The sequence below is a fragment of the Triticum urartu genome, chromosome 1A (genome assembly GCF_056163025.1).
Source record: "Triticum urartu cultivar PI428250 chromosome 1A, HENAU_Tu73, whole genome shotgun sequence".
Lineage (NCBI taxonomy): Eukaryota > Viridiplantae > Streptophyta > Magnoliopsida > Poales > Poaceae > Triticum > Triticum urartu.
In genome coordinates this window covers 581,378,316-581,450,404 of record NC_141873.1, presented here as the reverse complement: position 1 = coordinate 581,450,404, position 72,089 = coordinate 581,378,316, and the positions used below count along the sequence as shown (strand labels likewise).

Genomic DNA, 72,089 nt, shown 5'->3' with positions numbered 1-72,089 from the left:
CTCGTTGATCAATAGATAGTCATGGTTTCCTGACTATGGACATTGGATGTCATTGATAACGAGATCACATCATTAGGAGAATGATGTGATGGACAAGACCCAATCCTAAACATAGCACAAGATCGTATAGTTCGTTTGCTAGAGTTTTCCAATGTCAAGTATCCTTTCCTTAGACCATGAGATCGTGTAACTCCCGGATACCGTAGGAGTGCTTTGGGTGTACCAAACGTCACAACTTAACTGGGTGACTATAAAGGTATACTACGGGTATCTCCGAAAGTGTCTGTTGGGTTGACACGGATCAAGACTGGGATTTGTCACTCCGTATGACGGAGAGGTATCACTGGGCCCACTCGGTAATGCATCATCATAATGAGCTCAAAGTGACCAAGTGTCTGGTCACGGGATTATGCATTACGGTATGAGTAAAGTGACTTGTCGGTAACAAGATTGAACGAGGTATTGGGATACCGACGATCGAATCTCGGGCAAGTAGCATACCGATTGACAAAGGGAATTGTATACGGGGTTGCTTGAATCCTCGACATTGTGGTTCATCCGATGAGATCATCGAGGAGCATGTGGGAGCCAACATGGGTATCCAGATCCCGCTGTTGGTTATTGACCGGAGAGCGATCTCGGTCATGTCTACATGTCTCCCGAACCCGTAGGGTCTACACACTTAAGGTTCGGTGACGCTAGGGTTGTAGGGATATGTATATGCAGTAACCTGAATGTTGTTCGGAGTCCCGGATGAGATCCCGGACGTCACGAGGAGTTCCGGAATGGTCCGGAGGTAAAGAATTATATATAGGAAGTGCTATTTCGGCTATCGGGACAAGTTTCGGGGTCACCGGTATTGTACCGGGACCACCGGAAGGGTCCCGGGGGTCCACCGGGTGGGGCCACCTGCCCCGGGGGGCCACATGGGCTGTAGGGGGTGCGCCTTGGCCTACATGGGCCAAGGGCACCAGCCCCAAGAAGCCCATGCGCCTAGGGTTCAAGAAGGGAAGAGTCCCAAAAGGGGAAGGCACCCCCTAGGTGCCTTGGGGGGGAGGGATTCCTCCCTTGGCCGCCGCCCCCCTAGGAGATAGGATCTCCTAGGGACGGCACCCCCCTAGGCTCCCTATATATAGTGGGGGAAGGAGGGCCTCTCAATCCACGCCTTTGGTGCCTCCCTCTCCCTCTCCAACACATCCTCCTCCTCCATAGTGCTTGGCGAAGCCCTGCCGGAGTACTGCAGCTCCACCACCACCACGCCGTCGTGCTGCTGCTGGAGCAATCTTCCTCAACCTCTCCTTCCCCCTTGCTGGATCAAGAAGAAGGAGACGTCATGCTGACCGTACGTGTGTTGAACACGGAGGTGCCGTCCGTTCGGCGCTAGGATCTCCGGTGATTTGGATCACGTCGAGTACGCCTTCCTCATCCCCGTTCTTTGAACGCTTCCGCGCGTGATCTACAAAGGTATGTAGATGCAATCCGATCACTCGTTGCTAGATGAACTCCTAGATGGATCTTGGTGAAACCGTAGGAAAATTTTTGTTTTCTGCAACGTTCCCCAACACCTCCCGCCCCCGATCCAGATCCCGCCGCCCGCGCCCACGCGCCACCACCCGCTCGTCCTCACCTCCCGTAGGACGCAGACCCCACGCCGCTCTTCCTCCGCCCGCCCACCCACCCCATTCTTCCGCCGCATAACGAACACAAGCCGCCCATGGCGACGATCGTCAACACCATGGAGGTGGAGCCAATGCTGGCGGTGGTGCGCTCCACCGCGCAACTCGCCTGGGCCGACGCGGGCGCCGAGGTCGCCGACCCGGAGGTGGCCCGCCTCTGCGCCGAGGCGCAGCAGCACGTCCTCGCCGGCCGCTGGCTCGACATGGCCTCCCTCATGCTCGCCTCCGCCGACCTCCTCCTCCTCTCCCCTAGGGCCCCTGACAAAGGTCAGGCCTCCCCTCCCCTCTCTCTTCTCCGTCCACTCCTTGCTGAATCGCTCCTTGCTTATCCCATGTTGCTGTGTGTAGCCGCAGATCTCGAGTGCGTCCTCACCGTCATCTGCAACCTCGTCACCAAGGTCGGATCCGAGGACGAGGCGCTGGAGAAGCCCACACTGCGCCGGATCCGAGCTTCTTCCCCGTCGGCCGCCGCGCGCCTCCCCCTGTCGATCCACGTCGCCCTTGCTGCTCCGACGTCTCCAGCCTCCCCGAGCTCGTCATTCGCACCGCGGTGAGCCCCTCAGCCGATCCCCCTGTTTGGCCCCCTCGATCCGTCATCGTATGTTTCCTGCGCCCGCCGAGGCCGCCATGGCCGAAGCTTCGCGTCCACGCGCGCCCGCATGCCCCTGCCGCCTGCAGCCGTGACCTTGAGCCTGTGTATGTCGTGCCGCCTAGTGCCGCCTGCTCGCCGACCACGCCCCGCTCGTGCTGGCGTGCCCCCTCGCTCGCGTACTATTGCCGCTGCTTCTGCTATTTTCTATTGCCTGCTGCCGCATACTGCTGCTGCTTGCCAGATGCCGTAGCTACTCACTGCTGCTGCTACTCTTGCACTGCTGCTACTGATGCTACTCGTTATGGAATTCATTATGGAATTTGGTGCAGTGTACCATCAGTCACAGCTACCGAGTTAGCCAGTTAGGTAGTAGTACATGACAGTGAACGGCTGAAAAGTATTTCTGTGTTTGATGCATGGCCTATCTTACTTCATGCTTATACATTCTGTTATGTACCTAACATATATTGGAAGCCTCTGCAGAAGAAGAGCGGGGAGAACATCAAGAACAAGATGCAGCTGGTGATGAAGAGCGGCAAGTACACGCTCGGCTACAAGACCGTCCTCAAGACGCTGCGCAGCTCCAAGGGTATGGATCTTTTGTCACTTTGATTGATTTATCGTTGTGGCTGATCTGCTAGTTCTTTTGTCTGCTGGATCCGAAGGGTAGTACTATAACATACGCTCGGGACCGTGTTAATTCCTGAGATTCATGATTAGCTTTTGTACAATGAGGTGGTTAATATCTGTTTTGTGGCTGTTAATTGCTTGTTGTACTTATTTGTGAGATAAGCTGAACTGTGTACATATTTGCTTCACGTGTGTAGTGATACCCGCTGAAGTTTGTAGCACTGAAACTTTTAGTTCATAGAATTGGGACTGAAGTTTAACTCATTGCCTTGCTTTTGCCGTGCCTTAGAGGCGAATGCATTGTCTGAGGCAATTGCATCTTTGTTGGGTAGTCTGGAGTTCAAAACTATTGTAGTAAGATGGATTTTGCTTGCCATTTAGGGCATCTATAGATAGTTTGTCTCCAATTTTCATTTCTACAAATTTATTCCAGTGGTTTGTGCTTTTGTAATGATTTTTACTTTTTGTTGTGTTAGAATATTTGACTATAGAATGGGACTGAAATTTGGCTCCTTGGCATCTTTTGCTGCCATGGAGATGAATGCAGTGCCCTAGAATCATTTCAGCCTACCTTTTAACACTTCTCCTTGTTTCATTATCTGGGGAGCAATTGGAGGATGAAATATTTTTTGTTATATGATGAAAATATTCTCTATTGTTCTATGAAACTAGTTGCATGGAATCACCTATGCCCCATGATGGCATTGATATATTCGTTGCATTCATAAGATTACTGTAGTGTTCACCTGTTTACACGAACACTTTTTTAAAATAATTGATATATTCGTTACATGAATGGATATGTTCGTGGTCGCGCTTGCCATTGCCCTCTCCTCAAGGGCATGTATCATTTTTTAAACTCTGCTATATTTTCCCAAGTCTTCATTATCTTGCCTAGCCTTGTACTGATATGTATTGTTTGCTGCTAATTACCCAATATAGTGCGTGATGTTAAGGATAACCTGAGAACACATGCCTAAGTTTATAAGATATGACATGTGACAGTGCTGCTGCTGTTTGAATGTTTCTACTGCTAGATGCTTTCTTGAATAGGTGTGCACTTGTGCTGGTGGTGGTGCTTCTTGTGCTTCTACTGCTCATTCTTGTGCTGCTAAGAAAATTGAATATAATCATTCTTGTTGGATCATGCAGACATGTATGTGCTGCTAATTCTTGTGCTGCTAACACATTCTTGTACTGCTCATTCTTGTGATGCTTAAGTTTTTTATTGCCTAATTTTATTCATCGTCTCCATAATAAATTCATTTGAATGCCTGCTACATCTCCACTTAAATACTCATAATGCCACTGTCTAGGTTTTATTCAATTGGACTGACTATATATCTCTTGTTAAAATTGTGGTCTTTTGATCTTTTGTTTAAACCTGGAGGTAAAAGCACGGCAGACCCAGGAACTTGTCGGGCGTGTGATGTTTTGGCCCACAAACTTGCAAAACCTCACTCCGCCACCCACAAACTTGCAGCCGACGTGAAAAAAACCCAAAGCCAGTCCTGACGCGACATCTAGCGGAGGCGGGGCTGAGGCGGTCGTCGCCCATGTTTGCAGAAACCCCCCTAGGCTTAACAGTAATAAACCCGCACCCCACATCTCTCGTTCCCCATCCCAGCTGCAGCCAAATCCCTAGTGTCTCTCCCTCTCGTTCTCCTCTGTATCGCCCGACGACAGAAGCATGAGAGCTAGGTCGGCGATGGCGAGTCTAAGCTTTGGAGCGAGTGGTAGCAGGAAGGGCGGCGCCATTGGAGTCGGCGGAGCCATGGGTGGGGGCGGATCCGTTGGTCTGCTCGGCGGATCCATTAGAGGCGACTGGTTCATTGGCGGCAGCGGACCCGGATAACCTTGGGCCAAGGAGTCGTTCGTCATCAACTTTGGGGCTCTATCTGCATCTCAGGTTTAGTTCTTGGCACTCACGAATTACATTTGTTCGGTGGGATGTACAAGTGATTGACGATTTAGGGTTTGAGTTTTGGTAGGATGACGTGCTTCCTGAATTCAATTTTGGGCTACCTAAATATGAGCACAATCCAGACTATTGTGGCATTGAGAAGGGGGATCTCTGCATTCATCTGAATGCCCCTGATATTGCAGGCACATCTGCAGCTGCTGCTAGGGAAAGAGGGGCTGCAAGGGGAAGGAACTCTGAAAGAACTGCATGAGGTAGAACTGGAAGAGGTGCTGAAAGGGGAAGGAATTCTGGAAGCACTACAATAGCTAGTACTGAAAGAGGTGCTGGAAGAACTTAGGCGTTGACACATCTATAGAACTTGGAGTTGGTGCATATTACATGTTGTTTGGAGATGACAGGGTTACAGAAATGATGAGATGAGCTGGTAGTGCCATTACATTAGTACAACTACAAGTTCATGAATGAACTTCATTTGTGACAGAAAATGTAAGAGTTCATGAATGAGCTTTCTTTAGTGATGTTAGGACTACAACAAACTGCATGGTGCTACTGCCAAGATGAACTGTATTTTGTGACAGCAAACTCCTTTATGATGTACTTGTTTAAATGATGTTTGAACTCCTCTCTGCTGGTTAAATTATGTGCTCAGATTCTGAATTTTTCCAGTCATTTACCTATGTATTCCTGAATGTTTCTATATATGCAAATAAATAAGCTAAAATGCATGCCAGTAGCAAAAGAAACATATGCAGTCTGAAACTATGAAATTATGTACAGCAATTTTGTACCCAAGCCAATTTTGTACTAAAGCTACGAAATTCTGTACATATATTGTACAGCAACATATGCAGTCTGAAACTTTGTATGTTCAAACTAGCAAAAGAAAAATAAAGAAATTGGCTTGGGTATTGAACCTAGGACCTGCCATTCCGCTCTATAGTGCTTTGCCAGTAGAATAGGAGTAACATTTTATCTCAATACAGCTAGTCTCTTGTACTGAATGAACTTTGGGCGTCGTCTCTATCGTGCCGCCCGTACTACTGTCAGCAAGAAGAGCCACGCAGCGACATCCTCGAGGCCAATGGCAGCTTCCCACAGGTGGCTGCTCCCCTCCGTCGGGCTGCAGAAGTAGAGTGCGCAGCCAGAGAGCGAGCAAGGGCAGCGACAAGTTCCTAGGCCTATTGTGCTTCTGCTGTTGGGGGATACAGAGGGAGAGACACTAGGGATTTGGCTGCCGTTGGAATGGGGAACGAGAGAGATGTGGGGTGCGGGTTTATTACTGTTAAGCCCAAGGGGGGTTCTGCAAAAGCAGGAAATGACCGCCTCGGCTCCGCCTCTGTCAGATGTCGTGTCAGGATTGGCTTTGGGTTATTTTGCACATCAGCTGCAAGTTTGTGGGTAGCGGAGTGGGGTTTTGCAAGTTTGTGGGCTAAAACATCACGCGCCTGACAAGTTCCTGGGCCTACCGTGCTTTTACCTCTTAAACCTGAGACATCATGCATAACTAGCTCTTCCTTCTCAGTCTAAACCTGAGACCTCTTTTGTTCTATATTCAGATCTGACTGATGGCCACGGTGCTGTTTTGTTGTGCTTGATAAACCTGAGACTTCTTTTTATTGTAATATTGAAGTTGTTTGGTTCTGGCCTCAGCAGCAGTACACTCTAATTTTGGTGGCCTTTATGTTCATTCTTTTACAGGAGCTCCAGGCCTATTTTTTGGAGTGTGAAGCCGTGAAGCCAAGTGTGAAGCTGTGAAGCCAAGTGTGAAGCAGTACTTAGCAAAGAGTTTTTGGTTCTGAAGTGTGAAGCCAAGTGTAAATTGTAATATTGTAGAAGTCTAATGTAGTGTTAATGAATTATATCTGTTCTGTCCTATTTGAAATAATGATTATGTATGTTGAAAAGATGTGAAATGGAAACTTGACCAGTGGGACCCAGTTATGAATATAATCTGAGCAATTTTGAAATTTCTGACATGTGGCACCTAAACAACATACCTGGTCCCATTTCACTAGTGGAAAGAAACAAAAGAAAACTGACAAGTGGAACCTAATTGGATGAGCAGAAGAAAACAAAAGAAAACACACCTGGTCCAAAATGGATTGTAAAAAGGCCCAAATAAGAAATGGAAGCAAAAAGGCCGAAGGCTAGAAAATAAAAAGGCTACAATGTTGGGCTTGGCCCATGAACCCAACAAAAAATTGATGAAAAAAAACACAAATAGGCTGAATTGTTGGGCTAGGCCCATGTAGAAAATCGAATTAGACTGGGCTGAATCTTGTGCCACATCAGATTGCCACGCTGGATGCCTACGTGGCCTGGGGAGGTTGCTAGTGACCAAAACGCCACAGTAGACGTATTTTGGTCATAAACGTCTACGACCATTCCAGAAGAAAGGTCGCTATAGTTAGTTTACGACGGCCAGCTTTTGACCTTATATTTTTGGTCACAAAAAGGTCACAAATGGAAATTTGTGACCATTGAGTGACCAATAGTGGTGGTCACAAGTTGACATATTTCTTGTAGTGACACCTCTCCCTCTCGTTAGAGCTTGGCGAAGCCTTGCCGAGATCCCGCTGCTTCCACCACCATGCCATCGTGCTGCTGGATCTCCATCAACCTCTCCTTCCCCCTTGCTGGATCAAGAAGGAGGAGATGTCTTCCCCAACCGTACGTGTGTTGAACACGGAGGTGCCATCCGTTCGGCGCTCGGTCATCGGTGATTTGGATCACGACGAGTACGACTCCATCAACCCCGTTCTCTTGAACGCTTCCACTCGCGATCTACAAGGGTATGTAGATGCACTCCTTTCCTCTCGTTGCTAGAAGACTCCATAGATTGATCTTAGTGATGCGTAGAAAATTTTAAATTCTGCTCCGTTCCCCAACAGTGGTATCAGAGCTAGGTCTATGCGTAGTTTCTATGCACGAGTAGAGCATAAAGCAGTTGTGGGCGTCGATATTATCAATTTACTTGCCGTTACTAGTCTATATCTTGATTCGGCGGCATCGTGGGATGAAGCGGCCCGGACCGACCTTGCACGTACGCTTACGTGAGACAGGTTCCACCGACTGACATGCACTAGTTGCATAAGGTGGCTAGCGGGTGTCTGTCTCTCCCACTTTAGTCGGATCAGATTCCATGAAAAGGGTCCTTATGAAGGGTAAATAGAAATTGGAATATCACGTTGTGGTTTTGGCGTAGGTAAGAAACGTTCTTGCTAAGAAACCTATAGAAGCCATGTAAAAATTTGCAACAACAATTAGAGGACGTCTAACTTGTTTTTGCAGCATGTGTCGTGTGATGTGATATGGCCAAAAGGATGTGATGAATGATATATGTGATGTATGAGATTGGTCATGTTCTTGTAATAGGAATCACGACTTGCATGTCGATGAGTATGACAACCGGCAGGAGCCATAGGAGTTGTCTTAATTTATTTATGACCTACGTGTCAACATATAACGTCATGTAATTACTTTACTTTATTGCTAAACCGTTAGCCATAGTAGTAGAAGTAATAGATGACGAGACAACTTCATGCAGACACGATGATGGAGATCATGATGATGGAGATCATGGTGTCATGCCGGTGACGACGATGATCATGGCGCCCCAAAGATGGAGATCATAAGGAGCAAAGTTATATTGGCCATATCATGTCACTATTTGATTGCATGTGATGTTTATCATGTTTTACATCTTATTTGCTTAGAACGACGGTAGCTTAAATAAGATGATCCCTTGCAATAATTTCAAGAAAGTGTTCCCCCCTAACTGTGCACCGTTGCGAAGGTTCGTTGTTTCGAAGCACCACGTGATGATCGGGTGTGATAGATTCTAACATTCGAATAAAACGGGTGTAAGCCAGATTTACACACGCAATACACTTAGGTTGACTTGACGAGCCTAGCATGTACAGACATGGCCTCGAAACACGGAAGACCGAAAGGTCGAGCATGAGTCGTATAGAAAATACGATCAACATGAAGATGTTCACCGATGTTGACTAGTCCGTCTCACATGATGATCGGACACGGCCTAGTTGACTCGGATCATGTTTCAATTAGATGACTAGAGGGATGTCTATCTTAGTGGGAGTTCATTGAATAATTTGATTAGATGAACTTAATTATCATGAACTTAGTCTAAAATCTTTACAATATGTCTTGTAGATCAAATGGCCCACGCTAATGTTGCCCTCAACTTCAACACGTTCCTAGAGAAAACCAAGCTAAAAGGTGATCGCAGCAACTATACGGACTGGGTCCGGAACCTGAGGATCATCCTCATAGTTGCCAAGAAAGATTATGTCCTAGAAGCACTGCTAGGTGACGCACCCATCCCAGAGAACCAAGACGTTATGAACGCTTGGCAGTAGCGTGCGGATGATTACTCCCTCATTCAGTGCGGCATGCTTTACAGCTTAGAACCGGGGCTCCAAAAGCGTTTTGAGCAACACGGAGCATATGAGATGTTCGAAGAGCTGAAAATGGTTTTCCAAGCTCATGCCCGGGTCGAGAGATATGAAGTCTCCGACAAGTTCTTCAGTTGTAAGATGGAGGAAAATAGTTCTGTCAGTGAGCACATACTCAAAATGTCTGGGTTGCACAACCGCTTGACTCAGCTGGGAGTTAATCTCCTGGATGACGCGGTCATTGACAGAATCCTTCAGTCGCTTCCACCGAGCTACAAGAGCTTTGTGATGAACTTCAATATGCAGTGGATGGAAAAGACCATTCCTGAGGTATATTCAATGCTGAAATCAGCGGAGGTGGAGATCAAAAAGGAACATCAAGTGTTGATGGTGAATAAAACCACTAAGTTTAAGAAAGGCAAGGGTAAGAAGAACTTCAAGAAGGATGGCAAGGGGGTTGCCGCGCCCGGTAAGCAAGGTGCCGCGCCCACTACATTTACCTACGAGATTAGTTTTAAACCTCAATAATTGTTATTTAGTGCTAGCTTTGAGCATGAACATTGTATCAGGGTCTCGTTTAATTCGAGATGGCTACTAATTTAAATCCAAGAATAATGGTTGTTCTATTTATATGAGAGATATGTTTTATGGTCATGCCCCGCTGGTGAATGGTTTATTCTTAATGAATCTCGAGCGTAATGTTACACATATTCATAGTGTGAATACCAAAAGATGTAAGGTTGATAATGATAGTCCCACATACTTGTGGCACTGCCGCCTTGGTCACATAGGTGTCAAACGCATGAAGAAGCTCCATGCAGATGGACTTTTGGAGTCTCTTGATTACAAATCATTTGACACGTGCGAACCATGCCTCATGGGTAAAATGACCAAGACTCCGCTCTCAGGAACAATAGAGCGAGCAACCAACTTATTGGAAATCATACACACTGATGTGTGCGGTCCAATGAGCGTTGAGGCTCGCGGTGGCTATCGTTATGTTCTCACCCTCACTGATGACTTGAGTAGATATGGGTATGTCTACTTAATGAAACACAAGTCTGAGACCTTTGAAAAGTTCAAGGAATTTCAGAGTGAGGTTGAGAATCAAAGTGACAGGAAAATCAAGTTCTTGCGATCAGATCGTGGGGGAGAATACTTGAGTCACGAATTTGGCACGCACTTAAGGAAATGTGGAATAGTTTCACAACTCACGCCGCCTGAAACACCTCAGCGTAATGGTGTGTCCGAACGTCGTAATCGCACTCTATTGGATATGGTGCGATCTATGATGTCTCTTACCGATCTACCGCTGTCATTTTGGGGCTATGCTTTAGAGACTGCCGCATTCACTTTAAATAGGGCTTCGTCGAATCCCGTTGAGACGACACCATATGAATTATGGTTTGGGAAGAAACCTAAGCTGTCGTTTCTAAAAGTTTGGGGATGCGATGTTTATGTGAAGAAACTTCAACCTGAAAAGCTCGAACCCAAATCGGAAAAATGCGTCTTCATAGGATACCCTAAAGAAACTATTGGGTATACCTTCTACCTCAGATCTGAAGGCAAGATCTTTGTTGCCAAAAATGGATCCTTTCTAGAGAAAGAGTTTCTCTCGAAAGAAGTAAGTGGGAGGAAAGTAGAACTTGATGAAGTATTACCTCTTGAACCGGAAAGTGGCGCAACTCAGGAAAATGTTCCTGAGGTGCCTGCACCGACTAGTGAGGAAGTTAATGATGATGATCATGAAACTTCAGATCAAGTTGCTACTGAACTTCGTAGGTCCACAAGGACACGTTCCGCACCAGAGTGGTACGGCAACCCTGTCTTGGAAATCATGTTGTTAGACAACGGTGAACCTTCGAACTATGAGGAAGCGATGGCAGGCCCAGATTCCGACAAATGGCTAGAAGCCATGAAATCCGAGATAGGATCCATGTATGAAAACGAAGTATGGACTTTGACTGACTTGCCCGATGATCGGCGAGCCATAGAAAATAAATGGATCTTTAAAAAGAAGACAGACGCAGATGGTAATGTGACCATCTACAAGGCTCGACTCGTCGCTAAGGGTTATCGACAAGTTCAAGGGGTTGACTACGATGAGACTTTCTCACCTGTAGCGAAGCTAAAGTCCGTCTGAATCATGTTAGCAATTGTCGCATTCTATGATTATGAGATATGGCAAATGGACGTCAAAACGGCATTCCTTAACGGCTTTCTTAAGGAAGAATTGTATATGATGCAGCCGGAAGGTTTTGTCGATCTTAAGAATGCTAACAAGGTGTGCAAGCTCCAACGCTCAATCTATGGGCTGGTGCAAGCATCTCGGAGTTGGAACATTTGATTTGATGAGATGATCAAAGCGTTTGGGTTTACAAAGACTTATGGAGAAGCCTGTGTTTACAAGAAAGTGAGTGGGAGCTCTGTAGCATTTCTCATATTATATGTGGATGACATACTGTTGATGGGAAATGATATAGAATTCTTGGAAAGCATAAAGGCCTACTTGAACAAGTGTTTTTCAATGAAGGACCTTGGAGAAGCTGCTTATATATTAGGCATCAAAATCTATAGAGATAGATCGAGACGCCTCATTGGTCTTTCACAAAGTACGTACCTTGACAAGATATTGAAGAAGTTCAATATGGATCAGTCCAAGAAGGGGTTCTTGCCTGTATTGCAAGGTGTGCAATTGAGCACGGTTCAATGCCCGACCACGGCAGAAGATAGAGAAAAGATGAGTGTCGTCCCCTATGCCTCGGCCATAGGGTCTATTATGTATGCCATGTTGTGTACCAGACCTGATGTAAACCTTGCCGTAAGTTTGGTAGGAAGGTACCAAAGTAATCCCGACATGGAACACTAGACAGCGGTCAAGAATATCCTGAAGTACCTGAAGAGGACTAAGGATATGTTTCTCGTTTATGGAGGTGACGAAGAGCTCGTCGTAAAGGGTTACGTCGATGCTAGCTTCGACAAAGATCTAGATGACTCTAAGTCACAAACCGGATACGTGTATATTTTGAATGGTGGGGCAGTAAGCTGGTGCAGTTGCAAGCAAAGTGTTGTGGCGGGATCTACATGTGAAGTGGAGTACATGGCAGCCTCAGAGGCAGCACAAGAAGCAATCTGGGTGAAGGAGTTCATTACCGACCTAGGAGTCATTCCCAATGCGTCGGGCCCGATGACTCTCTTCTGTGACAACACTGGAGCTATTGCCCTTGCCAAGGAGCCCAGGTTTCACAGGAAGACCAGGCATATCAAGCGTCGCTTCAACTCCATTCGTGAAAGTGTTCAAAATGGAGACATAGATATTTGTAAAGTACATACGGACCTGAATGTAGCAGATCCGTTGACTAAACCTCTCCCTAGAGCAAAACATGATCAACACCAGAACTCTATGGGTGTTCGATTCATCACAAAACTATATTATTGACTCTAGTGCAAGTGGGAGACTATTGGAAATATGCCCTAGAGGCAATAATAAAATGGTTATTATTATATTTCCTTGTTCATGATAATTGTCTATTGTTCATGCTATAATTGTGTTATCCGGAAATCATAATACATGTGTGAATACATAGACCACAACACGTCCCTAGTGAGCCTCTAGTTGACTAGCTCGTTGATAAAAAGATAGTCATGGTTTCCTGACTATGGACATTAGATGTCATTGATAACGGGATCACATCATTAGGAGAATGATGTGATGGACAAGACCCAATCCTAAGCATAGCACAAGATCGTGTAGTTCGTTTGCTAGAGCTTTTCCGAATGGCAAGTATCATTTCCTTAGACCATGAGATTGTGCAACTCCCGGATACCGTAGGAGTGCTTTGGGTGTGCCAAACGTCACAACGTAACTGGGCGACTATAAAGGTGCACTACGGGTATCTCCGAAAGTGTCTGTTGGGTTGGCACGAATCGAGACTGGGATTTGTCACTCCGTATGACGGAGAGGTATCTCTGGGACCACTCGGTAATGCATCATCATAATGAGCTCAATGTGACCAAGTGGTTGATCATGGGATCATGCATTACGGTACGAGTAAAGTGACTTGCCGATAACGAGATTAAATGAGGTATTGGGATACCGACGATCGAGTCTCAGGCAAGTAACGTACCGATTGACAAAGGGAATTGTATACGGGATTGATTGAATCCTCGACAGCGTGGTTCATCCGATGAGATCATCGAGGACCATGTGGGAGCCAACATGGGTATCCAGATCCCGCTGTTGGTTATTGACCGGAGAGTCGTCTTGGTCATGTCTGCGTGTCTCCCGAACCCGTAGGGTCTACACACTTAAGGTTCGGTGACGCTAGGGTTGTTGAGATATTAGTATGCGGTAACCCGAAAGTTGTTCGGAGTCCCGGATGAGATCCCGGACGTCATGAGGAGTTCCGGAATGGTCCGGAGGTGAAGAATTGTATATAGGAAGTCCAGTTTCGGCCACCGGGAAAGTTTCAGGGGTCACCGGTATTGTACCGGGACCACCGGAAGGGTCCCGGGGGTCCACCGGGTGGGGGCACCTATCCCGGAGGGCCCCATGGGCTGAAGTGGGAGGGGAACCAGCCCCTAATGGGCTGGTGCGCCCCCCTTGGGCCTCCCCCTGCGCCTAGGGTTGGAAACCCTAGGGGTGGTTGCGCCCCACTTGGCTTGGGGGGCAAGCCACCCCCCTTGCCCCCCCCATCTAGATGGGATCTAGAGGGGCCGGCGCCCCCCTGGACCCCTATATAAAGAGGGGGGAGGGAGGGCTGCGCACCCAAGCCCCTGGCGCCTCCCTCTTCCCCCCGTAACACCTCTCCCTCTCGTTAGAGCTTGGCGAAGCCCTGCCGAGATCCCGCTGCTTCCACCACCACGTCGTCGTGCTGCTGGATCTCCATCAACCTCTCCTTCCCCCTTGCTGGATCGAGAAGGAGGAGACGTCTTCCCCAACCGTGCGTGTGTTGAATGTTGAGGTGCCGTCCGTTCAGCGCTCGGTCATCGGTGATTTGGATCACGACGAGTACGACTCCATCAACCCCGTTCTCTTGAACGCTTCCGCTCGCGATCTACAAGGGTATGTAGATGCACTCCTTTCCTCTCGTTGCTAGAAGATTCCATAGATTGATCTTGGTGATGCGTAGAAAATTTTAAATTCTGCTCCGTTCCCCAACAGAAAGTCTCCCGGGGGAGTGCGGCTGGTGCCACGACGATCGAGGTTTGTGCGACAGGCCTCACCTGGACGATGATCGGTGCTTCAGCATTAAGCTCGAGGAGACCTTCATGTTGGGTTTCGTAGTAATTTCAAAAAATTTCCTACGCACACGCAAGATCATGTGATGCATAGCAACGAGAGGGGAGAGTGTTGTCTACGTACCCACGCAGACCGACTGCGGAAGCGTTGATGCAACGTAGAGGAAGTAGTCGTTCGTCTTCACGATCCAACCGATCAAGTACCGAAACTACGGCACCTCCGAGTTCGAGCACACGTTCAGCTTGATGATGATCCCCGGACTCCGATCCAGCAAAGTGTCGGGGAAGAGTTCCGTCAGCACGACGGCATGGTGACGATCTTGATGCACTACAGCAGCAGGGCTTCGCCTAAACTCCGCTACAGTATTATCGAGGAATATGGTGGTTGGGGGCACCGCACACGGCTAAGGAATAGATCACGTGGATCAACTTGTGTGTTTCTGGGGTGCCTCTACCTCAGTATATAAAGGACTAGAGGGGGGAGGCTGGCCGGCCAAGCTTGGTGCGCCAGGAGAGTCCTACTCCCTCTGGGAGTAGGATTCCCCCCCCCCCCCAATCCTAGTTGGAATAGGATTCGCGGAGGGGGAAAAGAGAAGGAGGGGGCCGGCCACCTCTCCTAGTCCTAATAGGACTAGGGGAGGGAGGGTGGCGCGCAGCCCATCTAGGGCAGCCCCTTCTCTTTTCCACTAAGGCCCACTATGGCCCATTTAGCTCCCGGGGGGTTCCGGCAACCTTCCCGGTACTCCGGTAAAATCCCGATTTCACCCGGAACACTTCCGATATACAAACATAGGCTTCCAATATATCAATCTTTACGTCTCGACCATTTCAAGACTCCTCGTCATGTCCGTGATCACATCCGGGACTCCGAACAACCTTCGGTACATCAAAATGCATAAACTCATAATATAACTGTCATCGTAACCTTAAGCGTGCGGACCCTACGGGTTCGAGAACAATGTAGACATGACCGAGACACGTCTCCGGTCAATAACCAATAGCGGGACCTGGATGCCCATATTGGCTCCTACATATTCTACGAAGATCTTTATCGGTCAGACCGCATAACAACATACGTTGTTCCCTTTGTCATCGGTATGTTACTTGCCCGAGATTCGATCGTCGGTATCCAATACCTAGTTCAATCTCGTTACCGGCAAGTCTCTTTACTCGTTCCGTAATACATCATCTCACAACTAACATATTAGCTGTAATGCTTGCAAGGCTTATGTGATGTGCATTACCGAGAGGGCCCAGAGATACCTCTCCGACAATCGGAGTGACAAATCCTAATCTCGAAATACGCCAACCCAACATCTACCTTTGGAGACACCTGTAATGCTCCTTTATAATCACCCAGTTACGTTGTGACGTTTGGTAGCACCCAAAGTGTTCCTCCGGTAAACGGGAGTTGCATAATCTCATAGTTACAGGAACATGTATAAGTCATGAAGAAAGCAATAGCAACACACTAAACGATCGGGTGCTAAGCTAATGGAATGGGTCATGTCAATCAGATCATTCAACTAATGATGTGACCTCGTTAATCAAATAACAACTCATTGTTCATGGTTAGGAAACATAACCATCTTTGATTAATGAGCTAGTCAAGTAGAGGCATACTAGTGACACTTTGTTTGTCTATGTATTCACACATGTATTATGTTTCCGGTTAATACAATTCTAGCATGAATAATAAACATTTATCATGATATAAGGAAATAAATAATAACTTTATTATTGCCTCTAGGGCATATTTCCTTCACTTTGATGTTGAAATGGTACGCAACAGTGACAAATGTTTTTTCCGTAATTAAGCATGACTTCAACTATTTCAACATGTAATTTTCATGTTTTACAATTTGAGTATAGCTTATCCCATGCCATGCAAGACGCTATGTCTTGGAGAGGATGGATTTTGAAGACCATGGAAATTTTGAAACGAAGAAAATTCACCTAAGGACCCATCATGATGTGGATTTTGAAGTAAATCTGTATAATGCTGAGAGCGTAACCCATTTTGGTTGCAAAAATTGGGAAGCATTTTGCAAGATGTATGGTTTTGATGAGGGTATGCTTGTCACCATGGATCTTGGTGATCCTGACATCGACCAAGACAATATGGACATTTGGGTCCTTGTTGATACGCCTCCAGTTCTACCGCTATGTGAGTTTCTCAAACATAGTTAATTATTAACTAATTTATATTGTTTATTTCAAAATAGTTGACATCTTATTTTGATTGTTCAAACAATGTGCGGAACATGGTAGACAAAACCCACTACACCGATGGCTCCGAGTTAACTTATCAGGAGAAAAATCATCTGGTCGGATTTTGTACCGATCTTGAGAATTACAATATCTACAATCAAACTCCTCAACATTATGGTCAATACGTGCCACTAGTGCACGTGTTGAACTACGGTAACTACCATGGAGATACCCTGGTAAGATTTTTTACTATTACGACATCCGTGCATCTTTTGCATACTTCTAAAACTAGCACATCATTGCTAACTATGAAGTTATTACTATGTTTTTCAACAGAGAATCCCAGAGGATTGTGTGCCTCATTTGATGTATCAGAATGGCAGCCTTCGTGTTTTGAACATATATCCAGGTCATCCTACGAATCTCAACTGTCCATACCGGATTTTTAAAAGAAGTGGAGACATGCTAATCAGAGAATGGAAAAAATGTATGGGCAGTCGTAAGGAGGTTCTTGGAAGCAAAAGGAAGCGCCGCGCAAGAATTGGAGACATGATGATCTCCATTCTCCATAATGGAGAGTCAGGGTCTATATTGTTTTATGCTATTTTACCTTAAATAGGGTATTTAGGTCATGCCTAATACTGATGATCATGTGCTAAGAACAATTAAGTAGGGTTGGTTCGATGACTATTAGGATGATGATCGTATGACTTGTTATTAATAACGAGTAGAAGTTGTATGATGATGATTAGTAGGACTTGTTATTATGATGATGCATGATGCAAGCATGAAGAGTTACTATATATATGTGGGTGAAATGAACATGGATTGGATTGAAGTGAAGGCAACATGCATGTGGTGCATGTAGAAAGTAGTACAATCCAAACTTGATCAAGTTAGGATTAGTATTACTTTCGACATGCACCACAAGTTGCGTCACTTCAATCTAAGTCATGTTTAGGCATAGCGGTAGCACATAGATAAGAGAGGACACATCTCTCTATTAGCTACCTATAACAACCTAAATTAACCCCCAAAACCCCTAAACCACCTCCTTTCAAAAAAAAACATCCCCTGAAATGCTGACGCGTGGAAGCTTATTGGTCCCGGTTGGTGCTACCAACCGGGACCAAAGGCCCTCCTGCCTGGGCTCGCCGGAGCGGCCACGTGGAGGCCCATCTGTCCCGGTTAGTATAAGAACCAGGAATAAAGGCCTAGGGCATTAGTAACGACCCTTTAGTCCCGGTTCCCCAACCGGGACAGATGGGCCTTATGAACCGGGACAAATGGCCCTTTTTCTACTAGTGAGCCAGACCCGTCCGGGAAGAAAACGGGTTGTTTGGTTGCCTGGCCTGCACGAAACTTAAAGCAGCCCTCAACTAAGCCCGCTAGGAATGCCTGAATCGGCAGTTTTCAGTGAGCCAGGCTCGAACGATGCAGGGGAGGGGAACACGGCATTGACAACCTGCGAGCAGGGAGGTAGCGGGAGCTCGCGAGTGTCTCCATAAAAGCGGCGGGATGATCTCGCGTCATTGCCCGCCGATTCGGTTTCCCTATATAGCCAGGGTGACCATAGCAGCAAAACTCCCGCCACCATTTCCCTTTTCTTGAGCTTTCCCTTAGGCACGGATCCACATCGACGATGTAAGCGGCGCAACTTCTCCAGTGACCGGTTGACAGCAACGGCGAATGGACTGCTCCTCTTCTCCGGCATGTTCAGTGCCTCCTCCATGGCTCCTCCGATGGCGTCTATGAGTTCAATCACCTCCTCCTCTCTACTAGTTCTAGCTAGATCTATGAGCATGTGTACTGTTAGATTATCCGATCTGTGTGACTTGATGTTCTAGTAGCTAGTTGTGATGTATGAAGCATGCTAGGAGTTGTTTCAATGTCGGCAAGGATTGATAGCTAGTGGTCATGGATGGATTGGTAGTATGCCTTGATGTGTGGTATGCTAGTGTGCAAGTATTTGGTAGTGCTGTCTTGAACTAGATCATCCATGTGTGCATGTGGTAGTGCTAGTTCGATCTGTCCATGTTTACTGGTAGTTCCTACTGTCGATCTATAGTGTGTTGTGGTCTTGATAATGCTTACGTTTGTAGGAGATGAGCACGCAAGAGTTTAGTCAGGCAATCTTCCTGTCCGAGAGCCAATTCCCAGTGTCCTACGTCGAGGACTCCTAGCCTCCCATCGACTAGATGCCTCCTGATTCAGATGTTTTCGAGGTGCCCGCTACGGTTCCTCCATTTGTGTTCACTCAGCCAAATGTTGCAGCGTATGCTGCTGCGCAAACGACAGCCTCAAATGCGAAGAAGGATGATAGGGGGAACAACATGAAGTGGCAACCGTTCCTGTCGACAATTCGTGCTTAGCAAGATGTGTGAGATCATAGCTAGTGGGGTGAGGACTGACAAGGGTGCCTGGTTGCTCAGGGTGTCTTCAAGAGGAGTACCTAGTGTGGGTTGCCTCGTTTGCCTCGGTAGCGAGGCTTGGGGCGCTATGTTGTCCTGTCTTGGCTTTCGTTGTGGGCATGGGCATCCGGGGCACAATGTACTCCTCCTTTGATGCCTCATTTGCGACGTCTTCCTCGAATTAGGCTAGCTCCCGATGTCCACTTGTCGATCTTCTAGGTACTAAGCGTGGAGAGTGTGTTGATCTAGTGTGCTTGGAGTTGTTGTCGTACTCGAGGTGTTCGGATACGGTTGTGGCGCGGTTTGTGTGCTCTGTGTCTAACTCTTCGCTATTCATGGCTTGAGTTTGAGCAAGGTGAGTAGGGTACCATATGGTTTTCACTTTCAGTTAACTTTAAATAAATAAATAAAATTAGAGATTTCCTGTATTTCGATAGATACTGAAATAGTTGCCTTTTCAGTCAAAATTCAGTTCAGTAGTACACACAACTTCAAAAAATTGCCTAATTATTCCCCAAAAAATCAAAATATTTGTTTAGGTTGAAATCTATTTCAAGTGAAATTTGACGTCTCTCCGAGGCCTTGTGCCCTTGAAGCAGGGCAGGCGCATGGTTATGTTGTTTTTCCTCACCCTCACCCTCTCCTTCATTGCATCTCGAGGACCTTCTCCACTCACCGGTGCTCCTCGCAGCAGCCAACCTTGAAGCTGCACCTCTCATCTCTGCGTACAATCATCGAACCACCTGGGACTGGAGCGTGCCAACATACCTCCTTGTAGTTTGATTTGGACATGCTCATCTTTCATTCAGAAAACAACTGTACATAGTCACATAATTAATCTGACAATCTAGCAGAAGATTATGTACCACCACATCATCCCGAGAAAGTGTCATGCTTTACAAGTGTTAGAGTGTGGCGTTGAATTGTACTACATCATGCTCAACACAAGCAAATAACAAAATCACCAGACGGTATAAATGCAACTCGCAGCAAATATTACAAGTAGAATTCCTTTGGTCAACAAGGATGCATGAAACTAACGGAGCCATGCACTAACTAACTTCTCACCGAAGTTATCACTCTTTTTGTTCTATAAAACGCTATGGGGCTGCCCACCTTTTGTATCTAAGCAGAGATAAGCAGACACACCGAAGTTACAACAAAACCCTGGACTTGGGCAGCGTCCTAGAAGAAAACAATAACATGGTTGCAACTAAGCACAAATAGAAGATGTCGGCGTCGGCAGTACAGAAGATGGGGGCCAAGTTCAACAGGGTGTGCTCTGAAAGTCTGGAACCATGTAGTAGTTCTATAGAACAGTATAGATGTTGCAGCCTCCAGGCTCTCTGGGAAATTTTGAGCACTACTTCCATGCTGCACATAAGAGCAGGTAACTATGAGATAATGTAGACTTGTCGGCGCATCAAACCGGGGGTGCACAATGATGTTTAAGATCGTGGAGCAAACGGTTACCTTGGTAGATTTACTTAGAACGCCCAAACCGAATAATATAGTCGAATCTTGCAAACCAGATACCCATTACCATAGCTCATAATAATCTTTGCTCCTGATGGTCCTCTTTCAACTCCATCAATTTAATGTCAGGCCGAACAAAAATCTTTCAGGTTAATTCAGGCCCTTGATTTTGCAAACCTGCGCGTGTGCAGTAGATACACTGCCTACCAGACAAAAGACTGCAAACATAATGACAATTCCTTTATTCATTCCAAATAATGATGACAAAACAAAAGCATTATTGAAACATTGTCATTGAGATCAAGCAAATTTGGTTCCGAGTGCTGAGTGTAATGCACTGCTACTCTACTTGTTTTAATAAAAATGGTTGTGTGCATCACATAATGCAGCAGCCAGGGGTATTCCTCCTTTCGAAAATAAATGTGTAATGCCCTGACCAGTGCTTCAAACGAATCACTATCTCAGTTAATATGTCTTACATTGGTAGTGGCGCACCAATACTAGACGTGCTCTCAGAATCAGAGAATTCATCCTTTTGCTATGGCTATACCATTTGGCACGACTAGGTGTGTTCTAACGAAGTACATGAATATCTATCTAGACATTTATGCATGGAGAAATGTGACATAATATAACTATTGTAACGTCAAGAAAAAGAAGTGACATTAAGCATTGCAAAAATATGATTAGTATGACAGAAAGCATGGCAGGATAGATATGTACCTTATTTTGTATGTGAGCAAGCTTCTTGCTCTCCTCTAGTTTACACCACTGATAAAGGTAATAGCATTCATCAATCTCTAGGTTTTTGAGGTTGGTGAGTTGATGTATGCCCTCAGGCAATGACTTGATACCATGACATATATGGATAGTAAGTTCCTTGAGAGAGGCAGGCAGGACGCATACCGTTTCTTGGTTGTGAGTGCGCTTCATCATTCCCTCCAATGATTCATTAACTACATGCTCTAATTTAGGGCAGTTGCTAATTTTTATTTTCTGAAGGTCGGTTAGTTGTTGTATGCTTTCGGGTAAAGACCTCAAGACATCATTGGAACACACAACAAGTTCCTTGAGAGAGGTTAGTTCGCCTAACCAATGTGGCAGTGATAAATTGTGGCAATAGGACAAGTTTAGTGACTGCAGCATTGTGAGTTGCCTCATGGTCTCATTAAACTCTGTTACACCATTGCTCCACCTTATTTCCAGACTTTGTAGAGATGCGAGCTCACCCAACCATTTTGGCAGTTCTTCCATGTGTTCGTCTTCTAGGCATAGTGCTTCCAAAGACGATAGATGATGGGTGATCTCTGGTGAGCCGGTTAGATCACCACAATTGTGAATTGACAAAGAAGATAGTCCGATGAAGTGTTGAAGCAACCTCCACCGATGAGGCCCCTTACAGTATTTAACTGACAACACAGTAGTTATTGGAGAAGTGGAGGAGGAAACACTGGCGTGTGACACAGTGCACTCATCCAGTGATGATAACACATTATCACTGTGTGATATCACCCATGATTTAGCTTTAAGCAGAGGCCGTTTCATCCTTAACATGGGGCAACCATGTATTTCCAATATTTGAATCACATGCTCCTCATCACTTGAGTATGACGTGTTCCACTCTTCCACGTTTGCCATATCTCTGAGAACCAACGAGACTAGGTTTGGTAGTTGGCCCACCAGCCACGCAGGAAAGCTGACACCATTGTAACCACATATCTCCAATTTCTTCAATGTGCTTGGTGGCACTAGATTTTTCAGCAACATTTTGTCATAGACAAATCTCTCAACACCTCTAGTCCACTCCAATTTCAAGTCCTTGAGGCTATGCTTTTCCACTAATTTGATACGATCTGCCTCTCCTGGGGACTTCACATTTTCAAGTTCAGATATCTGCAGCTCAACAGGATCTGTGGATTGTAGCAGGACAAGGTTGCTGCTAGATTCATCATCATCACCAGCACGCACCACAAAGTATGGTAATGATACTGTACTACCACCAAGATGAGGTATTCTGGAAAGAAGGTCACATCCCTTCAAATAAAGAAACTTCAAACTACCAAGTGTGTGTATACTTTCTGGTATCTTTGCAAGAAGTATGCATTCCGAAAGATCCAATGTATGCAGCTTTCTCATGCGACAAATACTTTCAGGTATGCTTTCAAGAGAATGATTATAAGACAAGTCCAAATGCTCTAGATCAGAAAGATTATTGCCTAAATGGTTGATCAGACTTTGAAAGTAATTCCCATAATGATTTTTTTCCAATGGTGAACCAAGTAAACATGATCTCTTCCTATGATATTTGGTATCATCATATTCTAGTTGTGGTTTCAAACATGTATCTTTTAAGTTCAAATATCTCAGATTGGTAAGACCCACCAAAGCCTCTTGAAGACGATAAATACTATAACAATGTGATAAATCAAGATGCGCCAAATTTTTTAGACTCCCAGGAAACATTGGCAATGTTGTCATATCTCGACAACCAGATAAGTTTAAGTACTTGAGTTGAATGAATCTGCCCAAAGCTTCAGGGAGCTTTTGAAGTACAGAATGGTCTGAAGATAAGTTTAAGTACTCGAGTTTGGTAAAGGCCCCCAAAAATTCTGCTTCTTCGCAACATTGAACATATGAGCTGAATGATAAGTTCAAATACTGCAATTTGGATAGACCACTTAGATCTTCAGGTATCTCTCCGATATTTGGGCAGTATGATAAGTTCAAATACTGCAGTTGTGTGAGGCTCCCTAGGAACACCGATATACCTCGAACACCATAGCAATTTGATAAATCTAGATGCACCAATTCTTTTAGCCTGCTAAAAGATTCAGGCAGTTCTTCAATTCTTGAACAACCCGCCAAATCAAGATACATTAGACCCTCAATTTCTCCAATTGACTTTGGTAATGCTAAGATTTTAGGAGATCCATGAAGGTTCAGATAAACTAATTTTGAAAGCTTGGTGATACTATCCGGAATCTCTGCATCATGGATTCTTGGAGCACTAAGATATCTCAACTGCTTCAACACGTGAATAGAATCTGGAAATTTATGCATGGAGCACTCGCTTAAGTCCAAGACACGCATGGACTTAGCAGATGAAAAGGCAGCGTCATGAAGTTCACTTTTGTCACACTCCATAAAACGAAGTGCCCTTATCTTGGATGACTCCAATGGCTTGGAACAATCATTTGGCAATGCAAAGTGGCAGCAACCTCCCCCTGTGTTGCCTTGTTTGCTAGCAACATGTACTTCATCGACCATGACCAATCTTGCTAGATCGTGCACCAAATCGTGCATGGTGAACAATCTATCATTTTCATAATCCATTCCTGTAGTCTGTAAGGAAAACTTAGGAATGTAAGTTCTTAATAGACCAACCATTTTTTATATTAACGCATTTATTGCATGCTAAACTAGTAAAATATAATGGCATGGGACATACTACAAATAGTAAGGCAAATGCACTTAATTGTGTAGGTCAAACACTCGTGGTATGTAAGTCACGGATTAGTGAACTAATTGTGTTATTTCTAATGCTAATTAATTCTGGTAGTTGGTCAAAGTGATGCACAAAAGGAAAATTGGTCAAGTGAGATTTGGGAAGCTACGGTTATGTAGTGTTACATGAAGAGGCAACTTGGAAATCAAAATTTGGTCCAAAGAGTGTGAATTGTTCGCAGCTCGTGTCGCCTCCCCCGTGGGCGACTCGGGAGGGCTTAGCCGCCGCCGCCTAGTACCTCCAGCACCTTTCTCCCCCTCCGCCGCTGCCAATGGTCGGCGCCGGGCAAAGCCCGTGCTTGCGATGGCCACGGCGGAGGGTCTCTCCTCCCGTTCCCGGATCCGCGACGGCGTGGGCGTCCTGATCCGCGGGGTGCGGCCCTCCCGACGGTGTGGCGGATCCCGGAGGCGGCGGACTCACGGCGGTGCACGGGTGCCCTGATCCATCTATGTGGGATCCTCGGTAGCGTGCGGGCTCCTGGCGGCGGCGGGATCGGTCGACGGCAAGCTTGGGCGATGGCGTCGGCCGCGCAGTGCCGGATCTCGTCGCTCGTGGCGGATCTCGCCACTCCGGCCTTCGTGGAGGGACCTGGACCAGGGGCGGCGGCCCCGTCAGGCATGGCGACGGCGCCCTCGGCTGGTGACGTTCGCGGGGGGTGGATGGATGGCGTCTTGACGGCCTGGGCGGTGAGTCGCCGCTGGATCTCCTCCGCGCTGCAGGCTCTCTCCCGCTGCACTTGGTGGCTTACGATCGCGGTCGTCGACCTCGGTGCATTCGTGGGGGCTGGTAGAGGTGATATCGGACCAGAGGAAACTCTGGATGACTCGTTCATCCAGACGGTGGCGACGACCAGGGTCGCCGTTCTCCTCCTTGTAGGCGTCGTCAAGGTCCCTGCCCTCTACCCCGACCCCATGCCCGGGTGAAAACCCTAAATCTCCTTAGATTGGGCGGCGGCGGCACTGTGTGTGTCGTAACCTTCTTGGAGGCGCCGCCTAGGGCGTTTGGGTGCTTGGTTTGAGGAACTGCATGTGGAGGGGATGGGACCAGTGGCAACAGGTGGTGTTTCGCGTCGGAGGAGCGGCGTGGAATCTAGCACGTCGACAACGGCAGGTCTCAGCGGCATGGAACAGCGGGGTCTCGCCGGTGGGCGTGTGATGATGGACGAGTGCAGGATGGTGGCGTTGTCTGGCGTCGTGGTGGCGTCGACGACAGCTAGACCGGGCAAGGTAGATGCAGCAGTACATCACTGAAGTTGGATTGGTGGCAGGTGGTTGCGGCGGCCTCATACCCGGCAAGCGTCCTGGTTGAGGAGTGCGCCGGACTGGTGGGTGCCCCATACCCGGCAGGCGTCCTGGTTGGGACCTCAGGTCTTAGATGTTAGGTTTGTCTGCGAGATCTGTTTGGTATTAGGCTCAGACTATCAGCATCCCTACATCAACTGGATAAGAGTAGCGACAGATGTTACCTGGACGGTGACTTTAGTCTTACTATTGTATGACTTTGTAAGGTCTTGTGTGAATAATTAATAAAGTGGTTGCATGCATCATCCAGATGCAGAGGGGGGGTCCTCCTCCTTTTCTAAAAAGATGCAGAGACAACTTAAATAAAATTTACGCACCAAAATTTGAAATTCTCGCTGCACCTGAACATTAATGTTGATTCTATCATACTTCCATAAGATTTAAATTATATTTTCTATTACGAAACATAGCTTAGGAAAATAACATTAATATTCTAATATCTAAGCATGTGCTAGGGGTGAGTTTTGCCAGCGTATAAACAATGGGCATCTTCATAGTTTCTAATGTTATTTTGAAAATAGTATGTCGTAAGAAGATGCAACTTTATAATAGGCTACATCGTACTACGTAACAATAAATATAGTAAAAACAAGCAGCTTATGAAATATAATTTTTTTGTCCATTATTTATCAAGAAAGCATAAAGGGTTCTTATCAAACCTACGATAAAGAAGCATAAAGTAAGTTAATCCAACTTCTTGAATGATGCATCCATCCTCTATTCTGATATAAATTCTATGTAGATGAATTTTATAGGTGGATATTTGTATTTCTTTAGACGTAGACCTTGCAAGACAATAATTTTTCGCTATTTACGATTTCATATTCTTATGATTAGATGTTATATAGGAATAAGTAGAAACCACAACTCCTTTCCTTTACGCGTAAAAAATTGATTTCGACTGTTCATTTGTTTTCTTCCAAAATCCTCCATTTTAGTTCTTCCACCCTTGCATAGAGAGAGAATGGGAAAAGAGGGATTAGTTTTATTTTTGTTTTCCCCTTAAAAGATAGACTTTGAAATAGGAGTCATGGAATAATGTTGAATTCAAATGTTTATTCCTATAGTGTAAGGAAAGTAAATTGAACTAAATTCATAGATTTATGCCGACCCTAGTGTTGACGATAGCATACTTCCATAAGATTACAATGTATTTTCAATTATGAAGTATATCTTAGAGAATTACATCAATATTTGTGTCATGACAGCAAGCAACGATCCGATTGTGGCGTACGTGCGTGACGTGCTTTTGTATTCAGCCGGACGGCGACGAGTTTACTAGCGAGGTAACCTACACCGCTGTGTACATGCGGTACAGGCTAGCTGAGAACATGAAGCAAGACCGTCAGCTCCGCTTCATCGTCTTGGTCGTCCATCGTCACATGTCACCGAAGAGTACTGGCAACGTGGCCCGAGCCAACAGATGATAGCAGGAAAGGTTGGCCATGGCGGGGAAGGAACCTGGGTGCGTGATTGATAATTACTGAAGTACCCAAAATGCCCTTAACTAGTCAATATACTACCCAAAACCTCTAGTAGTATTGGTTCATCTGGGCCCTCCAACCCACATAAATGAATGGCCCAAAATTGACTTGATGCACTGTAAAAGGTCTCGGAGGATATCCCAGGGGCGTGTTTTTCCTATGTATGTATAAACAATAACTATCTTTTGAGAAGTTATTTGAAAAGTAGTATGTCGTAATACCATAATGAGATGCAACTTTATGATACGATACATCGTAAAAGATTGCGTAAAAAATATCGTAATGGATACTTGGCCATTATCATGCAATGTGTTTAATGTACATATACGAATCATGTAATTGCCTTACAATAATTCAAAGCAATCATAGAAATTGTTCACTTTATAAGGTATGTACTAACCTCACCAGTGCTGACTTTGAATGTTCAAGGAAGGACAGGCCCAAAAGTTGCCTAATGCATTTCTCACCAAGCTGCCAAGTGGATAAATTGTTTGTTGCCTTGATGAAACCCAGAGAAATCCACTGATGGATCAGGTCATCTTTAACTATCTTGTAACCTTTTGGGAAAATCTCACAATAGGCAAAACATATCTTCAAATACGAAGGCATAACACTATAGCTTAACTTCAATGATGCAAGCGCATGTGTCAAGCTTGTATCTTCTGAATCAGATAAATTCCAGAAATCACTGTTTCTCACCGACTCCCATTCATCAAAGGAGAGAGAATGCAACATGTGTCCAAGCGATTGCGCTGCTAAAGCCACGCCTCGACACTTACTTGCGATGTCCTGGCCTATGTGATGCAACTCTTCTTTGTCATCTCTCAATTCAAAGTCACTCTTTTCCTTTATGATATTCCAACACTGGTCATCTGTTAGTGGTACTAATTTGTGAGGTTGAATTGTACAAATTTTCTTTGCAATGCCCTCATAGCGTGTGGTAACTATAACAACCACCTTGCCACTCTCTTCAACCTTTAACAAACCCATCAACTCTTCCAAATGAGAATTGTTATCTTCCCATAGGTCATCTAAAACAATCAGTATATTCTTATTGGCAATGAGCTTTTGAAGGGAATTATGGATCATCTGCTTTCCAGTGTACCCACTCTCATTCTCTTTCTGTGATAGTTGTGATATTATAGAATTGCCAATTTTCTTCAAATCAAATGTCTGGGACACATAAACCCACACTTGGGAGTATTCTCTAAATTGGGAACTTTTTTTTTTGAAAAGGGGGATCTCCCCGGTCTCTGCATCAGAACGATGCATACGGCCATCTTATTAACCAAATAACAAAAGGTGCCAACAAGGTTCCACAGTCTCCAGCCAAACAAAAAGCAAAGGATAAATGCAGCTCACACAGAGCGACAGGCGGCTAGATACAGAGACTAGCCCGAAAAAGATGCCACAACCGGCTGGCTAAAAATAGATAGGGAAACTAATTGCCTATCCTATTACATGACCGCCATCCAAACCGGTTGAAGATATCCCGAGCTACCATCTCCCAGCGGATAGATCCAGTAACCAAATGCTCCCTGGCCTCCATCGGAGTGAGTAGCGACCACGAACGGATCAGTGCCGTAGCTCGGAAAATAACCTGCAAAAAATGAATCCGTGATGTTCTGTTAAAAACCAAATCATTTCTGCAATTCCAGATAGTCCATAACAAAGCGCAAACTCCAACCCGAATATGTCTTGCTACTTCAGGCTCAACCCCATTAAGCCATGTCCCAAATAAAGCATTGACCGAAGTCGGTGGAGTGATATTAAAAGCAATATGTACTGTCCGCCAAAGAACTTTGGCCAACGGGCAATCAAAGAATAAATGCTTAATCGTCTCATCCCGATCACAGAAACTACACCTAGTAGGTCCTGTCCAATTGCGTTTAATCAAGTTGTCCTTTGTTAAAATAACTTGTTTATGGACAAACCACATAAACACTTTAATTTTTAAAGGAACTTTGACAGCCCAAACATACTTGGAAGTTGGAATAGCATTCGAATTAATAACATCAATATACATTGATTTAACTGTAAATACTCCAGAGCTAGTCAACTTCCAGCGCAATATATCGGGATGGTGAGAAAGTTGAATCTCCATCAGTCTCCTAACTAGATGGAGCCATTCTTCCCAACAATTGCCCGCTAGCGACCGTCGAAACTGAATATTAAGGGGGACAGATTGGAATACCGTTGCTACGGACACCTCACGTCATTGAGCAATCCGATATAAAGACGGATATTGAATGGCTAAAGGTGATTCACCAAGCCAAGTATCCTCCCAGAAACGTGTACTTGTACCGTTTCCAATAACAAATCTCGTCCTATTGAACATAGATTGTTTGACTTTCATTAGTCCTTTCTAGAAGGGCGAATCAGTCGGCCTGACTGCGACCTGGGACAATGTTTTAGTCTGGAGGTACTTATTGCGAAGGATCTGCGCCCACATGGCCTCAGTTCCGGAAGACAGCTTCCACAACCACTTACTAAGAAGGCATCTGTTCTTAACTTCAAGATTTTCAATACCAAGACCCCCTTGGTCTTTCGGTCTACAGATGATGTCCCATTTAGCAAGCCGGTATTTTCTTTTAAGTTCATCACCCTGCCAAAAGAAACGCGACCGATAGAAGTCCAGTCGTTTCCTAACACCAACTGGGACCTCAAAGAAAGATAAGAGAAACATAGGCATACTCGTGAGCACTGAATTAATCAAAATCAAACGGCCTCCGTATGACAGGAGCTTACCCTTCCAACAGCTCAATTTTTTCTCAAATCGATCTTCGATGCATTTCCATTCTCTGTTTGTTAGCCTACGATGGTGAATCGGAATACCAAGGTAAGAGAAGGGTAAACTCCCCAACTCGCACCCAAACAATTGCCTATAAGACTCCTGGTCGTCTTTGGCTCTACCAAAGCAGAACAACTCGCTCTTATGAAAGTTAATCTTTAACCCGGTCAATTGTTCAAACAGGCATAACACTAGCTTCATATTTCTCGCCTTGGCCAAATCATGCTCCATAAAGATGATTGTATCATTGGCGTACTGAAGGATGGAAACACCTCCCTCAACAAGATGAGGTACCAACCCACCCACTTGACCATTCTCCTTAGCCCATCCTATCAAAATTGCTAACATATCCACCACAATGTTAAACAGGATAGGGGACATCGGATCTCCTTGTCTTAGGCCTTTATGTGTCTGGAAATAATGACCTATGTCGTCATTCACTTTAATTCCCACACTCCCTTTTTGCGTAAATGAATCGACCTGTCGGCGCCAGGCTTCATCAAAACCTTTCATATGCAATGCCTGTTGGAGGAATGGCCACTTAACCTTATCGTACGCTTTTTCAAAATCCACCTTAAAAATTACGCCATCTAATTTCTTGGAATGGATTTCATGGAGCGTTTCATGAAGAACAACCACCCCTTCAAGGATGTTCCTGTCCGGCATGAAAGCAGTTTGGGATTGCTGCACCACAGACTGCGCAATCTATGTGAGCCTATTAGTCCCGACCTTGGTAAAGATTTTGAAACTAACATTGAGGAGGCAGATCGGTCTGAACTGCTCAATCCTCACAGCATCCGTTTTCTTCGGGAGCAATGTGATAGTTCCAAAATTCAAGTGAAAAATTTGAAGCTGTCCAGAGAATAAATCATGAAACATCGGTAATAGATCCCCCTTAACAATGTGCCAGCACTTTTTATAGAACTCAGCCGGGAACCCATCCGGACCGGGAGCCTTATTGTTCTTCATTTGTGCAATAGCATCGAACACCTCCTTTTCTGAGAACGGGGCAACCAGGATATCATTATCAGTAGCAGACAATTGAGGCACGTCCTCGATCCTGGACTCATCGAGGGACACACAATTGTCCTCCGGCGGTCCAAATAACTGTCTATAGTATTCGGTAATATATGTTTTGAGATTATCCTGACCTAAAATAGTGCCCTCATCCTGCTCTAGCTAAAAGATCCGCTTCTTTCTGTGTTTACCATTAGCAATGAGGTGAAAGAATTGAGTGTTCGCGTCCCCTTGGACTACTTTGCGGACCTTGGCACGCAAAGCCCACTTCAATTCTTCTTCGCGGAGAAGTTCTTTCAGCCTCTTCTCCGCCTCATTTTTAACCTGGAGCTCGGCGGGCATCAACATCGCGGATTCGGCTTTTACGTCCAAGGCCTGTACAAGAGAGAGGAGCCTATCCTTCTCAATTTTATACACCCCACTGAGGTGCTTAGCCCAACCCCGTAAGAAACTTCTCAAATGCCTAATCTTATTCTGCCAGCGCTCGACCGCCGTCCTTCCTCCAACACCCTTGGCCCATTCCCTGGCTATGATATCTAAGAACCCCTCGTGTTCGAACCAGGCCATCTCAAATGAGAAGGTGTTTTTGTTACCAATATGGTTCGGCTCCCCTGAGTCAACGAACAATGGTGTGTGATCGGAGATTCCCCGCGTGAGAGCTTGCACCGTAACAAGAGGGAACTTCTGTTCCCACTCGACGCTGGCAAGAACCCGATCAAGCTTTTCATAGTAGGGTTTGGCAGAGCATTAGCCCAGGTAAAGTTTCTACCAGAAAGCTCTATCTCCCTTAGATCTAAGCTTTCAATAATGGTATTGAACATAAACGACCACCTGCCGTCAAAGTTATCATTATTTTTCTCCTCTCTCCTCCTAATGATATTGAAATCACCCCCGACCAGAATCGGAAGCTGTTCAGATCTACAGATCCGAACAAGATCCGCCAGAAACTCCGGTTTAAGGTCGGGTTGTGCGGCACCATAGACCGCTACCAAAGCCTAGTTGAACCCATCAACTTTAGACCTAACTCGAAACTTTACCGCGAAGTCACCCATTACTACACTCCGGACTTCAAGGGAATCGCATCTCACACCCAGTAAGATACCTCCCGATCTACCTCGTGGCGGGAGACAATGCCAGTCGAAATCAATACCTCCCACAAGAGAGGAAAGAAACTGCGGCACAAAATTCTCTCTACCTGTTTCCGATAAAGCAATGAAATCTAACCGATGTTCCAGAGAAGCTTCAGCAAGAAACCTTCTTTTAGCCAAGTCCTTCAGACCTCTTCTATTCCAAAAGATTCCTTTCATAGTTCATCATGGAATTTTTTAGCAGTCCGAACCCTAGCACTCCTCTGAACTGCAGAATCAGGATAAATCTTTCGTTTCCACTTACGTTTTGGCTTAGTGGGCTCCGTCACCCGGTCCTCATAATCGGGATGCACGGAACCGCCAGCTACATCATCTAAGGGCGCATCATCGCCCTTTGACTCCTGATTAGAAGGTGCTAGATCCGCACATAGATTATTTAGCACTCTCACCCCTAACGCATGAATCTCCTCATCATTCATGGGTTTGACCGCAGCAAGATTACGAATAGTCTCTAAGGCCCGCTCCGCCTCTAAATCTAACATATCATTCACCGAATTGGAAATTTCATTATCAGTAGCGCCTAGTGAAACTCCTAATTGGTTTGCATTATTAATAATCTCCTCAGGAGCAAAATGCAATAAAGAATTAGATATGTTAACGGACATACCAGCAGAGATCGCGGCATCGTGAAGCTTGGCCGCCCTCATAGCGCACCGCTGCTGCATATCGTCCACCTCCGGAAGGTCCAGAATGCGAGCACTCATCCGTCTCCCCGTCGAGACCGGGTTTGGGATCCCGCCATAGGCAATAACCTCCTCTCGAGAATGAGGAGGCCGCGGTCTCCCAGTGCCCTCGGACAAGTGCCCGGTGGGTGGGACAAGAGACGGGACAACTGGGGCCACCTGCCCACTCCCTCCTCCTGCCCCGACCACCGGCTCAGAGCGAAGTGTCGAAGTCGCCGATGGTGCGGTCCTCCTGACCGCAGACGAGGACGGGATGTCTAGGGCCATCTGCCCCAGCCCCCCCTCCCCCAGCGTCACGGGAGACGCGGGTGCCACAGCCAGGGCCTGAGGGGAGGGAGCCGAAACCACCTGCCTCGGGCTCCCACTCCTAGCGCTGGCGGGCCCCGACGTGGCCGGCTTCACCGGCGTCAGTATAGGAAGGGGAGAGGCCAAGACCACCTGCCCTGACTCCCGTCCCCCAAGGCCCACCTCGGGCGTAGATGCCATCGCTGGAACCACATCAACCGGTGAAGCAGGGGACATAGGAGCGACCTCCGACTGTACATCCCGAACTGCCGACCCCGCAAAGTCCAATGCAGGAAGCGTGTGCTCAAACACATCATGAGTCTCCACCCTATCACTCCACAGTCTGGGAGGCGCAGAAGCAGGCGCAAAGGACCCAAAACGCAGTGTCGTCGTGGACACCGAAGGTGACGGTGTCGGCTCAACCCCGGTCCCCTTCCCAGGCAACTGAACATCCGGGCGAGATCCGGTCGACCCCTCTCGAGCAGACTCGGCTGGCGCCCCCTTGGCTCCTGCACCACCATCACTCTCGTGCATATCAACATCATCCCCAGCAACTTCTTCAGCAAGCATCTCCACGTCCTCAAACTCAATGTCGAGCGGGAATACCTCTCCCCTATATGTCCAGTGAACCACATCAGGCATGAAATCAACATTCAGAACACTCACCAATATCCGAGCCACTCCATGAGCCCGAGTGAAAGCCATATCCACTCTCTCCGTCTTACCAACCATGATACCCATACTGGCTACAACTCGAACATCATGCAGAGGCTTAGATGGGGCCCCAGAAAATCGCAACCAGATCTGCGTAAGCGGCTTTCCCTTAGGCTCCACCTTCGTCCACTCGTGAAACTCCAAAATACACGTAGTACCAGGAACTCTACACAAGCCAAAACTCAGCAGTTTCTGTAAATCCTCCACAGAAGGAAAATCCACCTTAAAGACATTAGCTTCTAAGCTGACCAGCTCCCACTGAAAGTCCCCCAGTACCAACTCCTGAAGCCTCCGGATAATCTGCGCCTCAGTCACCACGCCCTGGGTTGCTTTCACTATTCCGGTACTCAGGCCTTGTGGCTCCTCTGGGATCTCCCTCGCGACCGGGGACTCGAAGAATAACAACTCCGTGCAATATAATCCATACATAGTCAGAGCCGGAGCCTGGTCACGCAAAACCGGGCACTCTCCCGAAGCATGTGCTGGCTTGCCACATGAGTCACACAACTCGGCCACGCACTCTGCAATAAAATGTCCCTTGTCACCACACCGATAACAGAGCATCTTTTCCTTCTTGCGCGCCCACTTGGCTGCCCTCTCAGAATCAGACCTGTCCGATGCCGCAGCCGCCGCCTCAGGCACAGGAACCTCAACATTAGTCAGTGCCGTTACCACATCCATCGCCTGACTAGTAAGATCAGTGGACTGAGCGTTATCTGTCGCAATAGCTGTCCCCTCATGGTCAACAGCAGCCGGGGGCGGAGGTTGTCGACGAAACCTCCCACGGCCACCACCCCGACCACCTCGATATCCACGATAGCCGCCTCTCTGGCGGTGCTCCGGACCGGATGTCCCCTCGACAAAGCCACCCGGAGGCCCAAGAAAAGGTCGCTCAGCCGACCCGTCACCCTGCCAGGCGTAGCCTCGACCGCCACCCGTAGATGAGGAACCGCGGTGCTTCCCTTTTCCGTATGCATCAACACCGTCATCCCCCCACTGACCTCGGGGTGGCTCGAAAGAATCTGTAGCTGTCAATGATTGCCTTGTCTGCGCAGGTCCCGACCGGTTCTGAGCCGGTCTCGCTACGAAGTGCGGCGGGGGAGCGCCCCGAGGCGGACCACTACCCGGAGCCGGCACCACAGTATTCTGTCCTGTCCCGTCGCCCCTCCCCGTAGCAGTAGGTACTGTAGGAATTGGCCCCGTCGGTCGGTGCGCCGCGGCAGCGCCACGGCCAGCTCCGGCTGCAACGACGCCCCTAGCCTGGGCATCTCTTCCCGACTGCCGCGCGAGCGGTCTGGCAGCCATATGCACGGGCGGCCTTGGCCCAAGGTTGTCGCCTGGATGCCCCATGGCAGAGACAGCGGCGCCCCGCCCAGCTCCAACAACGGCACCTGCCGCACCAGGCCCGGCGGCAGCAGCTCCCCGTCCAATACCCCCCGGCGGAGGCGGCACGGCTGCCCCGGCCCTGTTCTGGGGTTTCGGCGCCGGCGCCGGCGGCCCTCCCGTCCCTCTGCCCGTCATCGCGCTAAGGGGAGGGATCCGACGAGCTCGGCCGGAGCCGCACGGAGGAACCACGGGCGTCCCGATCCGGCGAACCCTAGGGCGCAGCACGAGGACGTTCGAACGGCAGTTCATGATCTCGTCCGTGCATGCGGCTGCCCCATCGATACAAGTGGCGCCCGGTATCGCTTGGGCCTCATGCCCAGCGTTTACCGGCCCACAGAGGCGCTCGTGAGATGCCAACACAGCCGGCCCACCTCGGCCCAGCAGGTGGTTCAAACGAGCTGTACGAGCGGCGCTGATCCCGACCGACGAGGGCACATCCGCCGCCGCCGGCGACGATCCGGCCCTCAACCGGCGCACCGGCCTCTTCTTCTTCACCACCTTCCACGAATCCGGATGAATCAAGTCGAAAAGCGTAAGGTTTGGAAGTTGTACCTTAGGTATAGGGCCCTTCCAGGGTCGGACTGCCGTCGCCGCCGTTCTCCGGTGAACGACATGGCGCACCATCTCCTTCCTCTCCTCCGGATGTAGCCCGATCCGCGCCGGATCCTCCACCGGCAATACCGAGTCTACGGTTGTGGCCACATCATCCTCGTCGTAACCTGCGTGAAACAAGTCCAAAATCAAATCCGATGGAGTTGGCGACGTCGGTGAATCCCCTGGATCTTCTCTGTCGCCGTCGGCATCCTCGTCGTCCGAGTCTAGAAGAACCCAGAAATGGCCGCCGACGCCTGCCCGGTCCGCAGGTGCGGGGCGACGCGCCGTGGTGATGGCCTCCACCCTCGCCTGGGACGTCGCCCGGGGAGACGCCCAGGGAGTCGCCATGCCCCTCCCCTGGATCTTCTCTCAGCCAGAGGATGGTGATTCCTGGCATATGATCTGCTGCAATCACATGTAGCTCTCCTGATGTGCACTATCGTTTTCCAGGCAATTGGGAAGGATTGTGATCTCTTTTTTCATGCTCTTGGATAACGATGCCAATATTTTCTCTTTCTCCCCGGTTCTCCCAATTATATGTGTCTCCAAGGTTGACGATGTTTCCCGTATATCCGTAACCTTTGGCTCACTGGCATTAGTACCTTCCATTAATTCGAATTTCCTGTGCTGATCTGTTATTACTTCTAGACCCTGCCTCATCTTATCCATCTTATTGGCCATTGTAATCTCAGGGCCAATTGTGAGACAAGAGATCATAGTTGCCAAATAATTTTTGAAGGAGGACTGCAAGAGGGTGAGTTGTTAATACAATGTGAAATAGAAACTTGGCAAGTACTATAGCATATGGTATTACAAGTGTATTCATTCAACCCAATATGAAATGAGATCGAAAGTGCGATGAAAACTAGCCTAGAAAGAATGTGTGAGGAACAGGGGGAAGGAAAAGAAATGCAACAAGTAATAAGTATAAGTCCAACTCACCGATCTATTCATTTCTTGCACTACATATACTCTGTGAGCTATAAGCCGAGTGTGTTATATCGGGTACACGGCTTACTTGCAGCACCGTCACGGAGCGCGTTGGCGGGCGGCGCACGGGCCATGTGGCAGGTACGTTTTGCTGTGAGATGTGACTTAAGCCGAGTGCATCCTAGATGCAACCTCGGCTTACATGAATGCACGCCGTGTCCTTTTTTTAAGACGAGTGCATGCATATAGGATTCACGGCGTACGTTGCTGTAAGCCGAGTATGCTTTGTTCGCCGTGTGTCCTTTGAGGCATACTCGGCTTAGGTGTAAGTAAGTCGTGAACCCGTGTTTTAGCACTCGGCTTAGAGAAGGATACAAGGCTACGTGTGTTTTTCCTGTAGTGGGAGCTACTGGAGTGGTGGTAAGAGGAGCCGACTAGTTTCATGCACGGTAAAACAAAATGAAACTGCTTCACATACTTGAAATAGTGTTCAATCTTTGTACGACCAAGAAATCCAGCGGCCGTAGCCCTTTCAAACTACGATGTGCAGCTGGATTTTAATCGTCGTACAGGAGCCATAGGAATTTTGTCATCATATAGCACGATTCAAAATAAGATGGTATGAAAATGTTTCAGATTCAGGAGCCTATCCTCCAGCAGACTCAAGAGCTTAGTAGCTTAGTGGGTGTTTTAATTCTTTCCAATGTGGCAGCTCATTGTGAAGCCAAATAAGCTACCGCTCGCTCAGCAGTCAGCACCCACTGTGTATCTGGATGCAGTAAATGTGAGGTGAGGGTACCGAGACACGTGCTTTTAGCATAGTTGTAACTATGCAAGGTGATTAATCTAAAGAAAAACTGTGCTAGGTGATTTGTTTTGTACTACTACAAGGCTTTTATTTCTCAAAAAGAGAAGAGTAGCATACAATACGAAAACACACTAATAACAAGTTAATGGACTTTGGTTTTCTCCACGTACGTACCTTTCGCGCAGACGGCTGTATGATTGCTTGCGTGTCGGCTTCGAATTCATCAATCATATCGGAGATCTCATACATGAAGTCCTTGAGCCGCTTCAGCCATAGACGTGTCGATCTATCCGTGATCGACCGCCTCTCGGCGTCCTCAAGCAGGGCATCGACACCCTCCAGCTCCATCTTCATCTTGTTCAGGTCCTCATCGAAGTTCATCTTCAGGGCGATCTGACCACCAATCACAGAACCAATCTGCTCACCCACCACCTTGAGGATGGCAGCGGCAAGCATGCCACCAAGCTCCGCCATGGCTGCTGCTCGCAGCCTGATCTCACGTCGGGGGGTTGAAGCTAGGTGGAGGGAGCAAGAATGGTAGGGTAAGACGTTTGTGAAGTGTGTGATGGGGTAATCTTATTCTTATTGCATTTGGGTGCCCGCAACTGCATCAAGCTAGTCAACTCTATGCCGTGTCTTCATCTTGTACGCATTTTATATCATTTTGTACAGATATGAACAGTTGTGCACATCGTGCGCACGATTTGTGCGGCCCCTTCCTGCTGAGAGCCTGAGACTTTGATCCGGTCTTTGTTACTTTTGTTTTGTTTTGCACATTCTGATACAGAGCACATACGCTAATGACGCTCTACATGCATGGTTGACAAAGCTATAGAAATGACGATGATACCTTGTCCATTAAAATTGAGACGTTTGAATTCGCCGAGTTTATTGGCCGGCCCTCCATGCTGATACTGTTCAGAAAGCCATTTATTACCACGGCCATTTACATTACCTTTATTTTTACCAGAGTTGGGGTGGTTCTGGCATAATGTCTACATGGAAAGAAAGAACGTTGAGTCAATACAATCCGAATCTTGGGAAAAAATTAAATGAAAAAACAGGAATAATTAGGGAACTTTTGGAGGTAGGAAAAATATAGTCAAATGAATAGAAGCAATTAAAGTGATGAAAATCAGGAAAAAAACAGTTAATATCGGCAAATTGAATAATTAAACTGAACATGGGAAGAGTGTAGCTAAACGCACGAGGTGGTCCGGCAATTAAAATCGATTCCCCACATAAGCGATGGTAAGCTATGTCGTAGTAGATTTATGTTATATATGCTTATATGTGGCGTGTTGCATCTATTCAGTTTGCTGCTTTTTTGTAACGGCTTTGTAATACTATTGGGGCGTACATCTGTAGGCACAGAGACGGTGAGAGTGATCTCTTTCATTATTAAGAAAACCAAATTTAATATTTACAAGTATCAACCATAGATTAGGTGTCAAGACAAGTGGATCAGCATAAAGTTTGGCGTCCTTAATGTCTCACCAGGGCAGTTGCCTATGTCAACTCTATGCCAAATGCCAAGTCTTTGATGTCTTCATTTTATATGATGGATCGGTAATGAACAGTTGTACGCATCGTGCTAGCATGATTTGTTTGTCCCATTCCCGTGGAGACTTTTTTTTTAAACGTGCCATTTCATTAATTAAGAGAGAAGGTAAAGAGGTTTAGGCAAAGGCCGAAGTTACAACAAGCACTCTCGTGGCATAATGTTACTCAAATGTTTTGCTCCCGCAAGGCTCCTAAAGCGAGGCCTCCTCTTTGATTCTAGCAACAATGACTCCAGCTGGGACAACAATATTCAGAAAAATACATGCATTTCTCTCTTTCCATAGCTCCCAGGAGATAAGTAACATCAAGGAAGCAAGTGGCCTTCGCGAATGGGTTTTCTTGAGCGCACTGTGGTCCCACCACTCCTTAGCAGAGGTCGCGGTCGCCCACCCATTAGGATGAACATCATGCAGTTTTCTATAAGAAGTTTTGGCCGGTGGTGTGAGAAGAGCTAGTAAGAGAAGTTTTGCAGGCGGTGAACAGCGGGGTGATCCCCGAAGGATGGAATTCAACTACTATTGTCCTCATTCCGAAGGTGGAAAACCCGGAGAAGATAACACAATACAGACCAATTAGCCTTTGCAACATCGTGTATAAGGTAATCTCGAAGATGCTGGCTTCTAGATTGAAGTTACTATTACCAAACATCATTAGTGAAACTAAAGTGCTTTTGTGCCTGGCTGGTTTATTACGAACAACGTCATAGTTTCATATGAATGCTTACATACAATGAAGAAGAGAAAGAAGGGGAAAGCAGGTACATGCGCGGTAAAACTTGATATGCACAAGGCCTACGATAGAGTTGGCTAGGTGTTTTTGGAAGCAATCCTTACCAAGTTGGGTTTTGACAGTAGATGGATCGAGTTGATAATGGCATGTGTCACTTCGGTGGAGTACAAAGTAAGGTTTAATTCCAATGAAACTCTACTGTTCTCACCTACCAGGGGTTTCCGGCAAGGGGATCCCCTATTGCCATATTTGTTCTTTTTAAATCTCCCATAAGTTTGCATTTATTGTTTGCTGACATTCCCTTGTGTTGATGAAAGCAGACCAACAAAATGCCCACACATTAATGTCAATCTTGGATGATTATTGTGCGGCTTCAGGCAGTTGGTGAGTGACGCAAAGTGCTCGTTCTGTTTTAGTCCTAACACGGAGGTGGAAATCAAAGCAGAGATATGCCCGGTTCTTAGTATCATGACCGAGTCTCTGTCAGATAAATATTTGGGCTTCCCAACTATGGTCGGTGTGGATAAGGTAAATTGTTTTAAATGTCTAATTGACAAGATACAGGTATTGGTGAATGGTTGGAAGGAAAGAACTTTGTTCTTTGGTGGAAAGAAGGTGTTTTTAAAAGCGGTGGCCCAAGTCACCCCAACATATGCGATGAGTGTGTGTAAATTTCCAAAGAAAATATGCAAGGGGATCACTGACGCAATGTCACAGTATTGGTGGGGGCGTGAAAAAATAAAAAAAGAATGCACTGGTTTGCTTGGTGGAAGATGTGTGTGCCAAAACAGAGAGGGGCATGGGTTTCCGGGACATCCACAGTTTTAATTTGGCTATGTTGGCCAAATAGTATTGGAGGCTGATAGATAATTACAACTCCCTTTGTGACAGAGTGTTGAGGTCCAGGTATTATCCCTCTGGGGATATTTTGAACTGCGAACTAAAAAAGGATCATCGTATGTTTGCCAAAGTATATGGACCGGGATCCAAACTTTCAAGAAAGGGTGCATTTGGAGAGTTGGAGATGGAGCAAAAATAAATATTTTGGATGACTGTTGGATGCCTAATAGTGCCTCCTGCAAGGTGATAACAGTACGTGGTAGTCAGATACTTACTACGGTGAGTGAACTCATTGACCCATCTTCGGGTGAATGGGATGAACAACTCATTAGAGATAATTTTTGGCATATTGATGTTGAACGGATCCTACAAATTCCTTTGCATCATCAATCTACAGAGGATTATGTGGCTTGGCATCTAACAAAAACCGGGACCTTCTCGGTTTGATCTGCATACTATAAACAGTGGGAGGTTACTTATATTCAGGCTGACTTGGCTGGAGGGTTACACAGCGGATCCACTTCACACCCAATTTGGAGAAAGCTATGGAACCTGAGGCTGCCTGGTAAGATCAAGATTTTCTTGTGGAGATGCTTGCATAGAGATAGATAAACGGTAAAGTAAATATTTTTGGTATTTTTGGTTTATAGATCGGAAAGTAAAAAATTGCAAAGGAAGTAAATAGGAAACCAATATTGTAGATCGGGAACTTAAATGATGGAAAATAGACCCAGGGGCCATAGCACTAGTAGAAAGACGACCTTACGTGGGACACATTACTCCCAGTTTGATTTTTGCCTGGTACTAATGGTACCATTAGTCCCGGTTCGAACGGCTATCCATTAGTCCCGGTTCATGTTGAACCTTTAGTACCGCACGAACCGGTACTAAAGGGGTGGTGGTAGGCTGGCGTCAGACCGGGGCCCCACGAGCCCCTTTAGTCCCGTTTGTGACACAAACCGAGAGTAAAGGTCTAACGTATAGTCCCGGTTTGTGTCACAAACTGGGACTAAAGGGGTCTAACCTTTAGTCCCGGTTGGAGACACAAACCGGGACTAAAGGGCAATTTTCAAACTCTAACCCCCCTCCCACCCCCACCCCCCCCCCTAATCGCCTTTTCAGTTTTGAAAAAAAAACAAAAAATGATAAAAACTTCAAAAATTAAAATCCTTTGAGATGTAGTTATGTTACTACATCTAGTAGTTAGGGAAATTTAAAAATATAAATTTCGACATGTTTTGCAAAAAAGTGTTATGAAAAAGTAAAATGATTATCCCTTTTGCATACGATGTCAAAAAAACGTATAATATATTAAAATGTTCAGCATGAAAATCCACATCCAACTTCAAAAGCCATAGGCCATTTTGCAATTTTTTAGAAACCTCAAATTCTAAAAGGAAAAAAAGTTATGCTCAAATTTCAGTTTTTTTGAATTTTGGTTAAATCTGGTCAAACTGTGGTCAAACTACCTATTCAAGAAATATTAGTGTTACTAAATAATTATTCAAGAATATTAGTGTTACTAAATAATTATTTTAGTTTTTTCGAATTTTGGTCAAATCTGGTCAAACTATGGTCAAACTACTTATTCAAGAAATATTAGTGTTACCAAATAATTATTGTATTTTAGAATAATAGTTCCAAACTCAAACAGTGAAACGTGTGACTTCATACTCAAGCTAAACTCCTGCAGGTTAATAGGATTGACAGCTTACTATTGTCAGGAAAACAATAAGTACTGACTTGGAAACTAGGGGGAATAGAACTCGGAAGTTAAGGGTGCTCAGGATGGAGTAGTGAGAGGATGGGTGACCGGCCCGGCAGTTAGACGATTTAGAATGAGTGGTGTACACTTGAGCAGTTATGAGGGGTGATTAGAGACTAAATCGTCAAATAATTCAAAAAATTAAAATTCAAAAAAAATCAAAGTTTTTTTTTCCAAAAAATTCAAAAAAAATCCTTTAGTCCCGGTTGGTGTTATCAACCGGTACTAAAGGTCCCCCAGACCACGGCACGAGCTCGTGCCATGTGGTGGGCCTTTGGCCCCGGTTCGTGTTGAACCGGGACTAAAGGGGGGTACCTTTAGTCCCCACCCTTTAGAGCCGGTTCCAGAACCGGGACTAGAGGTCCTTACGAACCGGGACTAATAGTCGTTTTTCTACTAGTGTAGGATTCACTAGAGGCTTCTCTCAAGATAGAAAATATTACGGTGGGTGAACAAATTACTGCCGAGCAATTGATAGAAAAGCGCAAAGTTATGACGATATCTAAGGCAATGATCATGAATATAGGCATCACGTCTGTGCCAAGTAGACCGAAACGAATGTGCATCTACTACTATTACTCCACACATCGACCGCTATCACTACAAAAAAATACACTTCCGTGATGATACGTGTTTGTCACAGTAGGTCGCTTTTTTTGTCATGCATGTACATCCATGACAAATTTATGACAGAATCAAGATAGTCATACCTGTGCTGTCGTAGAAGTGTTCCATGACATTACCAAAATTATCATCACGGAAGTGTCCACTTCCATGACAATAAATCGCGCGTCACAGAAGTGCTTTCGTCAAGGGTGACCGACACATGGCATCCACCATAACGGAACGCCGTTAAGCTATCAGGTCGGGTTTTGGATCCGATAACCCGTTAACAACCCCGACCAATGGGGATTTTCCACGTGTAAAATCATCATTGGTTGGAGGAGACATGTGTCAACTCATCCAATGGGCGAGACGCGCCTATGATATGTTGACACATGGACCGGCCCATCAAGTTTAAATGGGCCGGCCCAACTGAAGGCCCACAAGATTTTGCGGACCATAATGGGCCGGCCCAGCTAAAGTCCCACGAGATTTTGCGGACCATAATGGGATGGCCCAGCTAAAGTCCCGCAAGATTTGGCGGGCCATAATGGGCCGGCCCAGGTAAAGGCCCACAAGATTTTTTTTGTGCCATAATAGGCCGGCCCAGGTAAAGCCCACAAGATTCTTGCGGGTCATAATGGGTCGGCCCAGCTAAAGGCCCACGAGATTTCACCGACATTAATGGGCCGGCCCAGCTGTAGGCCCACAAGATTTTGTGGACCCTAGTAGGCCGGCCCATTAACTGCCTGCCATGTTTTGGGCCAAATGTCGGCCCATATTTGATCCGGTCCATTAATGGCCTGCCACGCTCCTACCACCCTTCATCCAACCTTACCCGTATGATGAACAATCAGCTTTATTTACTTGCATAACATGGAAAAATTCCACTTTACTTTAGTAGTCAGCAAACTTATCATCTGTACCCTTATAAAAAAACGAGTTGGTGGTGATGGTGTGCCTGCCATCTTGTAATACAGACCGTATGATCTATATCTGAGGATAGAAAGCAAACTATGATAATTTTACAAAAGATACACGCACCTCTCTCCACATCATTATCTCCCGCAACCTCATTGCTCAACAATTAAAAAAGGAATAAGTCTCTGGAACAATCTAGCATGCATGGTGGCCGCTGCCGCCTGCCGGCGCCGTCCATCCCCATGCCTCCGCCCATTCCGACTACCAGTCACCACCACGCTCCACTCCTCCTCGCCTTATCTCTCATCTTTCATTTTTTTTCGATGACATTCTCGAGATACCAGTTTTCTGATAAAATTCTCGAGATATCATTAGTTTTTACACATGGGATTACTCCTGCATGGGTCAATCACAATAGGTGTTCTGTAAAAAAATGCATATTGATGTTCCGTGCAATGCACGAGAATCTTGCTTGTAATTATATAATGCAAATCACGAGCAGGAAGTGACATTTTTTTGACACAACCACGTTAACATGGCCACGTAAATCACTAGCTAAAGTAAATACCATTATACTTATATCCCGATGCAAAAGGTTGAGTACATGTCCGAAGAGTAGAGTCACACACAGGCACTCTGTCTCTCAGAATCTCTCTCTCACACACACACCAGTTACGTGACGCCCACTTAAGCAGACACGTATGTTACAATTTGTGCACCCGCGGGTACACGTGATGCTGCGCATTTATTTAAGCTGGAAGGCGAACCCAAACAGTAGATGCATTCATTCCCCTCCCGCCGCCTCTTCTCTGGTCGCCGTCGCCCGGTAGCCATGGGCCGGCCGAAGGTAACAACATACGCCATACTCCCGCCGGAGCGGCGCTTTAATATGGAAATTTTATTGGCCATGCATGCATCTTTTTGTGCTAGCACTCCTATATAAGGGTTGACCGGGCGCTTCCCGTGGACGTGCGTGGGTGGTGGAAGAGGAAGGAGAAGGGAAGCGGGCTGTGGAGTAACGTTTTTTACCACAATTTCCTAGGGAACCGAGTGCAATAATTGAGTAGTTTTGCAAACTACCAGTACACCACCTGAAGCGGTTCAAAACCTATACTCCCTTGCCAGCGCGCGCTTCCCGCGTGAAACGGTCAGCGTCGCCCTGGAGCGTCAGTGCCGCATTAATGCCCGGCCAGAGCGGAGGCGACCTCTCACTGGCGTCGGCTTTGAAGTGGCGCGACGGCCGAGAGAGCGCCGCTTCCCGGTGCACGCGACTGCTCCGTGTCGAGACTGGCCATAGGCCCTGTTTGGATCCATGGGTTAGAGTCAATTTGAGCTAGTTGGGGCTCAAATAGCCCTAAACTATCCAAGCATAAGGGTTTAAATTGGAGCAAGTTGCACCGAACCCACCAAAAAAACTATCCCACCCAAGAGGTGCTAACTGGAGATAGTTCTCATTGGGACCACTGAAAAATCACTTTTCTCTCTCCATGAAGTGCATTTATTGTCAATCTAACCCTATCACCCAAACACCTCTTTGGCTACAGTTAGTTCAGGGTTAGTCATGAGTTAGTCTAACCTCTAGCTAAGTTAGAGTATCAAACAGGAGCAGTATAGGACATGCAAGTTGCTCAAAGCATACAGGCAAATTCGTACGTGAAAGGATTTTTTCTTTTTGAAAACGGAACGTGAAAGGAATTTTTTTTAGAATGCTCTTGGCATGTCGCTGACATGTGATAGTTAACCGACCTCAATAGACGGCAGAAACGCTAGCCCGCCGCACTTTGATAGAGACGAGGAGGGAGAAGCGATACAGGCTGCTGGATTACTAGAGATAGGTGTCGCACGGAAGCCAAGAAATATGGTGATAGCGTGGGTTAGCCATGTACTAGTATGATGTAACTACACTTGGCTACCGTGTTTCGTACTCTTCCAGTCCACTATGGAGATGATTGGTTAATTTTATATCGCTGAATAATATTAAATATTATGAGTGCAGACGCTCCACCACGAAGTTCCTTGCTCCTTCTCGGTCGTCCGGAATCTATGTTCTTCCACTCTATTTTTTTACGTGAGCTTTGATCATCCTTTTGCCAACATCCGGGACATCTAGCATCAAGGTGCACGTGTTATGCAAGGATCGTTCCATCTATATGAAGAACACGTGGGCCTGGAACTACGAGATGAACATGTACCCAGGAGTGGACGTACAAACCTGAGTAATGTAGCGCAGTAAGTGAAGTAGAAAGGCACAAATCGTATGAACATGTGTGGCATATAGGGTGTGTTTGGTTGCGTTCTCGTCTCAGCATAGTTGTTCCCTCTTCAGGCATGCTCAACTCAACACCCCTCTTCATGCATGCTCTCTTCATGCATGCTTCTAGTGTATTTGTGCTAAACTAGTGTGGACTGATGCACCCTCCATACACTCTACCAAACACCCAAAAGTAGGTCGAGAAGGGAACTCTTGGGCGGCATTTGTCTCTTACTATGTACTACCACTAAATGTTGTACGTGCAATGCACGGTGATGTTATGGAGTACGTGCCTAAGTACTCTACTACTACTATATTAGTTGGAGGCACATATTAACTTTTATATTTGTTTACGTGTATGCCCCGAGACCTTCCAACTAGACGTGTCTTTGTCTCTTTGCGGAAAACGTGTCTTTGTCTCCAGGTCGCACTTTGTATTGTTCATACCACTAAGTACTACTACGTGTGGTCTCCGACCCAGAAGTGGAAGAAGTGGAGACGCTCTACCACGCTGTTTTTTACGCTGGGCTCTACCACGCTGTTCATGTCCCACTCCTTTCACTGACGTGTGGGACATCCAGCACGTGCCGTGTTTGGCACCCTTCGTCGTAAGAGTTGAAATGCTAGCATTCATCAGAAATAAAAAAATAATTATAAATCGGCAGTGATACTATTTTTTTGCGAACCAATCAGCAGTGATGCTATACCTCGATATCGGAAAGAATACTACTCTGTTCGCCAACATGTGGGACGTCGACCATCCTGGTCCACTTGCCATGCACGCAGAACTCCAAGGGAGTCACCCAGGTCATCGCGCCGCAGTAACAATGACTAATGAGCCGTCAAATCACAGGCCCACTTCCCACTTTGAAGTTGCTTGGACGAAGGAACCATCATGACTTCGTTGAATTCTTGTTCTTGAAGAAAACTACTGTACCAGCAGTACTGCTAGCTACAGTAGTTACTACAACAGAGGCCTCCTTTCGTTCATAGGATAGGAATATGAAAATCATAGGAAGTGAGATGACATGCATCTCAATTCCTACAGAGAAAGAGATGCCATTTGATGCTTAGGATAGGAATTTTTCCATTTAGTCTAGGCTAATGTACTGGTAATTTGCTCTAAAAACTACAGTGGTAACTAGTAGTACTGGTACATGCTCGTACTCAGACACACACACACACACACTAACTACTAGTACTACTACTTCACACATGCTGGCCAGACGCCGTCGTTCTCCTTCCCGGCTTTGTCGACGACACCCCACCAAGCTTGGATCTCCGTCGACCTCTCCGCAGCAGCGCGTGCATCCTTTTCTTTCTTGCGGCGGCGGGCCTCTCTTTTCTTGAGTGCTTTCTGACTTTTCCGCTCCCTCTGTGCGGCTTTGGCCGCCTCTTGCTCTACCGCCCATTCGGCCTTGGCATCTTCAAATTCCTCCCACATAGTTGTGAGGTCGCGAGCGGCGATGAACTCGGCACGGCGGGATGCCATCGCTTCCCTACCATTTTGTGTGCGGTCATGGGCGGCGAGGAACTCGGCGCGGCGGGATGCCATCGCTGCCTTACCGGTTAGTGTGCGGCGCGGTGGCATCAACGACGCTTGGTGAGAGCTCTGGGGTGGAGTGGCCGAACAACCGTATAGTGCATTGGTTTGTCAAGAGCTCAAGGACAGAAGATGAAGCAAATTTGGATTCCCCTTCAATCCTGGTCATTTATTACCGAGTAAAATGCATTGGCGGTCATCAAACTTGTCTTGGTAGCTCACTTTGATCATTGTATACGAGATATGGTGATTATACGGTCACTGGCTCAGCGTATAGCTCCGTATTTGTCTCGTTGACCAGTCAAATAGTCTGCATGTGCCTCATCAGCTCGTGTTCTTTATCTATCTACGCGGGCCTACCTGTCAATGGAGAAAGAAATACTGTAAAAACCAAAATTATGCTAGAGTCCGGACCGCTTCCGGAGCCCGCTCTCACCGCCCTGGCCCCTCAAGACGCCAGCTGCCCGCCGCATGCATGCATAGCAAGTAGTACTCCTTATGTGGAGGAGAGAGAGGCATTGACAAAGTCAAGGAGTGGGCCCTACAAGAGCCCGTCTCTACACGTGCTCCTAGGTATAAAAATAATTCTAAAAAGGCAAAAAACAATTGTGTCTTAAAAAAGAAAGGTAAAAAACATTTGAGAGGAAATAGATAGAGAGAAAGTGAGAAAAAGCTGTAACCTAGGCATTACATGAGGAAGGAGGGAGTGGTGCACATGCCAAGTTCACTGGGCTGCCATGTTTCACACTCCTCCGTCGTAACAGTGGAGACAATAGCTTTCATCAAAAATAAAAAATGAATACTCGTTGCTCGTCCTCTATATGTCGGAAAGAATACTTTCATTCACCGACATGTGGGACGTCGACCATCCTGGTCCACCTGCCATGCACAAAATTATCCTGGTCTACCCCGGTCATATCGTAGGCCCAACCTTTCCTATTGTAAGTTGTTCGGACGAAGGAACCATCATGACTTCGTTGAATTCCGCTTCTTCAAGAAAACTTACTGTACCCGCAATGCCGCTACCACATGCAAAGACTGGACGGCACTGTACCACGTCATATCACTGAAACCCACTAGGCCAAACTAGCCCGCCTAGGTCATCTATTTTGGAACGAAGGGAGTACGTCTCTGCACTGCTATGATTTTGTGTTGCACGTCATATCACTGAAACCCACTAGGCCAAACTAGCCCGCCTAGGTCATCGATCGCTAAGCCTACAATTTTAGGAGCTAGGGCTATTGGTCGATCGACGAGGGATAAGTATAAGCGTACCACGAGCTCATCAGCCCCAACGTTTCTCTTCGGTGAGTGTTTTGCAAGTACTATAGCTCGCACAGTAGCTAGCCTACTAACACCAAGAATCATCAAACAAGCCCTGCTGATATGATAAACAGTTCAAACTTACATCTAATCATGCCATATATTACATCAAAAGCTGGTGAGGATACATCTGTTTCCATAACTCGGAGAGGGTTCGCATGATTCACTATCAAACAAAAGTAGCAAGATCCGCCCACACAAGACAGTGCACTAGCCCTAAGATGGTTTGATAACATGCATCGTTCTGGTAATTAAACACAGGGCAATGCAAACTACCCTAAAGGATTAGCGCGACCAACTATTTCTTGTCATCGATCTCTCGGGCAATGACCACAGCACGGACAGCGGCATGGGAATCGATTTCTGGGGCGATGTCCGCAGGACTGACCGCGACATCGGAATCGATCTCTGGGGTGATGTCCACAGGATGGACAGCGGCATCGGAATCGATCTCCGGGGCGATGCCAACAGGACGGGCCACGACATCGGAATCATTAAGGACGTCCACCGGCACCTGCACAACCCTAACATATTAGCAAGCACATTGCAAATAATCAAAAACCACAACTATGGTAACAAGCCATTATTTTTTACCTTGTGCAGCTCACCGGGGGATCTCATCCCTCCGGGGGCCATCTCCTCGTCCTCGATGGGGGCCATCACCTTGCCAGGGGAATACTGCTTCTCAATGGCGACTATCTCCTCAAACTCGGTCATGAGCCTCACATAGGTGGCAATCAAAGTTCCTGGGGTAGGCACGGTGGGGCCATTGCTGTTCTTCCAACTTTCTTTGAGGAGTTCGTCCGCCAACATCCTCAACTCTTGGGCCAGTGCTTGTTTCTTGGAGTTCATTGTCTCCATGGGTTGGCCCGCCAACATGGTCAACTCGTTGGTTGGTGCTCGCTTCCTGGAGATCGCTGTCTCCAGTGGGTTGTCCACCGGCAACTCTTTGCCTTGTGCTCCAGGATCCATCAATGAACTGACAAACAAAAAGCAATCGAAAGGAAACCACAATCGCAATGAAAACAGGAAAAGAATAGGATGTGAGAATCGGTCGGTGCTTTGCAAAAAGAAGATTCTTGGAATGAAAATATAGCAGCATAACTGATCCGCCCACCTTTCCTTCGTTGGTACAGAAGAAAAATGGTAGAAGTGAGTAGCCTGGAGTAAGGTTTTTTTCAAGAAAGGGAAGAAAGGGCTTGAACGAGCATTCCAGTGAAATGATGGTTGCTTCATCCAGTCCAACTTGGAGGCCACCTTACCACTTCTGGTAAAGGTGTGCGTTTTGTGATATGACGGGTCATGACGGCCACACCGGGGTGACAGGTGAGTCTCGACTGTAGCACCTCGCTGTGATTTGGTGGATGGCACGCGGGCCTAGATGCTTTGGAATGTCCCGCATGTAGATAGAGCGGCTAGTACTCCATCCTTTCCGGTTTATAGGGCTCAATTCAAAATTTTCACCAACCAAGGTAGATGGTGAGTGGTGGAATCCTTTTTGTAATTTGCAAAAGCACCCAATTAATGCTCTTGTTTTCTTCAAAAATGTATGTTTACCAATGTATTAATTGCAATTCATGCATGCATAAAGTACATGCATTGGTCAATTTTCTCTTAATACCTGCATGCAATTATTTAATGCACCTTGGAATCTGAACTTGTGATGGGGAACAACCAAATTGAGCCTTATAAAATGAGAAAACTAAGATTTTGAGATAAGCCCTATAAACCGGAAAGGAGGGAGTAGGAGTGCTCAATATTGTGCACCGCGACCAAGGCGGAGACGAAAACGAGAGAACTACGTAATTAATGCATGAGTTTAATTAGGGTAGTTTTGTAAAGTACGAGATACTCCCTCCATCTGGGTGTGTAAGTCATCTTACGTTGTGCACCGCGACCAAGGCGGAGAGGAAAATGAGAAAACTTAATGTCTTTTTGCTAATTAATAGCACTGCATGCAATGAACTAACCACTGCATGTCATGTTTGGTAGTCTCAACTCATTAAGAGCATGCACGGCCCACATCTCTTATTGGTTGATATGTCACAAAACAAGAAACGAGGAGGGAGTTAATGTACCGTGCCTAAGTGTTTTGGGATTATTTGTTTTTCGTAAGGTGACTTACACACCTAGACGGAGGGAGTACATTTCTCCAATCGCAAAATGCCTTGGTTCATGAGATTTGAGATTTGAGCCCTATAAACCGGAAGGGAGGGAGTACTGCACACGGTGTAGTCTAGTCACTTGTTGAAATCTCTAGAAAGGCAAATACTACTTTCCGGTTTACAGGGCTATACTACTCCCTCCGTCTAGGTGTGTAAGTCATCTTACGAAAACCAAATACGTAGTCCCAAAACACTTAGGCGCGGTGCATTAACTTCTACCTTGTTTCTTGTTTCTTGACATATCAACCAATAAGAGATGAGAGGTGTGCATGCTTTTAATGACTTGCAATGGCTAGTTCATTGCATGCAATGCTATTCATTAGCAAATAAACATTGGTGACCCCAGGAGGAAACGGTGCTAAGCGCGTGGACCTATGTAGAATGAGTATCAACCAATGGATAATGGAGTTTAATTGTTAAACAATAGCAATTTTGTCTTATGCAAGAGCCTGGCTAGTACTCCAAGGAACCGCACCACGCGAGCGTTCATAACTGCCACGCCCGGGTTGCGCTTGGCTCTTCGCCTCTTCGAGAAGATGAACAATGATGTTACTCCTACTTCTACAGTATCGAATCCACTGCTGCATGTAAGTCCACCTCGTGCGGGAGGGATAGCGTGTAGCGAAAGCTTCTACTTACTGCTCCTGTCTTTGCGTCTATGACAGGTGGGCCAAACAGGTGGTTGGCCCTCCTGTCATGCAGCCAAAGGCAGGTCCAGTTAAGGCACCGGAGCTCAGTCCGCGAGGGAGAGGGCTTTGTAGTAATCAAATTTCTCGGTCTTGTACGAGTTGATAAAGATAGGGGTTGCTTGCTTGCTAGGGTTGCTCACTACGTATATATAGGCCGGAGCCTCCGTGCTTGCTTGCTAGGGTTGCTCTATTCACACACTCTCATCCTCCCAGGCAACTGAACATCCGGGCGAGATCCGGTCGACCCCTCTCGAGCAGACTCGGCTGGCGCCCCCTTGGCTCCTGCACCACCATCACTCTCGTGCATATCAACATCATCCCCAGCAACTTCTTCAGCAAGCATCTCCACGTCCTCAAACTCAATGTCGAGCGGGAATACCTCTCCCCTATATGTCCAGTGAACCACATCAGGCATGAAATCAACATTCAGAACACTCACCAATATCCGAGCCACTCCATGAGCCCGAGTGAAAGCCATATCCACTCTCTCCGTCTTACCAACCATGATACCCATACTGGCTACAACTCGAACATCATGCAGAGGCTTAGATGGGGCCCCAGAAAATCGCAACCAGATCTGCGTAAGCGGCTTTCCCTTAGGCTCCACCTTCGTCCACTCGTGAAACTCCAAAATACACGTAGTACCAGGAACTCTACACAAGCCAAAACTCAGCAGTTTCTGTAAATCATCCACAGAAGGAAAATCCACCTTAAAGACATTAGCTTCTAAGCTGACCAGCTCCCACTGAAAGTCCCCCAGTACCAACTCCTGAAGCCTCCGGATAATCTGCGCCTCAGTCACCACGCCCTGGGTTGCTTTCACTATTCCGGTACTCAGGCCTTGTGGCTCCTCTGGGATCTCCCTCGCGACCGGGGACTCGAAGAATAACAACTCCGCGCAATATAATCCATACATAGTCAGAGCCGGAGCCTGGTCACGCAAAACCGGGCACTCTCCCGAAGCATGTGCTGGCTTGCCACATGAGTCACACAACTCGGCCACGCACTCTGCAATAAAATGTCCCTTGTCACCACACCGATAACAGAGCATCTTTTCCTTCTTGCGCGCCCACTTGGCTGCCCTCTCAGAATCAGACCTGTCCGATGCCGCAGCCGCCGCCTCAGGCACAGGAACCTCAACATTAGTCAGTGCCGTTACCACATCCATCGCCTGACTAGTAAGATCAGTGGACTGAGCGTTATCTGTCGCAATAGCTGTCCCCTCATGGTCAACAGCAGCCGGGGGCGGAGGTTGTCGACGAAACCTCCCACGGCCACCACCCCGACCACCTCGATATCCACGATAGCCGCCTCTCTGGCGGTGCTCCGGACCGGATGTCCCCTCGACAAAGCCACCCGGAGGCCCAAGAAAAGGTCGCTCAGCCGACCCGTCACCCTGCCAGGCGTAGCCTCGACCGCCACCCGTAGATGAGGAACCGCGGTGCTTCCCTTTTCCGTATGCATCAACACCGTCATCCCCCCACTGACCTCGGGGTGGCTCGAAAGAATCTGTAGCTGTCAATGATTGCCTTGTCTGCGCAGGTCCCGACCGGTTCTGAGCCGGTCTCGCTACGAAGTGCGGCGGGGGAGCGCCCCGAGGCGGACCACTACCCGGAGCCGGCACCACAGTATTCTGTCCTGTCCCGTCGCCCCTCCCCGTAGCAGTAGGTACTGTAGGAATTGGCCCCGTCGGTCGGTGCGCCGCGGCAGCGCCACGGCCAGCTCCGGCTGCAACGACGCCCCTAGCCTGGGCATCTCTTCCCGACTGCCGCGCGAGCGGTCTGGCAGCCATATGCACGGGCGGCCTTGGCCCAAGGTTGTCGCCTGGATGCCCCATGGCAGAGACAGCGGCGCCCCGCCCAGCTCCAACAACGGCACCTGCCGCACCAGGCCCGGCGGCAGCAGCTCCCCGTCCAATACCCCCCGGCGGAGGCGGCACGGCTGCCCCGGCCCTGTTCTGGGGTTTCGGCGCCGGCGCCGGCGGCCCTCCCGTCCCTCTGCCCGTCATCGCGCTAAGGGGAGGGATCCGACGAGCTCGGCCGGAGCCGCACGGAGGAACCACGGGCGTCCCGATCCGGCGAACCCTAGGGCGCAGCACGAGGACGTTCGAACGGCAGTTCATGATCTCGTCCGTGCATGCGGCTGCCCCATCGATACAAGTGGCGCCCGGTATCGCTTGGGCCTCATGCCCAGCGTTTACCGGCCCACAGAGGCGCTCGTGAGATGCCAACACAGCCGGCCCACCTCGGCCCAGCAGGTGGTTCAAACGAGCTGTACGAGCGGCGCTGATCCCGACCGACGAGGGCACATCCGCCGCCGCCGGCGACGATCCGGCCCTCAACCGGCGCACCGGCCTCTTCTTCTTCACCACCTTCCACGAATCCGGATGAATCAAGTCGAAAAGCGTAAGGTTTGGAAGTTGTACCTTAGGTATAGGGCCCTTCCAGGGTCGGACTGCCGTCGCCGCCGTTCTCCGGTGAACGACATGGCGCACCATCTCCTTCCTCTCCTCCGGATGTAGCCCGATCCGCGCCGGATCCTCCACCGGCAATACCGAGTCTACGGTTGTGGCCACATCATCCTCGTCGTAACCTGCGTGAAACAAGTCCAAAATCAAATCCGATGGAGTTGGCGACGTCGGTGAATCCCCTGGATCTTCTCTGTCGCCGTCGGCATCCTCGTCGTCCGAGTCTAGAAGAACCCAGAAATGGCCGCCGACGCCTGCCCGGTCCGCAGGTGCGGGGCGACGCGCCGTGGTGATGGCCTCCACCCTCGCCTGGGACGTCGCCCGGGGAGACGCCCAGGGAGTCGCCATGCCCCTCCCCTGGATCTTCTCTCAGCCAGAGGATGGTGATTCCTGGCATATGATCTGCTGCAATCACATGTAGCTCTCCTGATGTGCACTATCGTTTTCCAGGCAATTGGGAAGGATTGTGATCTCTTTTTTCATGCTCTTGGATAACGATGCCAATATTTTCTCTTTCTCCCCGGTTCTCCCAATTATATGTGTCTCCAAGGTTGACGATGTTTCCCGTATATCCGTAACCTTTGGCTCACTGGCATTAGTACCTTCCATTAATTCGAATTTCCTGTGCTGATCTGTTATTACTTCTAGACCCTGCCTCATCTTATCCATCTTATTGGCCATTGTAATCTCAGGGCCAATTGTGAGACAAGAGATCATAGTTGCCAAATAATTTTTGAAGGAGGACTGCAAGAGGGTGAGTTGTTAATACAATGTGAAATAGAAACTTGGCAAGTACTATAGCATATGGTATTACAAGTGTATTCATTCAACCCAATATGAAATGAGATCGAAAGTGCGATGAAAACTAGCCTAGAAAGAATGTGTGAGGAACAGGGGGAAGGAAAAGAAATGCAACAAGTAATAAGTATAAGTCCAACTCACCGATCTATTCATTTCTTGCACTACATATACTCTGTGAGCTATAAGCCGAGTGTGTTATATCGGGTACACGGCTTACTTGCAGCACCGTCACGGAGCGCGTTGGCGGGCGGCGCACGGGCCATGTGGCAGGTACGTTTTGCTGTGAGATGTGACTTAAGCCGAGTGCATCCTAGATGCAACCTCGGCTTACATGAATGCACGCCGTGTCCTTTTTTTAAGACGAGTGCATGCATATAGGATTCACGGCGTACGTTGCTGTAAGCCGAGTATGCTTTGTTCGCCGTGTGTCCTTTGAGGCATACTCGGCTTAGGTGTAAGTAAGTCGTGAACCCGTGTTTTAGCACTCGGCTTAGAGAAGGATACAAGGCTACGTGTGTTTTTCCTGTAGTGGGAGCTACTGGAGTGGTGGTAAGAGGAGCCGACTAGTTTCATGCACGGTAAAACAAAATGAAACTGCTTCACATACTTGAAATAGTGTTCAATCTTTGTACGACCAAGAAATCCAGCGGCCGTAGCCCTTTCAAACTACGATGTGCAGCTGGATTTTAATCGTCGTACAGGAGCCATAGGAATTTTGTCATCATATAGCACGATTCAAAATAAGATGGTATGAAAATGTTTCAGATTCAGGAGCCTATCCTCCAGCAGACTCAAGAGCTTAGTAGCTTAGTGGGTGTTTTAATTCTTTCCAATGTGGCAGCTCATTGTGAAGCCAAATAAGCTACCGCTCGCTCAGCAGTCAGCACCCACTGTGTATCTGGATGCAGTAAATGTGAGGTGAGGGTACCGAGACACGTGCTTTTAGCATAGTTGTAACTATGCAAGGTGATTAATCTAAAGAAAAACTGTGCTAGGTGATTTGTTTTGTACTACTACAAGGCTTTTATTTCTCAAAAAGAGAAGAGTAGCATACAATACGAAAACACACTAATAACAAGTTAATGGACTTTGGTTTTCTCCACGTACGTACCTTTCGCGCAGACGGCTGTATGATTGCTTGCGTGTCGGCTTCGAATTCATCAATCATATCGGAGATCTCATACATGAAGTCCTTGAGCCGCTTCAGCCATAGACGTGTCGATCTATCCGTGATCGACCGCCTCTCGGCGTCCTCAAGCAGGGCATCGACACCCTCCAGCTCCATCTTCATCTTGTTCAGGTCCTCATCGAAGTTCATCTTCAGGGCGATCTGACCACCAATCACAGAACCAATCTGCTCACCCACCACCTTGAGGATGGCAGCGGCAAGCATGCCACCAAGCTCCGCCATGGCTGCTGCTCGCAGCCTGATCTCACGTCGGGGGGTTGAAGCTAGGTGGAGGGAGCAAGAATGGTAGGGTAAGACGTTTGTGAAGTGTGTGATGGGGTAATCTTATTCTTATTGCATTTGGGTGCCCGCAACTGCATCAAGCTAGTCAACTCTATGCCGTGTCTTCATCTTGTACGCATTTTATATCATTTTGTACAGATATGAACAGTTGTGCACATCGTGCGCACGATTTGTGCGGCCCCTTCCTGCTGAGAGCCTGAGACTTTGATCCGGTCTTTGTTACTTTTGTTTTGTTTTGCACATTCTGATACAGAGCACATACGCTAATGACGCTCTACATGCATGGTTGACAAAGCTATAGAAATGACGATGATACCTTGTCCATTAAAATTGAGACGTTTGAATTCGCCGAGTTTATTGGCCGGCCCTCCATGCTGATACTGTTCAGAAAGCCATTTATTACCACGGCCATTTACATTACCTTTATTTTTACCAGAGTTGGGGTGGTTCTGGCATAATGTCTACATGGAAAGAAAGAACGTTGAGTCAATACAATCCGAATCTTGGGAAAAAATTAAATGAAAAAACAGGAATAATTAGGGAACTTTTGGAGGTAGGAAAAATATAGTCAAATGAATAGAAGCAATTAAAGTGATGAAAATCAGGAAAAAAACAGTTAATATCGGCAAATTGAATAATTAAACTGAACATGGGAAGAGTGTAGCTAAACGCACGAGGTGGTCCGGCAATTAAAATCGATTCCCCACATAAGCGATGGTAAGCTATGTCGTAGTAGATTTATGTTATATATGCTTATATGTGGCGTGTTGCATCTATTCAGTTTGCTGCTTTTTTGTAACGGCTTTGTAATACTATTGGGGCGTACATCTGTAGGCACAGAGACGGTGAGAGTGATCTCTTTCATTATTAAGAAAACCAAATTTAATATTTACAAGTATCAACCATAGATTAGGTGTCAAGACAAGTGGATCAGCATAAAGTTTGGCGTCCTTAATGTCTCACCAGGGCAGTTGCCTATGTCAACTCTATGCCAAATGCCAAGTCTTTGATGTCTTCATTTTATATGATGGATCGGTAATGAACAGTTGTACGCATCGTGCTAGCATGATTTGTTTGTCCCATTCCCGTGGAGACTTTTTTTTTAAACGTGCCATTTCATTAATTAAGAGAGAAGGTAAAGAGGTTTAGGCAAAGGCCGAAGTTACAACAAGCACTCTCGTGGCATAATGTTACTCAAATGTTTTGCTCCCGCAAGGCTCCTAAAGCGAGGCCTCCTCTTTGATTCTAGCAACAATGACTCCAGCTGGGACAACAATATTCAGAAAAATACATGCATTTCTCTCTTTCCATAGCTCCCAGGAGATAAGTAACATCAAGGAAGCAAGTGGCCTTCGCGAATGGGTTTTCTTGAGCGCACTGTGGTCCCACCACTCCTTAGCAGAGGTCGCGGTCGCCCACCCATTAGGATGAACATCATGCAGTTTTCTATAAGAAGTTTTGGCCGGTGGTGTGAGAAGAGCTAGTAAGAGAAGTTTTGCAGGCGGTGAACAGCGGGGTGATCCCCGAAGGATGGAATTCAACTACTATTGTCCTCATTCCGAAGGTGGAAAACCCGGAGAAGATAACACAATACAGACCAATTAGCCTTTGCAACATCGTGTATAAGGTAATCTCGAAGATGCTGGCTTCTAGATTGAAGTTACTATTACCAAACATCATTAGTGAAACTAAAGTGCTTTTGTGCCTGGCTGGTTTATTACGAACAACGTCATAGTTTCATATGAATGCTTACATACAATGAAGAAGAGAAAGAAGGGGAAAGCAGGTACATGCGCGGTAAAACTTGATATGCACAAGGCCTACGATAGAGTTGGCTAGGTGTTTTTGGAAGCAATCCTTACCAAGTTGGGTTTTGACAGTAGATGGATCGAGTTGATAATGGCATGTGTCACTTCGGTGGAGTACAAAGTAAGGTTTAATTCCAATGAAACTCTACTGTTCTCACCTACCAGGGGTTTCCGGCAAGGGGATCCCCTATTGCCATATTTGTTCTTTTTAAATCTCCCATAAGTTTGCATTTATTGTTTGCTGACATTCCCTTGTGTTGATGAAAGCAGACCAACAAAATGCCCACACATTAATGTCAATCTTGGATGATTATTGTGCGGCTTCAGGCAGTTGGTGAGTGACGCAAAGTGCTCGTTCTGTTTTAGTCCTAACACGGAGGTGGAAATCAAAGCAGAGATATGCCCGGTTCTTAGTATCATGACCGAGTCTCTGTCAGATAAATATTTGGGCTTCCCAACTATGGTCGGTGTGGATAAGGTAAATTGTTTTAAATGTCTAATTGACAAGATACAGGTATTGGTGAATGGTTGGAAGGAAAGAACTTTGTTCTTTGGTGGAAAGAAGGTGTTTTTAAAAGCGGTGGCCCAAGTCACCCCAACATATGCGATGAGTGTGTGTAAATTTCCAAAGAAAATATGCAAGGGGATCACTGACGCAATGTCACAGTATTGGTGGGGGCGTGAAAAAATAAAAAAAGAATGCACTGGTTTGCTTGGTGGAAGATGTGTGTGCCAAAACAGAGAGGGGCATGGGTTTCCGGGACATCCACAGTTTTAATTTGGCTATGTTGGCCAAATAGTATTGGAGGCTGATAGATAATTACAACTCCCTTTGTGACAGAGTGTTGAGGTCCAGGTATTATCCCTCTGGGGATATTTTGAACTGCGAACTAAAAAAGGATCATCGTATGTTTGCCAAAGTATATGGACCGGGATCCAAACTTTCAAGAAAGGGTGCATTTGGAGAGTTGGAGATGGAGCAAAAATAAATATTTTGGATGACTGTTGGATGCCTAATAGTGCCTCCTGCAAGGTGATAACAGTACGTGGTAGTCAGATACTTACTACGGTGAGTGAACTCATTGACCCATCTTCGGGTGAATGGGATGAACAACTCATTAGAGATAATTTTTGGCATATTGATGTTGAACGGATCCTACAAATTCCTTTGCATCATCAATCTACAGAGGATTATGTGGCTTGGCATCTAACAAAAACCGGGACCTTCTCGGTTTGATCTGCATACTATAAACAGTGGGAGGTTACTTATATTCAGGCTGACTTGGCTGGAGGGTTACACAGCGGATCCACTTCACACCCAATTTGGAGAAAGCTATGGAACCTGAGGCTGCCTGGTAAGATCAAGATTTTCTTGTGGAGATGCTTGCATAGAGATAGATAAACGGTAAAGTAAATATTTTTGGTATTTTTGGTTTATAGATCGGAAAGTAAAAAATTGCAAAGGAAGTAAATAGGAAACCAATATTGTAGATCGGGAACTTAAATGATGGAAAATAGACCCAGGGGCCATAGCACTAGTAGAAAGACGACCTTACGTGGGACACATTACTCCCAGTTTGATTTTTGCCTGGTACTAATGGTACCATTAGTCCCGGTTCGAACGGCTATCCATTAGTCCCGGTTCATGTTGAACCTTTAGTACCGCACGAACCGGTACTAAAGGGGTGGTGGTAGGCTGGCGTCAGACCGGGGCCCCACGAGCCCCTTTAGTCCCGTTTGTGACACAAACCGAGAGTAAAGGTCTAACGTATAGTCCCGGTTTGTGTCACAAACTGGGACTAAAGGGGTCTAACCTTTAGTCCCGGTTGGAGACACAAACCGGGACTAAAGGGCAATTTTCAAACTCTAACCCCCCTCCCACCCCCACCCCCCCCCCTAATCGCCTTTTCAGTTTTGAAAAAAAAACAAAAAATGATAAAAACTTCAAAAATTAAAATCCTTTGAGATGTAGTTATGTTACTACATCTAGTAGTTAGGGAAATTTAAAAATATAAATTTCGACATGTTTTGCAAAAAAGTGTTATGAAAAAGTAAAATGATTATCCCTTTTGCATACGATGTCAAAAAAACGTATAATATATTAAAATGTTCAGCATGAAAATCCACATCCAACTTCAAAAGCCATAGGCCATTTTGCAATTTTTTAGAAACCTCAAATTCTAAAAGGAAAAAAAGTTATGCTCAAATTTCAGTTTTTTTGAATTTTGGTTAAATCTGGTCAAACTGTGGTCAAACTACCTATTCAAGAAATATTAGTGTTACTAAATAATTATTCAAGAATATTAGTGTTACTAAATAATTATTTTAGTTTTTTCGAATTTTGGTCAAATCTGGTCAAACTATGGTCAAACTACTTATTCAAGAAATATTAGTGTTACCAAATAATTATTGTATTTTAGAATAATAGTTCCAAACTCAAACAGTGAAACGTGTGACTTCATACTCAAGCTAAACTCCTGCAGGTTAATAGGATTGACAGCTTACTATTGTCAGGAAAACAATAAGTACTGACTTGGAAACTAGGGGGAATAGAACTCGGAAGTTAAGGGTGCTCAGGATGGAGTAGTGAGAGGATGGGTGACCGGCCCGGCAGTTAGACGATTTAGAATGAGTGGTGTACACTTGAGCAGTTATGAGGGGTGATTAGAGACTAAATCGTCAAATAATTCAAAAAATTAAAATTCAAAAAAAATCAAAGTTTTTTTTTCCAAAAAATTCAAAAAAAATCCTTTAGTCCCGGTTGGTGTTATCAACCGGTACTAAAGGTCCCCCAGACCACGGCACGAGCTCGTGCCATGTGGTGGGCCTTTGGCCCCGGTTCGTGTTGAACCGGGACTAAAGGGGGGTACCTTTAGTCCCCACCCTTTAGAGCCGGTTCCAGAACCGGGACTAGAGGTCCTTACGAACCGGGACTAATAGTCGTTTTTCTACTAGTGTAGGATTCACTAGAGGCTTCTCTCAAGATAGAAAATATTACGGTGGGTGAACAAATTACTGCCGAGCAATTGATAGAAAAGCGCAAAGTTATGACGATATCTAAGGCAATGATCATGAATATAGGCATCACGTCTGTGCCAAGTAGACCGAAACGAATGTGCATCTACTACTATTACTCCACACATCGACCGCTATCACTACAAAAAAATACACTTCCGTGATGATACGTGTTTGTCACAGTAGGTCGCTTTTTTTGTCATGCATGTACATCCATGACAAATTTATGACAGAATCAAGATAGTCATACCTGTGCTGTCGTAGAAGTGTTCCATGACATTACCAAAATTATCATCACGGAAGTGTCCACTTCCATGACAATAAATCGCGCGTCACAGAAGTGCTTTCGTCAAGGGTGACCGACACATGGCATCCACCATAACGGAACGCCGTTAAGCTATCAGGTCGGGTTTTGGATCCGATAACCCGTTAACAACCCCGACCAATGGGGATTTTCCACGTGTAAAATCATCATTGGTTGGAGGAGACATGTGTCAACTCATCCAATGGGCGAGACGCGCCTATGATATGTTGACACATGGACCGGCCCATCAAGTTTAAATGGGCCGGCCCAACTGAAGGCCCACAAGATTTTGCGGACCATAATGGGCCGGCCCAGCTAAAGTCCCACGAGATTTTGCGGACCATAATGGGATGGCCCAGCTAAAGTCCCGCAAGATTTGGCGGGCCATAATGGGCCGGCCCAGGTAAAGGCCCACAAGATTTTTTTTGTGCCATAATAGGCCGGCCCAGGTAAAGCCCACAAGATTCTTGCGGGTCATAATGGGTCGGCCTAGCTAAAGGCCCACGAGATTTCACCGACATTAATGGGCCGGCCCAGCTGTAGGCCCACAAGATTTTGTGGACCCTAGTAGGCCGGCCCATTAACTGCCTGCCATGTTTTGGGCCAAATGTCGGCCCATATTTGATCCGGTCCATTAATGGCCTGCCACGCTCCTACCACCCTTCATCCAACCTTACCCGTATGATGAACAATCAGCTTTATTTACTTGCATAACATGGAAAAATTCCACTTTACTTTAGTAGTCAGCAAACTTATCATCTGTACCCTTATAAAAAAACGAGTTGGTGGTGATGGTGTACCTGCCATCTTGTAATACAGACCGTATGATCTATATCTGAGGATAGAAAGCAAACTATGATAATTTTACAAAAGATACACGCACCTCTCTCCACATCATTATCTCCCGCAACCTCATTGCTCAACAATTAAAAAAGGAATAAGTCTCTGGAACAATCTAGCATGCATGGTGGCCGCTGCCGCCTGCCGGCGCCGTCCATCCCCATGCCTCCGCCCATTCCGACTACCAGTCACCACCACGCTCCACTCCTCCTCGCCTTATCTCTCATCTTTCATTTTTTTTTCGATGACATTCTCGAGATACCAGTTTTCTGATAAAATTCTCGAGATATCATTAGTTTTTACACATGGGATTACTCCTGCATGGGTCAATCACAATAGGTGTTCTGTAAAAAAATGCATATTGATGTTCCGTGCAATGCACGAGAATCTTGCTTGTAATTATATAATGCAAATCACGAGCAGGAAGTGACATTTTTTTGACACAACCACGTTAACATGGCCACGTAAATCACTAGCTAAAGTAAATACCATTATACTTATATCCCGATGCAAAAGGTTGAGTACATGTCCGAAGAGTAGAGTCACACACAGGCACTCTGTCTCTCAGAATCTCTCTCACACACACACACCAGTTACGTGACGCCCACTTAAGCAGACACGTATGTTACAATTTGTGCACCCGCGGGTACACGTGATGCTGCGCATTTATTTAAGCTGGAAGGCGAACCCAAACAGTAGATGCATTCATTCCCCTCCCGCCGCCTCTTCTCTGGTCGCCGTCGCCCGGTAGCCATGGGCCGGCCGAAGGTAACAACATACGCCATACTCCCGCCGGAGCGGCGCTTTAATATGGAAATTTTATTGGCCATGCATGCATCTTTTTGTGCTAGCACTCCTATATAAGGGTTGACCGGGCGCTTCCCGTGGACGTGCGTGGGTGGTGGAAGAGGAAGGAGAAGGGAAGCGGGCTGTGGAGTAACGTTTTTTACCACAATTTCCTAGGGAACCGAGTGCAATAATTGAGTAGTTTTGCAAACTACCAGTACACCACCTGAAGCGGTTCAAAACCTATACTCCCTTGCCAGCGCGCGCTTCCCGCGTGAAACGGTCAGCGTCGCTCTGGAGCGTCAGTGCCGCATTAATGCCCGGCCAGAGCGGAGGCGACCTCTCACTGGCGTCGGCTTTGAAGTGGCGCGACGGCCGAGAGAGCGCCGCTTCCCGGTGCACGCGACTGCTCCGTGTCGAGACTGGCCATAGGCCCTGTTTGGATCCATGGGTTAGAGTCAATTTGAGCTAGTTGGGGCTCAAATAGCCCTAAACTATCCAAGCATAAGGGTTTAAATTGGAGCAAGTTGCACCGAACCCACCAAAAAAACTATCCCACCCAAGAGGTGCTAACTGGAGATAGTTCTCATTGGGACCACTGAAAAATCACTTTTCTCTCTCCATGAAGTGCATTTATTGTCAATCTAACCCTATCACCCAAACACCTCTTTGGCTACAGTTAGTTCAGGGTTAGTCATGAGTTAGTCTAACCTCTAGCTAAGTTAGAGTATCAAACAGGAGCAGTATAGGACATGCAAGTTGCTCAAAGCATACAGGCAAATTCGTACGTGAAAGGATTTTTTCTTTTTGAAAACGGAACGTGAAAGGAATTTTTTTTAGAATGCTCTTGGCATGTCGCTGACATGTGATAGTTAACCGACCTCAATAGACGGCAGAAACGCTAGCCCGCCGCACTTTGATAGAGACGAGGAGGGAGAAGCGATACAGGCTGCTGGATTACTAGAGATAGGTGTCGCACGGAAGCCAAGAAATATGGTGATAGCGTGGGTTAGCCATGTACTAGTATGATGTAACTACACTTGGCTACCGTGTTTCGTACTCTTCCAGTCCACTATGGAGATGATTGGTTAATTTTATATCGCTGAATAATATTAAATATTATGAGTGCAGACGCTCCACCACGAAGTTCCTTGCTCCTTCTCGGTCGTCCGGAATCTATGTTCTTCCACTCTATTTTTTTACGTGAGCTTTGATCATCCTTTTGCCAACATCCGGGACATCTAGCATCAAGGTGCACGTGTTATGCAAGGATCGTTCCATCTATATGAAGAACACGTGGGCCTGGAACTACGAGATGAACATGTACCCAGGAGTGGACGTACAAACCTGAGTAATGTAGCGCAGTAAGTGAAGTAGAAAGGCACAAATCGTATGAACATGTGTGGCATATAGGGTGTGTTTGGTTGCGTTCTCGTCTCAGCATAGTTGTTCCCTCTTCAGGCATGCTCAACTCAACACCCCTCTTCATGCATGCTCTCTTCATGCATGCTTCTAGTGTATTTGTGCTAAACTAGTGTGGACTGATGCACCCTCCATACACTCTACCAAACACCCAAAAGTAGGTCGAGAAGGGAACTCTTGGGCGGCATTTGTCTCTTACTATGTACTACCACTAAATGTTGTACGTGCAATGCACGGTGATGTTATGGAGTACGTGCCTAAGTACTCTACTACTACTATATTAGTTGGAGGCACATATTAACTTTTATATTTGTTTACGTGTATGCCCCGAGACCTTCCAACTAGACGTGTCTTTGTCTCTTTGCGGAAAACGTGTCTTTGTCTCCAGGTCGCACTTTGTATTGTTCATACCACTAAGTACTACTACGTGTGGTCTCCGACCCAGAAGTGGAAGAAGTGGAGACGCTCTACCACGCTGTTTTTTACGCTGGGCTCTACCACGCTGTTCATGTCCCACTCCTTTCACTGACGTGTGGGACATCCAGCACGTGCCGTGTTTGGCACCCTTCGTCGTAAGAGTTGAAATGCTAGCATTCATCAGAAATAAAAAAATAATTATAAATCGGCAGTGATACTATTTTTTTGCGAACCAATCAGCAGTGATGCTATACCTCGATATCGGAAAGAATACTACTCTGTTCGCCAACATGTGGGACGTCGACCATCCTGGTCCACTTGCCATGCACGCAGAACTCCAAGGGAGTCACCCAGGTCATCGCGCCGCAGTAACAATGACTAATGAGCCGTCAAATCACAGGCCCACTTCCCACTTTGAAGTTGCTTGGACGAAGGAACCATCATGACTTCGTTGAATTCTTGTTCTTGAAGAAAACTACTGTACCAGCAGTACTGCTAGCTACAGTAGTTACTACAACAGAGGCCTCCTTTCGTTCATAGGATAGGAATATGAAAATCATAGGAAGTGAGATGACATGCATCTCAATTCCTACAGAGAAAGAGATGCCATTTGATGCTTAGGATAGGAATTTTTCCATTTAGTCTAGGCTAATGTACTGGTAATTTGCTCTAAAAACTACAGTGGTAACTAGTAGTACTGGTACATGCTCGTACTCAGACACACACACACACACACACTAACTACTAGTACTACTACTTCACACATGCTGGCCAGACGCCGTCGTTCTCCTTCCCGGCTTTGTCGACGACACCCCACCAAGCTTGGATCTCCGTCGACCTCTCCGCAGCAGCGCGTGCATCCTTTTCTTTCTTGCGGCGGCGGGCCTCTCTTTTCTTGAGTGCTTTCTGACTTTTCCGCTCCCTCTGTGCGGCTTTGGCCGCCTCTTGCTCTACCGCCCATTCGGCCTTGGCATCTTCAAATTCCTCCCACATAGTTGTGAGGTCGCGAGCGGCGATGAACTCGGCACGGCGGGATGCCATCGCTTCCCTACCATTTTGTGTGCGGTCATGGGCGGCGAGGAACTCGGCGCGGCGGGATGCCATCGCTGCCTTACCGGTTAGTGTGCGGCGCGGTGGCATGAACGACGCTTGGTGAGAGCTCTGGGGTGGAGTGGCCGAACAACCGTATAGTGCATTGGTTTGTCAAGAGCTCAAGGACAGAAGATGAAGCAAATTTGGATTCCCCTTCAATCCTGGTCATTTATTACCGAGTAAAATGCATTGGCGGTCATCAAACTTGTCTTGGTAGCTCACTTTGATCATTGTATACGAGATATGGTGATTATACGGTCACTGGCTCAGCGTATAGCTCCGTATTTGTCTCGTTGACCAGTCAAATAGTCTGCATGTGCCTCATCAGCTCGTGTTCTTTATCTATCTACGCGGGCCTACCTGTCAATGGAGAAAGAAATACTGTAAAAACCAAAATTATGCTAGAGTCCGGACCGCTTCCGGAGCCCGCTCTCACCGCCCTGGCCCCTCAAGACGCCAGCTGCCCGCCGCATGCATGCATAGCAAGTAGTACTCCTTATGTGGAGGAGAGAGAGGCATTGACAAAGTCAAGGAGTGGGCCCTACAAGAGCCCGTCTCTACACGTGCTCCTAGGTATAAAAATAATTCTAAAAAGGCAAAAAACAATTGTGTCTTAAAAAAGAAAGGTAAAAAACATTTGAGAGGAAATAGATAGAGAGAAAGTGAGAAAAAGCTGTAACCTAGGCATTACATGAGGAAGGAGGGAGTGGTGCACATGCCAAGTTCACTGGGCTGCCATGTTTCACACTCCTCCGTCGTAACAGTGGAGACAATAGCTTTCATCAAAAATAAAAAATGAATACTCGTTGCTCGTCCTCTATATGTCGGAAAGAATACTTTCATTCACCGACATGTGGGACGTCGACCATCCTGGTCCACCTGCCATGCACAAAATTATCCTGGTCTACCCCGGTCATATCGTAGGCCCAACCTTTCCTATTGTAAGTTGTTCGGACGAAGGAACCATCATGACTTCGTTGAATTCCGCTTCTTCAAGAAAACTTACTGTACCCGCAATGCCGCTACCACATGCAAAGACTGGACGGCACTGTACCACGTCATATCACTGAAACCCACTAGGCCAAACTAGCCCGCCTAGGTCATCTATTTTGGAATGAAGGGAGTACGTCTCTGCACTGCTATGATTTTGTGTTGCACGTCATATCACTGAAACCCACTAGGCCAAACTAGCCCGCCTAGGTCATCGATCGCTAAGCCTACAATTTTAGGAGCTAGGGCTATTGGTCGATCGACGAGGGATAAGTATAAGCGTACCACGAGCTCATCAGCCCCAACGTTTCTCTTCGGTGAGTGTTTTGCAAGTACTATAGCTCGCACAGTAGCTAGCCTACTAACACCAAGAATCATCAAACAAGCCCTGCTGATATGATAAACAGTTCAAACTTACATCTAATCATGCCATATATTACATCAAAAGCTGGTGAGGATACATCTGTTTCCATAACTCGGAGAGGGTTCGCATGATTCACTATCAAACAAAAGTAGCAAGATCTGCCCACACAAGACAGTGCACTAGCCCTAAGATGGTTTGATAACATGCATCGTTCTGGTAATTAAACACAGGGCAATGCAAACTACCCTAAAGGATTAGCGCGACCAACTATTTCTTGTCATCGATCTCTCGGGCAATGACCACAGCACGGACAGCGGCATGGGAATCGATTTCTGGGGCGATGTCCGCAGGACTGACCGCGACATCGGAATCGATCTCTGGGGTGATGTCCACAGGATGGACAGCGGCATCGGAATCGATCTCCGGGGCGATGCCAACAGGACGGGCCACGACATCGGAATCATTAAGGACGTCCACCGGCACCTGCACAACCCTAACATATTAGCAAGCACATTGCAAATAATCAAAAACCACAACTATGGTAACAAGCCATTATTTTTTACCTTGTGCAGCTCACCGGGGGATCTCATCCCTCCGGGGGCCATCTCCTCGTCCTCGATGGGGGCCATCACCTTGCCAGGGGAATACTGCTTCTCAATGGCGACTATCTCCTCAAACTCGGTCATGAGCCTCACATAGGTGGCAATCAAAGTTCCTGGGGTAGGCACGGTGGGGCCATTGCTGTTCTTCCAACTTTCTTTGAGGAGTTCGTCCGCCAACATCCTCAACTCTTGGGCCAGTGCTTGTTTCTTGGAGTTCATTGTCTCCATGGGTCGGCCCGCCAACATGGTCAACTCGTTGGTTGGTGCTCGCTTCCTGGAGATCGCTGTCTCCAGTGGGTTGTCCACCGGCAACTCTTTGCCTTGTGCTCCAGGATCCATCAATGAACTGACAAACAAAAAGCAATCGAAAGGAAACCACAATCGCAATGAAAACAGGAAAAGAATAGGATGTGAGAATCGGTCGGTGCTTTGCAAAAAGAAGATTCTTGGAATGAAAATATAGCAGCATAACTGATCCGCCCACCTTTCCTTCGTTGGTACAGAAGAAAAATGGTAGAAGTGAGTAGCCTGGAGTAAGGTTTTTTTCAAGAAAGGGAAGAAAGGGCTTGAACGAGCATTCCAGTGAAATGATGGTTGCTTCATCCAGTCCAACTTGGAGGCCACCTTACCACTTCTGGTAAAGGTGTGCGTTTTGTGATATGACGGGTCATGACGGCCACACCGGGGTGACAGGTGAGTCTCGACTGTAGCACCTCGCTGTGATTTGGTGGATGGCACGCGGGCCCAGATGCTTTGGAATGTCCCGCATGTAGATAGAGCGGCTAGTACTCCATCCTTTCCGGTTTATAGGGCTCAATTCAAAATTTTCACCAACCAAGGTAGATGGTGAGTGGTGGAATCCTTTTTGTAATTTGCAAAAGCACCCAATTAATGCTCTTGTTTTCTTCAAAAATGTATGTTTACCAATGTATTAATTGCAATTCATGCATGCATAAAGTACATGCATTGGTCAATTTTCTCTTAATACCTGCATGCAATTATTTAATGCACCTTGGAATCTGAACTTGTGATGGGGAACAACCAAATTGAGCCTTATAAAATGAGAAAACTAAGATTTTGAGATAAGCCCTATAAACCGGAAAGGAGGGAGTAGGAGTGCTCAATATTGTGCACCGCGACCAAGGCGGAGACGAAAACGAGAGAACTACGTAATTAATGCATGAGTTTAATTAGGGTAGTTTTGTAAAGTACGAGATACTCCCTCCATCTGGGTGTGTAAGTCATCTTACGTTGTGCACCGCGACCAAGGCGGAGAGGAAAATGAGAAAACTTAATGTCTTTTTGCTAATTAATAGCACTACATGCAATGAACTAACCACTGCATGTCATGTTTGGTAGTCTCAACTCATTAAGAGCATGCACGGCCCACATCTCTTATTGGTTGATATGTCACAAAACAAGAAACGAGGAGGGAGTTAATGTACCGTGCCTAAGTGTTTTGGGATTATTTGTTTTTCGTAAGGTGACTTACACACCTAGACGGAGGGAGTACATTTCTCCAATCGCAAAATGCCTTGGTTCATGAGATTTGAGATTTGAGCCCTATAAACCGGAAGGGAGGGAGTACTGCACACGGTGTAGTCTAGTCACTTGTTGAAATCTCTAGAAAGGCAAATACTACTTTCCGGTTTACAGGGCTATACTACTCCCTCCGTCTAGGTGTGTAAGTCATCTTACGAAAACCAAATACGTAGTCCCAAAACACTTAGGCGCGGTGCATTAACTTCTACCTTGTTTCTTGTTTCTTGACATATCAACCAATAAGAGATGAGAGGTGTGCATGCTTTTAATGACTTGCAATGGCTAGTTCATTGCATGCAATGCTATTCATTAGCAAATAAACATTGGTGACCCCAGGAGGAAACGGTGCTAAGCGCGTGGACCTATGTAGAATGAGTATCAACCAATGGATAATGGAGTTTAATTGTTAAACAATAGCAATTTTGTCTTATGCAAGAGCCTGGCTAGTACTCCAAGGAACCGCACCACGCGAGCGTTCATAACTGCCACGCCCGGGTTGCGCTTGGCTCTTCGCCTCTTCGAGAAGATGAACAATGATGTTACTCCTACTTCTACAGTATCGAATCCACTACTGCATGTAAGTCCACCTCGTGCGGGAGGGATAGCGTGTAGCGAAAGCTTCTACTTACTGCTCCTGTCTTTGCGTCTATGACAGGTGGGCCAAACAGGTGGTTGGCCCTCCTGTCATGCAGCCAAAGGCAGGTCCAGCTAAGGCACCGGAGCTCAGTCCGCGAGGGAGAGGGCTTTGTAGTAATCAAATTTCTCGGTCTTGTACGAGTTGATAAAGATAGGGGTTGCTTGCTTGCTAGGGTTGCTCACTACGTATATATAGGCCGGAGCCTCCGTGCTTGCTTGCTAGGGTTGCTCTATTCACACACTCTCATCCTCTCCAGATCTAAACAAGATAGGGGTAGTAACACTGTCTTTCTCCCTTCAAAAAACACCGGCTTTCTGTCCTCACCGCTGGTTACAGATCCGGACGTATCCCCCTCCGCCGGTGAAGGGGAGGAGGGGCAGCGTTTAGGCCTTCGTCGACAGTGAGGGAGGAGACCCACTGCCGGCCGCACCGTTATCTCTGGCCGAGCGCCGGCGCAGGAGGTCCTCCGATCCCTTTGTCGTTGCCTGTGGGCGGATCCGGCCTCCCGCCGCCCACCTATCCACATCCCAACGACCTTCAGGTATATCTTCGTTTGAAACTGCCTTAGCTCTACTTCCCCAGCTCGCTACGTCGCTGCATGTGCATCATTTTCTACCTCTCAGCCCCTCTCGATCGGATGGTCCAACATCACATTTTTTCTTCTATTGTTAGAGGTAAAGCTACTTCATGGAGTCGAATCTTGTACTACTTGGTTCAAACAAGAAATAAAGTGGGGGTGGGGGAATTTAGTATGTACATCGGACTTGGTACAAACAGGAAGGAAAGGGGGTGAAAGTAGTACAGACTGGTCATCCAACTGGTCTCTTGGTCGAAAAGGGAAATACAGGGGTAACGTTGTACACAGTGGTATGACCAGGACTAGATTTGCTATCCACACATAGGAGTAGGTGGCTAGAGTGAACAAAAATGGGACCAACCCAGATATGTTTCTTGGATGTTTGTTTCTCGGGGCAACAAACTATGAATCACCACTTTATGCCCCTGTTTACATACATGGTGCTGGACTGCTGGTGCACCCACTATCCCATGCCCTTATACCAAATATAATGAAACCTGGTAAAAATGAAGTCATGCCACTGTTAATCTAATGTCCCTGGTAAAATTGAATCCATGCCACTGTTATAAGCCATGACAAGTTTAGCCAAATGTTTTTGCATGTAATTGTTTGAGACTCTGACTGTTTCCTCTGTGCCTTTTTGTGCAAACAGGGATATCCAATTCACCTGGTTGCTGTTGTGACCTTTTGGTGCACTGCACAAAACTCTTCTTAAAAGAAGTGACTTTTGTGCTGTTTAACTGGAATGTCATAATGGAACAGTTGGTTCATTTTGGTGGAACTGCACAAAGGGAGATCTGTGTTCCAATCCTCATCATCCATATTGGCGCCATAACCTTCCTTTAGGTAAGAATGATATTTAATGCATGTGTTCATCTTTATTTTCCGACTACCATGAGAAAATAATGATGTTTTTTACTAGTACACTTGTACTCCCTCACTGACAAAACCAATTCAGAATTAGAAGGCCAATCATGTACTTGGTTTCACCAACTGGTGAGGAGAAAGAGAAACAGAGCATGAAGAGGAAGAAGAAGAAGAAGAATAAACAGTGTCAAGGCGATCTTGCTGAAGCCAGAGGCCTCAGTCGAGGCCATTCAAGGGCTCCGGCAATGACTACCTTACATGTGAGACGATCCTCCAGGGAGCCCTTCCACTTCTGTTGTCTCACTTAATTAATTAGGAGTACTTAAGTACCACTAATTTATTACTGCCTAATTTTCCTGTTGGAGTTAAACAAATCTTTAGTATGACCCTATGCTGAATCATGTACGTGTGTATGTTTGTCTATGGAGGTGAATCATGTGGTGGAGCAGGGAGGGAATATTATTAGTGTC

General features: G+C 46.6%; 3 protein-coding genes across 3 annotated transcripts; all 3 read right to left on the bottom strand.

Moving 5' to 3' along the window:
- Nucleotides 1-28,095: 28,095 nt before the first annotated feature.
- Nucleotides 28,096-35,835, bottom strand: LOC147993036 (uncharacterized). Its single transcript, XM_087539204.1, has 2 exons — nt 32,433-35,835; nt 28,096-28,469 (listed from the first exon to the last, which is right to left on the bottom strand). The coding sequence occupies exons 1-2, from the start codon at nt 35,833-35,835 to the stop codon at nt 28,327-28,329; spliced, it is 3,546 nt and encodes a 1,181-aa protein (XP_087395330.1). The 3' UTR covers nt 28,096-28,326.
- Nucleotides 35,476-37,833, bottom strand: LOC125533222 (putative disease resistance protein RGA1). The gene is made up of 2 exons (XM_087533270.1): nt 37,400-37,833; nt 35,476-36,231 (listed from the first exon to the last, which is right to left on the bottom strand). The coding sequence occupies exons 1-2, from the start codon at nt 37,697-37,699 to the stop codon at nt 35,899-35,901; spliced, it is 633 nt and encodes a 210-aa protein (XP_087389396.1). The 5' UTR covers nt 37,700-37,833; the 3' UTR covers nt 35,476-35,898.
- A 16,529-nt stretch (nt 37,834-54,362) lies between these two features.
- Nucleotides 54,363-56,431, bottom strand: LOC147993035 (putative disease resistance protein RGA1). Its single transcript, XM_087533264.1, has 2 exons — nt 55,997-56,431; nt 54,363-54,828 (listed from the first exon to the last, which is right to left on the bottom strand). Exons 1-2 carry the CDS (start codon nt 56,294-56,296, stop codon nt 54,496-54,498), a joined length of 633 nt encoding a protein of 210 aa, XP_087389390.1. The 5' UTR covers nt 56,297-56,431; the 3' UTR covers nt 54,363-54,495.
- Between the last annotated feature and the right edge of the window lie 15,658 nt (nt 56,432-72,089).

What these genes read in the sequence shown, in the direction of transcription:
- LOC147993036 (XM_087539204.1), bottom strand. Translation starts at nt 35,835, where the DNA reads ATGGCGACTCCCTGGGCGTCTCCCCGGGCGACGTCCCAGGCGAGGGTG. An exon ending in CGATGCCGCGATCTCTGCTG is followed by an intron (nt 28,470 to 32,432) that starts GTATGTCCGTTA and finishes CATTTTTTGCAG; the next exon opens with GTTATTTTCCGAGCTACGGC.
- LOC125533222 (XM_087533270.1), bottom strand. Translation starts at nt 37,699, where the DNA reads ATGGCGGAGCTTGGTGGCATGCTTGCCGCTGCCATCCTCAAGGTGGTG. An exon ending in TACAGCCGTCTGCGCGAAAG is followed by an intron (nt 36,232 to 37,399) that starts GTACGTACGTGG and finishes ACCCTCTTGCAG; the next exon opens with TCCTCCTTCAAAAATTATTT.
- LOC147993035 (XM_087533264.1), bottom strand. Translation starts at nt 56,296, where the DNA reads ATGGCGGAGCTTGGTGGCATGCTTGCCGCTGCCATCCTCAAGGTGGTG. An exon ending in TACAGCCGTCTGCGCGAAAG is followed by an intron (nt 54,829 to 55,996) that starts GTACGTACGTGG and finishes ACCCTCTTGCAG; the next exon opens with TCCTCCTTCAAAAATTATTT.